The 72,089-nt window shown below is 34.2% G+C and overlaps 1 long non-coding RNA gene across 1 annotated transcript; it reads right to left on the bottom strand.

The window, feature by feature from the left end:
- Positions 1-31,351: 31,351 nt before the first annotated feature.
- On the bottom strand, positions 31,352-35,502 carry LOC107309096. Its single transcript, XR_004306413.1, has 2 exons — positions 34,851-35,502; positions 31,352-34,167 (listed from the first exon to the last, which is right to left on the bottom strand). It is a non-coding gene; the product is annotated as an uncharacterized LOC107309096 (long non-coding RNA).
- Positions 35,503-72,089: the final 36,587 nt, after the last annotated feature.

Genomic DNA, 72,089 nt, shown 5'->3' with positions numbered 1-72,089 from the left:
ATGTGCATTTCTAGAATGCAGACGAGAACCACCTGACTATCATTTACAGTCAAAAGAGGCATCACTTGCTCCCAGTTAAGGTGATGGGACAGGTCAGCTGCTCTTGTTTATCATTCAGGACAATGGCATGGCCAATTGGTCTCACACAACCTCAGCTGCCATTTGCTCAGTAATTCACACCCTTGTACCAGCCCTGTAGTGATTTCCTGACCATAACAGTCACCCCCATACCTTAACTCAGAAGCACGTCAAACCTTGAAGGCCCTTCCCTACAGAGTGGATCTCTGTTTTAGGACAAGTATCAGCTATTTTATTAAAAGTCATATTCTTGTGTGATTGGTGGATGGCTGCCATACCCATATCTTCTCAGACAGGCCTTTTAATGGGTACCACTTGCTTTGACCCAGGAAGTACACGTGTATGAATATATAAAGATATACAATACATACAATGTATACATATAAAGAACTATGAGGGTACAAATAGGTATACATATATTCTTATCTATTTATACATAAATACAGCAAAATATATGAAGTGTACACAGAAATAAAAAAACTATAGGAATTTTATGTTGCCATAAAACATAAAAGCAAAACAGAAAAACATTCATTTAGTAAAGAGGTAATGGAATGAATAATTATATTTAAAATGTAAATATAAATTAATAACAAGTAAAAAGCCAGCTTGGAGCCCTCCACTTGTCAAGACTGGTGTCATTGTTTTATGATCTTTGATTATCAATACTCTACATCATAAAATCATGTAGTGCACTGGGAGTTAAAGAGTTAATGTTCCAGTTCCAAGTACCTGTCCCAGAAGAGAAGAACTACATACCTCAGAGGGCTTAGCATTCAGAGATGAGACAAAATCCCTGGCAAAGTCATAGGACCAGGCTCTCTTCTCACTTCTGCTCGTCCTGAGCAGGTGAGATACACTGAGGTGCATCTCACCTCACTACTAGAGTAAGATGTTCAGCTTTTGGGCACTCTTTCACTCATTAGATTTGATGTATTAGCTCCAATTTTAATTATATTGCATTATAGTGTGTTATCTTGCATTCTGATATCTTATTTAGCAAATCACTTTGTTTCTAATGAACTAATGAACTTTGCTCTCTTCTGATGATTGTTTTTACATTTTCTTCAAGTTTAAAAATGTCATGTATACATATTGGATGGGACACTGAAGAGATTGATCATGAAGCAGCTTTCTAGTGCAATAGTGATAAATTAATTCTATATTCTGTGTTCACAATTCATTGCATAATTTTTTCTTTCTGAAAAATTTAGTTATGCAAATAAAAATATGCATACAGGGTCAATATGCACATAGTTGGCATTTGGATCAAAACTATGAACTTATCTCCCTTTTCATAATGGAAATTAAGTTACAAGCTGTTGAAGGCTTTTAAGGCTGGTAAGTCAAGAAACTGAGAATCTGTGTGCCATGATGTCTGAGTACTCACATGAATGCAATACCAGTAAATTGTTTCATGTCGCAATTTAACATCCTCAGACTCTTGGGATCTTTCTTCATTAGATTTATACTACCCAGAATTGAGTACACGAGTAAAGATTCTTCCTTTTCATGATTGGAGAAGTTTGTCATAAAACGAGACTCCTACTTATGAATATTAACATGCTTTGCAATAGAGAGCATCTGGCTTATATTTGAAATAATAATTATCTTCTTCTGACACATTTATGAGTTTTCCCTTCATTAATTTTTATCTAGGAAATATTCACTGCTATGGTAGGGTAGTTTTAGAACAAACACCTGGTTTTTACAACTCTTATCAGAAATTTGCAAGGTTTCAGGCAGGGAACAGCTTAAACTTAATTAAGTGAAAAGCTTAACCCTTTGGGTCTTCTTTTGAAGTGTCTCACTGATACCCTTTCTAGTAGCTTTGAAGGGTAATTTTTCCTTCAATCCATAGATGTTTTTTACTCATATCTCATAATGTAATACAACATTCGGCAAACCAGGAGTAGAAGAAAGTGACATAGAATGGAAGTCATTGAAAGACTTGAAAGATCTGAAACCTTTGCCAAGATTCAAAATTTATTTCTGTTTCATTGTCTTTCCAAGTGCAAACACAGAGTGAATTTACTGCCTTTGCATTCCTCTGTGGCCAAACCTCTATAAATTTCTCCGTATCTCTGTTAATAATCTCTTTCAAAGAAACCTTGGAATGAGCTGGTATTTATTTCATTTTAGAAGACTCACAACAGCTGACAGTAGCCACTCAAAGAATCTAAGTTACGCACCTTAGTCCAGTAAAAAGTACTATGTGAAAAATGAAAAACAATAGTCATATGAGCAAAACAAAATTTGACAAAATTTTTAGCAGCTAATGTAATATATAAAGAAACAGACATTTCTTTTGTATATGTAGAAAGAATGATTAAAATCTGGTGATAAAGTACATTTGTATTTCATCCACCTTGTGAAATATATTGAGTGCAGCCTCTCTCACAGTAAGTCCTTGACCAACAAAACCACAGAACATATTAAAGTGATATAACACCTAGCGCATACGGTGTTATAACACAGCCAAATCATTATATTATTTATTATATGCCCCACTTCCCTTATTTGCTATACATGTAAATATTTACTTTTTTATGAAAAATAAAAAATCTACAGAAAAAAAGACAGTTTTCAAATTCAACATCAGAATTAAAGACTAGAAAATAAAATAAAATAAAATAAAATAAAATAAAATAAAATAAAATAAAATAAAATAAAATAAAATAAAATAATTGAACTATCTGAGTGAGAAAATGTAGGCTTTCATCATCTCTCCATGTCATGATGTAGTGATCCCTTCAAGAAGTGGGTGATTTTTAGTGTACTTGGTTTTCATTAGCACAGTCTATTTTTCACTTGTTTGGTTAATATTTTTAATACACGTAGCTAAAATTTTGTTTACATTTCCAGATTACAAATTTCAATTCTAATTTTAAAGAAGTGTTTTATAAAGTTTAACTAGAATAGTCTCATGAAGAAATACTGGCTATCTTTGTATGTTAATACAAATAATGGCTATTGTGTGTTAATATATTTGTGCAGCTAATGAATTAAGCAGTCGCACTGAAGCTCCATTATTTGCTAATTTTCTTTACTTAATTTTGATATTAACTGAACATTTACCGTTAATTTTTATATCCCTATTTTCTATGCTTCTTATAGTCAAAAGGAATGATAAGAAGAAAAGAACAACCTAAATCTTTTAACATATTTCATACACTATAATCAGGATTAAATAATAATAATAATAATAATAATAATAATAATAATAATAATAATAATAATAATAATAATAATAATAATAATAAATCCTCTCTTCAGAAAAGATTCTATCACTACATGAGAGTGAAATTTTACCCAAGACTCCACACATTACCTGAAATACCTAAATTACCTGAAAAATATCTTAGCTTCCATTAAAAGCAATATTAAAATCTAAAAGATCTGACATTTCCTTCTTTGGCTGATTTGAAGTTGTTTGCAAGAAAAAAAATCACCTCATACATGAAATGCACATTGCAAGCAAACAACTTTTAGAAATTTAAAAGGGAAATATTTAAATGCTTTATTAGTTTCTCAATTTAATACACAAACCATATAAAATAACTCATCTTTGGAACCATACTATAATGACAATAAAGACTAGAAGAGCTTAATTTCATGAATGTAAGTTTCTGGCTTTAACTACAAAGAGAAAAAATTCCTCCTAAAAGGTCCGATCTTTACAAACAAAACAGCAGAGCTGAAAACCTAAAAAACCCCCTTTGTTTTTTGTCTCAAATGCTGTCTGTGGATTTGTCATTAATTATCATCTTGCTTCAACTAAATAATAAACTGAGACATAAAATCCCACACAAAGTAACATCAGTTACTATTTATTTCTCAAGAAAAGAAGGGCTTGTTTTATTTATCCCTAGCTAGTAATTTTCAAAGAAACTATTTCAATGAACTTGGTGGTTATCTAGACTAGTTGGGGTATCATGTTGGACTTTACAGTAAATTAGTAAATTGACTGAGCTCTTTTATTTTATTTCTATATATTTTAGTAACCATTTGTCTACTTTGAATTAAAATACATGTTAATGATTTCATGCTACATTTCCATCTATTTCTTTTTTAATATGAGGATCTTACCTAAATTCTTTTTTAAAAGAAAAGATCCCTAAAAAGATCCCTATATTTGGAACCTTTGTTAATGGTTGTAGTCTATTTGTCCTCCACTTAAATTACTGTAAAATGATTTTAAAAGCATTTCTATATGTAGGCATCATAGTTTCATTGTTATATATGATTTTTTTTTTCTAAGATGCTCATTGATAATTAAGAGAATGATCCTAATAAAATTTATTCTAAAATTCAGTATTTACTGTTGTCATATTCATATTTCAAAGACAAAGATATATTTGTGACGATTAAAAATCTAAACATCACAAAATGGCACTCTTTGCAGCTAGATTAACTGAATGAGTTGTTTCAGAATCATTGCTCTTCATAACTCTTTGTTTACATAAAACAATGAACTTCTGAATTCAAGAAGATTGTCAAGCTTCATAAATATTTTTAATAAAAGTCAAACTAAACGTTTGGTTACTTCCTTTGCTTTCTTTTTTTCTTTTCTGTCTCATGATTATAGGTTGGAGACAGTTACGCGTATGTCTTCTCTGCTACATCAGCTCAAAAAATTGGAGAGGGTAATTCAATTATCAATTGACTATGGTCTGTAACTCTGTTATAGATGTTCAGATACTACAGTCAGTATTCAAATTCTACAAAAGTAGTACTGACAGTAATAAATCAACAGGGTTATACTGAGACAGGCTTCAACAAGAAAACCTCTTCCTGGACTCCAGATCAAGACTTGTTTAACAGATTTGCTTACCAAAGCTCATCTTCCTCAGGCTATCAATAACTGAGCTAATTAGTTTAAATATAGCTCAGCTAAGTTTATGAACTCTTCCATGTTGCTGGCTGCAGTGTTATACAGGAAGATTCAAACTGCTCTTAGTAGAGCTATTTTGGCAGATGCATTTCTTACAAATGGATGTGTGCAATATGTCACAACCAAACTCACCAACAGTAGAATTCTATATGATGCTTTCCTTATGGAGGCGAGAGAGGAGGATGCAGAGTAAACATGTTGATGTGACCACTGTTTAGAATCTCACAGAGTGCCTTGAATTGGAAGGGACCTCAAAGACCATCTAGTTACAGTCCCCTGCTGCAGTAACCAGTAAATCAGGTACTAGATCACATTACCCAAGGCCTGAACTCCTCTAAAGAGTTTCCACAACTTCTCTGGGCAGCCTGTTCCAACACCTTACCACCTTCTGAGTAAAGCATTTCCCTGTAAAATCTAACCTAAATCTCCCCTCTTTTAGTTTAAAATTGTTCCTCCTTGTTCTTACACTATCAGACTGTGTCAAAAATTGCCTTTCCTCCTGTTTATAATCTCCCTGTAAATTTTGAAAGTCTGCTGCCAGGTCTCCCGTGAGCCTCCTCCAGGCTGAGCAAACCCAGCATTTCATCACACAAGAGGTACTCCAGCCCTCTGATAATCTTTCTGGCCCTCCTCTGGACCTGTTCCAAAATCTTTTTGACGCCTCTTATCTATGACTGTACCAAATCTAGATGACAGTTCTTTGTGGTCTGTAGCCTTAGAAATTACTGAGACTCATGATGAACTGAAGAAGGAATAAGCAAGAAAACTGATGTATTTTCTACCAGTGAAGCACAAGTAATATAATATATATATTGTGCTTTCAAAATAAGTATATCTTCTTAGATCACTCAAATGCTTTTTCTATATCCATTGAAAGAGTTATATGAATTTCAGTAGAATGTGTCAAACTTTACTAGTACTTAGTGCTTTTATGGTCATCCTAAAGAGCGACCACAGTACTTACACAAGTTCAATTAAATATTAGTTAAGTAGTATGGGAAAATACCTTTTCTGGGATAATGATCAATTTATTTCTATATTTAGTAGGAGGGATGAAGAAACTCCATAGCTGGGACTACTGTAGGAAGGTAGGTATATTGGTATTGGTATTCTTGTAGGCATGTTGTGATATCCAGCTAAGGTAACAGAGCTAAATGAATAAGTCAAAAGAAAAATCATTTGAAGGGTTCGTGGTTTATAATGCACTGCTGAATCATAGAATCATAGAATAACCAAGCTTGGTAAAGACCTTCAAGATCATGCAATCCAACCTTTCACCCACCACCCATATTTCCCCACTAAAACAAGTCCCATAGTACATTGTATCAAAATGCATTCAGATTAGCCACTTTGCCAGATTTTTATTTTTTTCATTTAATCAACTACTTCTAATACTATGTTCCTATTTAAAGAGATAAATTGTTCTGTGGATAATTTAGATAATTTGATTTTTTGATTTTTTTTTTTATTTTTTTTACATTTTCTAGGGTGGACTATTATTAAGATGCTGGGAGCAATGTATTCAGTTACAATAGAAACAAAGATTTAGTTAATATTCTCATTACTCAATACCATAGTAAACTCACAGCTACCAACACCTGTTTCACAATAAAAATTTGTGGTGTATATGCTTTCAAATGATTTACTTTAATTACAGTTAATTAATTTTCAATTTTAGATCTGTTTTTAATTTGCTTTTCAAGTTTCTTCTTTATATTTGTGAATCATTTACAGAGGAACTTCAGCTGAAGAAAGAAACTGTTTTCCCAATTGTACTTTCAGCAAGTTACTTTGCTCCTTAGTCTATTTCAGTGCTTTTTGGATAAGTAAAGAAAGCGCTGCAGTATAATAGCACACCACACCCTTTTTCAAAAGAATCATACCCATTTTCTCCAGCTTTGAATACAAAATATTTTGATTATTAAAATGCAGTGATAATTCTCTATGGTATAACAAAGAATGCTTGCCTACAACTTTGTTAATCATCCCTTTGAACTTTTTACATCGATAACATTATTACATAGCTTAATATGACATGGAAGTCTTATTCATAATTAGAAAATTTTAAGTTGACTATTTACTTTTTCCTGTATTAATTAATTCATATTTTATTAAAGTAAATTGCATATGGCTCTGAGCTCCAGTGCATTTTACTCTTATTCATTTATTTTCTACTTTTCTTACTTACTATCAAGGAAATATTTTAACATCTAGTCATTCCAGATCAGATCATCAACCATAATTTAACAAAACTATTTGTTTCTATTTTTTAGATTTTTCCATTGTTTTTATAGTTTCAATCCAAACTTTTTTTGTTTTGTTTTGTTTTCTATTTTAAAGCTTACTTTGGAAAGGTTTGTACTCTTCTTCAAAGAAGCAAAAAACAATTTTAGGCCACAATAAGGAAGAACTATGCCCTGCTAGGCAGGGGGGTTGGAACTACATGATCCAAAACCCATTTGTTGTGTGCTTAAAGTTGGATGTATGCTCAAATACTAATTCAGCATTAAGAATGTGAGATAAAAGACTCTGTGTTTATTAACTTTGTAAATATGTTAAATACTTGTTTGAGAGGAGCAGAAACAGTTTTCATCTGCAGTTAACTCTCTTGGAAAAAAAATTATACTACAGAATACTCGAGTACAGTACAAAATTATATCAGACAAGTTCACCTCCATAACCTGTATTCATCTATCCTGAAGAGTACAACTGAAGTACACTTGGGAGATTTGAAATTTTTGTGACTTCAGAATTGTCATTAAATAAAATCTTATTTTGATTGCCACAAACTTTGGTGAAGTCTCCATGCAGATGAATTTTTACATATAACACATATAGTCTGACTCTCTTGAAACTGTGCTTGAACAGTGCTGCTCTTGATGATTCTCTACCACAATAAATGATAGCATCTTCACTCCAAGTACTTTCTGCAGTGATTATGTTTATTTTACAAAAGGACTCATGCATGCTGTGTTATGACAGGCATGTGGTGAAATAAGGAAAGCCCGTAAGGCAGAAGGTCTCCGGAATATCTGAGGAATGATCTCCTGTTGCTTTATTTGGCTCTTGCTGGTACCCATTTCACTGCTGACTGGACAAAAGCCATTCAACAACTGAATATCCTTGCCTGGAGGATTTGACACAGATGGGTCTGGTCAGAATGGTATTTTAGAGTCAAGCCTATGACCTTTTTACTGATAACAGTATTGCATGTTATGCTTTTCACAGAGCAGCTGATCAGTGTTTGATTTTACATTGTATTTATATTTAATTTTTGGCTTTGTTCTTGTTTTTAACCTGAGACTCCATATCATTATATATAAATAGAAAATGACCTGTCATTGTACACAGTACGTTGTTCATCTGTGTAAAGTTATGAAAATAAAATATTTATTTCTCAATTTTTAAGGACAAATAGTAATTTTTAGGAAGAGTTGATGATCATATCTGTTACTCAGTTCTTTGTTTATTGCATATGAAATACTTTTCCTATGAGACTGTAGCAAAATTTTCTAGTTACAGTTACTGCATTTCACTGCAATGAGATGGGAGAAAAATAAGTAAAATAAAATAAAATAAAATAATAATACATTTAGTTGATTTTCCTTCTACAATAGTATAAACCATGACATACTACACTGAAGTCAGTAATTTGATAAAAATGAAAGAAGATTAAAACCACAGTTATGCTGCCATAGAACTTATCAATTTTTTGAAATTACAGAATGGCAGTAATGTGGCAAATGACTAAACCCAGGCACACCTTTCTCAGAAAGTAGATATTGATCATATTTACCATCTCATTTTTCATGTAATTCATCTTCCTCTTCTTTTTATTTTTTTTATCTTTTTTTAACTTTGTCTCGTCTTTCAAAAACAATTTTTAATCATAAAATGTAAGTAAATAGAAGTAATTTCCTTTCTATGGGATCTAAAGTTTTGCGATTTTATCAAGCGAGACAAATGTGACTACATAATATCTCTTTCAAAATGAAAGTAGCTCTTAAAGACCATATATTATAACTTAACATATAAAATATATAAATGCTATCATTGACTGCCATAACTCTTTACATCTCTCTTTTTAGTAAACAGAAATGGTTGAAATGAACTTAGATTCAAAATTTTCCTGAAAGTGTTAGAACAACCAAGCTGTGATTGCTAGAGTGTAAAAATCTCCACCACATCCCATTTCAGTGAGCAGAAGGCAGTGAGCCAGTAGCAGTAATCAGGCAAAATACTGCAGAGAAATTCAGAGAATTCTGAAGATTTGAAGCTAAATACTCACTATTCAGAGTACAAAACAAAAGTTTTGATACAGCTATGTGGATGTCAAGTAAGATAAAATTAAATGTCTTTATATGAGAATCTAGTTCAAGGTATATGAATGTGCAAGTGTTGGTTCACTTAAAAGACAAAATTCTTCAAATGACTTGCTCATTATGAAATTGTTATCCAGCCCTGATGATCAGTCACTGATTGGCAGAATTTAATCTCCAGGAATACTGTGTGTTTGTAAAGAAGCAATAAAAATAATAACTGGTATGGAAGTTGCCTCAGTTTAATGCCTGTACATTTTCAGGTATAAATTGTTAGTAGGAAGTTGTTTTGAATTAAATCTTGGAAGTTTAAATTGAAAACTGTTTTGTATATTTTAATCAGTTTTTTAAAAATGTAATTGTAGCAGAAGTTTCCATTTAAATATATATATTTTTTTCCTATGGTGTAATTACCAGTGAAGAAGATTACAGCAGCTAACTACAAGGAGATTGAATTTCCAGATTCTAATATTATTCTAGGCCTGTTTTACTTTAGAATACACTGTCAGTTGAAAGGAAAAGGTGTGTTCTTCAAAGGTTGTGGGCTTTAAGTTTCCAGCTAATAGAAGATTGCTTCCTACATAACCACACATTTTGAAGAGCTCAGAAACTTGACTTTAAAATAGAAATAAAAAACTATGAGAGAAGGAACAAGTACAGGATATGAAAAATAATAATAATAATAATGATGATAAAAATAGCATTAGAACTAGAAATGAGTCAACATCTACTCAAATAAAAGTGTTCCTAATATTTCTTCCTCCCTACTATTTCCATGACAAAGCTATGTCAGTATTCCAGTTCTTGTGAATTGTAATAAAATTCCAACTTATTAAAGCTCCAAAACTTAATGAGCATACTTCTACTAATGGATGAGAGCAAGGAGGAGAGAACTGGAAATGCATACAGAAGATACGATGTATACAGATGTCTATGTATCTTTGATTATATCTGTATCCTCGACTCACCTTATTCATTAAAAACTGCATTTATTATGACACAGCAGACTTTGTATTCCTTTGTTTAAGCTCACATTTTCTAGAGTGATTTATAAGATGATAATGGGAATACTGGCTGCATTATTTTATGCAGTTGTCTATTCTACTGTCATGATCAGAGTAGCTTTAATGAATTACCAAGCAAACAGACATCCTCAAATATATAGATATATTTCCTTGTAAAGGAACACGCATACCTTTCTTAAAAAATAAAATAAATTTTTAAAAAATTTAAAAAAAAAAAAGTGAGAAAAGAAGGAAAGAAAGAAAAAATGTTTCCATATTTCCATACCATAAGCTTAATAGAGAGTGGCTGTCAGATAAAAGTACTGCAGCTGGTTTTATATATTACAGCATTTTAAGATTGAGTGTGTATTATGAGTAAATGATTTAACCACATTCAGCTGCCCTGTAAGTTGTTAGCAATTACAGATTTTGCTTTTCAGATGAACATAATAAAGTTTTCTGTGTAGCTCTTTTAATTGCAACAGCAATGCTGAGTCTTCTCTACTTGATAGTTCAATCACACAGTATATCTCCATATGCAAGTGAAACAAAAACTAAAAAGCAGCAGTACAAGGTAATGCCTGATATTACTAGTGACTCAAATTCATTTGCTTTGCAGTGATAGTCCCACTCTTAAAAATAAAAAATAAAAAAAAATCATTTTTCTGGCAGTAGTCATAGCTTCAGTATTTTAGTAAATCCATAAAGTGTTTCAAACTTTGATGCATCTTCCAACAGCTTAAAAAACATGCTCTTAATGCTTATAAGCTATATCAAAATAAGTTGTTCTGAACAAGTAAGTAGCTCACAATGCATAAAACAAAATAAATTTTAAACATCTCGATACATATTTAGCTTTTCAGCAATCAGTCTCTCTACCACAAATTAACAGAGTGATATTCAATCACCTAGCTTTGTCCAGTGAATCAGTGCATATTTTGCCCCATTTAAATAAGTAAAATTCTTGCTATACTCTAGAGTCAAAACACAGGCATTCATGCTCTATCTATGTCCAGCTTTTGATATCACAGTGAAATATAACAATCTGTGGAATCCTTAATCCTGATTAGTAATAAGCACTTCATTTCCTTAGAAATGTAAGGAGACAATCTAAACACAAAAAGTGGGATTTTGCCAATGGACTCGTAGTATAACACATATATTTTCCCAAGGGGTGTAATGAAGTACTGAAACATTTCATAGACCAAAAAGTAGGAACTAGTGTTGAACTGAGACCTACAAAAAATTGCAGCACTTCAGCTTAAGGTAAAAAAAAAAATATCAGGAATTCATTCTGAGCAGTACGTATAGCTTTGCACAAATATTTAACTTAGTCTTTTGGGGAATTTTCTGCAAGATGATTTGACTTTCAAAATACTTGTTTCCACTTCTTTTCACAAACATGTGGATCTTCTGATGGAACAGCTTTGTTGCTATCTCTTTCTCATTCCCCTTTCCCCTCCAGCTGTTCTATTTATCAGTTGTCAGTAGAAATGTTCATCTTTTATTGACTGAGAAGCAAAAGCATTCATACTGTTTGCAATAAAAATAACTGCTCAATATTCGAATTATTAGAATTTGACTTAAATCTTCTTAGGATTTGGGCAGCAAATGAAACCACTTTTCTGTCTGCATTAACTTGATGCCAGAATGCACTTCATTACTAAGTATTTTTAGTGTTGACAGGAGGGCTTAGATACACAGCAAATGTCTTTTGTTTACCTACAGACCATGCAGCATTAAATGAGTTTGAGTAGTTAATGTGATGAGGATAGGAACTGAAATGGAAAATGAAGCTAATAAAGTCTTCTAAAACTACTTTGTTTTCACAGACTTTTCAACTTCTTTGCAAATACAAAGTAGTAATTATGAAGAGAGTTTTCTGTGTAGAAGGCAAAGCTTTGGCTTCCTTAAGCAAGACATTCTGTTAAAGTTTTGTGTTCAGGCTTTAGCACAGTATATCCTCTTTTGAAAAGTAAACTGACAATTCTCTACATTGTATGAAGATCCTGAAACTCCACTGTAGTGAAGTATGAACAGATGAAGATAGGAATATTTGAACAGGTATCTCCACATCAGTGGTCTGTATGATTTAATCTATACGTAAGTATATTTTAGAGAGATAAAACACAGTGCCAAGCTAGTGCATGGGTCAATAAATTGAACTGCAGTCTTTCAATACTTTAGCTTGCAAGAGAGTACTCTTGAGAGAGTATTGATGCTGGTTTTCTGATTCAAATTTAGTGTAATATCGGGCAAGCAGTGAGGGAGTTTCCTTTCCATCTTAATCTTCTCTGATCAGAGTTACTGCCTGAAAACAAATTTCTTGTTAGTTCAGATCACTCTAAAGTTTTTGACCACTTCTGATCAAGGACTGGTTTATATACTATAGAATAACAAATGTATTGGGCTAAAAAGAGACCATGCATTTTTAATAGGCAAATGATGGCCTATCAAAAGCTATTTTTCAACAGTAAATTAGAATTCACATAAATCAAGCTGCTTTTGGTACCTGGCAGTGAAACAAGCCATCTAAAATAATTATTAATACTAACCACAGTGATGCTTTCCTTCAGCTTAGTATTGACAGAACTTCACCCAGTATTGACGGAACTTCATCCATAATCAGTGAATCGGTATAATCACAACATAGAAAATAGAACTGCTTCAGTCTACCTAATTACTAATCTAAGATGTAGTCTTAGATAACACATATAAAGATGATCTGTCCCAATAGTCACTGCTCTGCTTTCTCATGGAAAGTTTCCAGGTCCACACAATGACATTAAGAGGTTGTCAACCTCACATGCAATACCAAATTTTATTTCAAATCATTCAACCTTTTAAAAATCATTTTTATTTATGGATGAAAGTATCAACATTCACTACAAAATGAAATAATGAATTGGTCACATTTTCCAGAACGGTTTTAAAATCAACACAAAATATGCTGACATTTCTACATACTGGGTTATACTGATAAAAAAGTTATTAATGAAATTGAAACTTAAAAATAATTTCTCTGTGATTGTATTTATTATTTGCTAGACAGAAAACTTCATTCCAGCCCATAGCTATCAGCACATCCAGAAAATTTACTATTGATCTGGTATATACTTATAATTTTATTTAAGTACTAATCTGTGGTAAACTTCACCAAGGTAATTCCACTGAGCTTAACCTTAGTCAAATTACCTAAAATGTGATGAGCCTGGATCTGCTAGTGATTAACACAGCTTAGTACTGTATCTTGGTAGGGAGTATTTACATGTTACTATAACTGAGTTCTCAGGTTAGATATTTCTGTGACTTGAAATGTTAACATTTTTAGAAGAGCATTTTGCCGTCTTTTCCTTTTCAGTTTTATTTAGATGACAGAAGGAAATTCTCAAAATGAAGGCTAATGTACAAGAATAATTTCTCAAAAAGCAAGGAACAGCAGCTATTTAAAACAAATGAACATGTAACAAGCTTACATCACTATAACAGCAGGATACAGAAGAAAAATGTAAAAATAGCCACTTCAAAAAAACTGTTTATTAAAGCCCTCATCTCCACAGCAGGAAACAAAAAGAAAAATACTGAAACAGCAACCTTAAAAATGATTTATTAAAAAAATGCATCACCAGAGATGTACAGAAATAAAACAGTTTTCCAACCATCTTAAAATATTTTCATCCAACTATGCCCCAGCAGGAAATGCTATAAAAATAAAATTTCCACTGTGCAAAAATAAATAAATAAAATTCTTTCAAAACAAGGTAAAATAAGCCCTTTTAAGAAGATTTTACAAAGCTTACATTGCGTAGTGAAGACAAAGGCTTCATAATGCATAATTTTTGTACTGTCCCATTCAACAACCATGTTTGGCCTGCATTTTAGCAAAAAAAATGTGAGAGACCCCTGCTACACCAAATTTAAACTTCAGTGATCTCACCATCTTTCATAAGTGATTCCACAATATGGTATCTTAAGTTATCTTATAATATTTCTTGCAAGCATGTTTTCAAGAATGATGGAACTTTTCTGAAAGTTTCTTTTCCAACTCAGTCATGATTTCTACTGGGAATACAGTGTATTCAGTTGCCCTTGAATATGAATGTGGCATTCAATACTGAATGTAAGCACATTTCTTTTAAAGAAGCCAGTGACTGTCTAATTATCAGATAGGAGTATCCCAGGACCTAGACTGTACTATTACAGTATTGTGTTATATCACTGACTTCACTGAGGCTGATACTAACATACAGCAGTAAATGTGACTGCAGAATCAACCTTTTCCTTACATACTTAGCATTGTCATTGACTTCAAGCTTGGATATAAATGTTACTCTAATACCTCATGCTTTACTGATTTTTACAATTAAGAAACAGCAAACTACTATTTCACCACATGAAAATTAAGCACTTAGGATCTCTATTAGAGGCCACAGCTTCCTGCCCACAGATAGTGAGCCTCATCGTTATGAATACTCCAGCTCTAAGTTTTTCACCAAGATTTTCATCCCGCCAGTGCAAAATAGGTTTTTCAGCCCAGATGATTCCTGCATTACCTAGACTGCCTGAAGTCTCCTCTGCATTAAGAAATGAAGCAGCAAGAGATGCAGTGTTTCTGATGTTTTCCAGAAGACATAAATCAGTTCCTGGTGCTGTAAAAATCAGAAAAGCTAGACTTCACGACATCTTCCAGTAGTATTCACTTCTACTCCAATATCTGGCAACCCTTATGTGATAGCCTGGACATCTTCGTCTTACATTAATTCTAGGTTTCCCTGCCTTTCCTCATATGGACCATGAAAAGTCAAGCCCTGGCCTCTCATTCTTAATGTGGCCCTGACAACTTTGACCACAATGATAAAGAGCTCTGGTCTGTTTTTCTGCTGGAGAAGTGACCATAAATTAATTTATGATCTTATCACTAATTATAAGCTGAACCTGCTAAGTGGTATTATTGTAATAATAGGTAAGAAAATGTCCCATTATACAATTAAACACCTCCACAAATATAAATGTATGTGTGTATACATAGATACAAAGAAACTAAAAGAAGAATAGATCTCATGTTGTAGTTTTTGTAACATATATGTCCATCAAATTAAAATATTTGACTACTTTAGAGAAAGCTGAAATAAATACAGTGAACCTCTTAGGGTCTGCCTGCACACAAAATTCAAGTTTATCTCTGATTTGCATGAAAAAGACCTCAGCATCAATGGTGGCCCCACCAACATTCCATTACATGTTGTTGCCATGTGACAGATGACTGCAGAGGGATTGTCTGACAAAATGGGATTTGATGTAGAATTGTGTTTGGAGCAAAGATGTGTAACTGAATTCCAACACACAGAAAAAAATGATTAACCGTGTAAGCAATGTTTTCCTAGCAATTACACCATCATAGCATCTGTGAAACAGTGGGTTACCCCTGCTGGTTCAGATTTTTGCAAGTGCTGCTCTTGTTCATTACCAGTGAGAATGCATAGCTAGTGGTGGTGACCGTGTTGAAAAACAGTGTTTTGTAGTTAAGAATGTGCTTTAGAATCACAGAATTGATCTGTGATTCTGTGATTTAGCAAGCAGCACAAGGGTTTTGTATCCACTGTGTTTTAATGGAAAAGGAGGCATTACTTTCAGAGTAACCCACACTCGCTAATCCAAAAGAAATTCACAAATACATTCAAAGCCCATACCTTGCCTGAAGCTTGTGAATGCCTCCAAGAGTTTGTCAGGTAACAGATGTTGCAACAGTCTTTTCTTTGTAGATCATGTTGGAGCAAAAGTGATCTTCTCGATGAAGTGAAATGACGATCCACACGAGTTGTATTTGTATGATCACGATTCAAAAAATTCAGCACAAACAAAGCCTTACATAATCTTTCTTGTGGTGTGTCTCCCATATTCCCCCTTTTTTGTTTAATAAGAATGGATTTCAATGTTTGATGAGTGTGCTCAATGATAGCTTGTCCAGTGGGAGAATGAGGGATGCCTAGCTGGAAGTTATTCATTCTAATTCTGGGAAACAGAGACTTAGCATCAGTTATGGGGTGGTTACTTTAACAACAATTTCATGAGGAATTTTTTCTTGAAAATTAGTCACTTAGCGATATTGTAGAAAATAGCAGCAGAGTTGATAACATCTCCTTAGAAATACTATTTTACATGGGACCAGAAGAAAGCTAGGACCTTCAGGCCATCTGATGATTTGGATTATGATAGCATCACATGAAGAGAGAAACAATTTTTGAGATGGTGTAAATTCCTTCTTCTTTTTTTTATTTTTTTTTATTTTTTTATTATTTTTTATTTTTTTCCCAGATAGCCTGCTGTATACACAGGCTTCAATAAATAGCAATTCCAACTGATTTCTGAAAACTATTTCTTATCACTCACATATTCTGTTTTCAAAGATTTTGAGTTAATGTGAAAATGTCTGTAGTGACACTGAACCCTATGACTTACAATATTAGCTATGGATCTTTTCTCCGAGTAGATTTATATCAGTACTAGGATTTAGCACTGTAACTTTTACTAAGGATACTAAGGGTGGTTACACATAGCATTAGGTGGATTCAGTTAAAAAAAGACCTCCTCATTGCTCCAGTAATTTCCTATTCATAAATCAAGTATATATCTGCCTATCATACTACTGCAAGAAACGGATAGGTGATTACTAAAGTAATATTTAAATGGATATAATCTACATAAAATACTAAGATCTGAGCCATTAAGAGAAGAAAAAAGTCATACAGTTTCAGGTATTTCAAACTTCATTTCATATCTCACTGAAAATAGTGGACATACCCTTTTGTTGTATATCTCCCCTGCTTTGTGCAGTACTGAATACTCTTTACCACAGTGATTATGGAAACAGAAAATGTAGTAGTTCATAGTTTCTTATTACTGTTGAATTTTTTAATAACAGCATTCAGGAGATATTATTGTTCTCCTTTTAAAGGAAAATTCTTTCTCAGACATATTAAGAATCATTTATTTGAGAAGTTTAATAAGATTCCTATATAAAGAAGTTCTTATATTAATGTGTGTATTTTATGCCACTTCAGCTTAGTTCTATCTTTAATTTCATATAAGCTATTTGGAGTTGATTAACTAGCATATAATCTCTGTCAGCCAAATACATGAAAAGTTGGTGGTGTATTTTTAATCATCTATATTCAGAGCTAGAAATTAATTTTACTTTGATTTTTTTTAAAACATCTCCTGATTAAAACTTAAGCAGTCAAACATTTCAGGCATTTAACTTCAATGTTGTGTCCTCCTCTATCAGAACAAAATTGAGCATTTTCCTATACACAATAGAGGAAAAAAAGCAATTACTATCAATCAGTGACTAAGCAACAGATTGGAGTATTTAGAAAGACTCATTCATACACAGATTTGCAGTAGTGTTCAGCTCTTCTGATTAGATTCCATAGATTTTAAATTGTAGCTAATTAGGCTGTCATAGGTTCATTAATGGCTCTACTGATTCAGCACTCCCTCACCTGCATGCATATTAAAGCTCATTAGCTCCCTTGTCTGAAATACCACCTGCATTAATTGCTGCTGATGCACTAGGACTCTTCAGAAGGCTCTTCTGACAACTAGTCTACCTGCTTGTAATACCCATTGCCCCCAGAGCTCTTCGGGAGAGTTAGCACATAAAGTTCACAGTGTTTTACACATTGTAATGCTGCAGCTGTTGTGAGGGCAGTCAAGCCTGTTTTCTACTTAACAGCAGGAAATAAATAATTAGCAATGTCTATACTGTAATGCTAACCACAGGAGCAGTTTATTTTCTCTGGAGTCTCACTACTGTAAGCTACCTAACAATTTCATGTACTAACAAAGTGCTAGGGGAGATCCAAAGACATAAATAACCTATTATGACCAGGAGGAATAGATGACCTGAAGTTGAATGACTCATGTTCTCTAATCTCTTTAGGTTAAATGGTTGATTAGTTACTTAACGCAAGGGCAGCGGACCAGGCCTGTGACATGGGTAGTTCTCACTAAACTAGCAGTCCTTTGTTTTATGTAGATGTTCTTACAGAGATCCAGGTGCTAGATTCACAGTTGAGTGACGGAGCAAAGCTGGAAGAAGCTGGAAGCTACTGAGGAAACCAGCTCTAAGAAACAATTCTTCTTGGCTGGTTTCCATGTGGAAACAGCCCTGTTAGTTAATGTGTGATGTAAATTCAAAGTGTTACTGACAGCAACTTGCCTTGCTGTAGCAGCGTTAAATTGTATAAATTGCCTTGTCTTCTTATAGAGAGTTTTGGGGTACTAACAGCAACTTTTCAAAGTGTCCCCAAGTAAAATTTTGTCTTCAATTTAATTGTGCTCAGAAATTTTTATTCTTTTCTCTTTGCATTTAAATATTTCTCATTGTAAAGTTATATTTAATATCTATATTTTCATATATACTTGTGCCATCAGTCCACCAAGATTCTTATTTTCTCCTTTCTTATAACTAGATTAATAGTAATACTTAGAAATGAAATAATTTTTAAAATATAAAAACAACAATAATTACATTTTTACATTTTCTTTCTTAGTAATTTTATACATACACTTATGCATCCATACTCAAGCATCTATATCCTCCTGGACTTATGTGCATATTACGAAGAACAAAGAATTCACAAAGTATTGCTTGACTTTCTGAATAATTTAGGTTCACCCTATGGGTATTCGGGTATTCTGTTTTTGAGATTGAACCATTATTGCATCTTTTTTTTTTTTTTTTTTTTTTTTTTTTTTACCTGAAGCTACTCAGAATCTTTCCTGAAATTTGAAATAGTTTAGAAAATTTTGAATAATATACTTGAAGAAAGAATAGTGCAAGTTTAGAAAACTCTCTGTTCTATACTCATAATCATATATTTACTATTCAAACTAACATTCCAGACTTACTTCTTCAACATGGAAAATAGTTGATGAAATGGAGAATCTGAGTGCAGTGAGAGTCCTTTTTCCATAGCAATTAATTTCAAGACATTGACCTAAATGATTGCCCCAAATAAAAAGAATACAGAAGGGGTTACAACTTTACAATAACTTTTTGAAGGTCTTCCTCCAACACTGAGCTCTTAACTATCCTTTTAAAAATAAATTATTGGGTAAAAAATAATAATAATAAAGTTAATTTGTGTCTTTTTCATCATTCTTTCTTCATTTCCTTTAAACAAGTTCTAGCACTGAGTAAGTTCTCAATTTACTCAAAAACAGGTGTTGCAATAGTAGAGACAGAACAGTTACAGCTTTCCCAGGTCTATTCCTCTTTTCACTGGAAGCAATCATTTAATGATGCACTCCTTTAAGTTCTGTTATAAAAGCATCAACATCCTGAATTTTTATTGTTGTTGTTTGTTTTGTACAAGCAGAAAAGAATGAACAAAATGTTACTTAGTTCAAGCTTTCTTAGTCTGCATTGGTCTGAGTCTTGACTGAGAGTGGGTTCAGAGACAACATTCATATTTATAAAAGTACTGTCACTATGATTAAAAATAAATGCTTCAGAAAATGTTCCAACCCATCAAATGTTCCTGTTAGTATAGCAGGAATCTAGATAAGCAAGTTGAGGTGTAGAGATAATAGTAAACTTTCCACTGAATTCTGATCAATACTTTGGTCTTGTGAGTCTGAACACAAGCCAGCCAAGAAAGAAACCACTGTATCAACAGCAGGTGGCTTAAAAATATCTTGTGTGTGAACTGAGGCACAGACAGATGGAATCAGCAGAGCAAACCCACTGATGATGTTTAGAGCCATTTTGGCAAGGTCCAAGATATGTCCCCTTCTTCCCACCTGTGTAGCTGCTGTCAGATGTCAGATCTGGAACAAGAAAATGAGAGTTCAGCTCCTTGCTTTATTGATCCCCTTTGGTTCTATAGAGCTCTAAGATGTGAAAGAAGTGGCTCAGACTACAGAACAGCACACAGAGCAGACTTTTATTCTTGTCAAGACAGTGGAGAGTGAGAAAATGACTCCTTATACTGTATTTGCATGTGCGCTTTTCTCATTCCTTCCGCTCTTCTGTCAATTAAATGCACTTGTGTACAGAAAACAATTTTTTCACTTTTCATCTTTAAACTTTTCTTTAATGCCTAGTGATATTCCAAAGGTAAAGCATGTTCACTAATTTCTCCAGGTGACATTTTTCATTTCAGTCTGTCATGGATAGACCTGTATTCAATTCTGTTGCATTACAGCAGGCTTCCCATAGGGGAAACATACAGATGCCTCCAACGCTACACAGGGAAAAACAAAATATATATTTTCTAAGCATATACAGGATTACATTATCACTCAGTACTGTACCAGGAAGGTGGATTTTTGGTAATATATTCCTTAGCCCATTAACAGATTACTACAAGCTATCTGATGTAAATTCTTTTCTGGACAAGCCACGTAAGTATTTATTCATGCTGAGTAGGATTATTTTCCTCCTCTCACATGCACACACACACAGACATCCTTGTGTTTTGCACAGGGATGGAAGAACAGCTGTAAGGATCAAAGCATTCATTTCTTCCCCAAACAGCTTTCTCTGAGCTCTCCAAAATAATGTTGAGTGAAAGAGAAAAATCAGAGTTGTACCTGACAGGGAAGATGCAGGTTTTCCTGACACTTTTTCCCCCCAAAAAATGCACACTAAAATCTCCCTCTAAGCACGATATCAGTTCTTGCTGTCTACTCACAGAGTCACAGAATGGAGTCACTGGCTACCAGCCAGCAAGGAAGGTGGTTTCCTGCCAGCTGCCTGCCCTGCCAATGCCAGAGCTTCTCTGCAGAGACAGTGAGGATGTGCATGATCTGCACCAATGATTTTGACATGTCCCTGTTTATGCAACTTACTGTGGGCCACAAGTTGCATCTCATCTGCACCAGGTAGTTCCGTCCAAAGTATCAACATCAAGAAATATTGTCAATGTTCATTACTGTCAATGGAAACTGCTTTTGGATTAGAACTCCAAACTGTGCACTCTATTGGAGGTGTATGTTTTTCTCCTTCATTATTCTTGGTATAGAAAAAGACTACAAAGATCCCTCATTTTAGTCTCTTTGTTCAGATAGCATATCTAAAACAAAGCATAGTTTATACAGTTAGGTATGAAATACAAACTAGCTTTGATGAGCATAACACTTCTCTGCTTACATTAAGTAGCCAAAAAATGCCCACGCTTTTCATTTCTTAAGATGTTTTGTCCATTTATCTTTGAAACTGCAATGTTAGCAGAAAAAGATCCTCTCAAGTTGTTGCTGCAAAGTCTTTTATTAGTCATACAAAAAGGAGTGCACTGTGCCTTTGAGACCTTAAAGAAACCCAACAGAAAGGACAGGCCTTTGAAGTCTAAAAAACATGTATAATCTACTTTCACTTAGTCTAACAGAAGAACCACATTTACCATGCTCATGTCATTATGGATTTTAGTTTTTTGTTCTGAGTACAAGGTGTATGATAGTCTGGAGATTATCAATTTGGGATACATTTGAAAGTTGACTTTGATCTCCTTAAAGCTATCAATCTCAGCTTTGGAAGGAACAAAGAGATAAGAGAAACTAGAAACTTAATTTGCATCCGATACCTCTGGAAAAAAGCAGTGAAAGCAGAGAACTAAATAACCAGAAAGCCAAAAGTCTTGCACTATTCACCGCAGGGTCTTTGTAAAATTGCTTGTTTTATAGCTAGAGCGACATTCAACAGACTGTAGTGAGATAAAACACAGTAACTCAATTATAGCCATGGGCAGCTGTATTCTTTATAAGGCTCGTAAAACAAGGATTTGTTTTTAATGATGAACTAGAACCTGTGTCTTCTGTAAGATATAAGCCAGAAGCCACACAACAGGGGCATTTATTTAGACTTCAGAAAGAACTCAGATAAAAACTAGATGTTAATTATAAAAGAGAATACAGGAATAACACTGTTAAGAGCCCTGTTTGAAAGTCTGTTTTGATTATTTTTCCTTTGAATCAATTTCATCCACTCTCTTATCACATCACACCACATCTTCACCAATGATTCAAGTCTCGCCACCTCACAAATACTGCATAGCTTTCTTCCCATTATCAATATGAATGAAGTGCCCTACCAGGATAGGTTAGAAAAGCCATTGACCTTTCCTCGTGTAATTGTTTCCTGAAAAAATACTTCTCTTGTGTTGTCTGCAAGGAAATGACCAGGTCAACATACACTTCTTCAACCTTGCCAACTCTAACATAAAAAAATAACAGTGTGTGCATCGGAAAACAATGCCAAATACCTAGCACGGCTGAATGCTTTACTGCACACAATTCTCCCCTGAAGAATAAATAAAAGACATTTGAAGGAGATGCCAGAAGTGTCATTTAATACAAGGGGGTGGGCAACTTTTCCTGTAAGGCACTCATCAAAGACTTTAAATGATCGACTGCCTACAAAACATACTCCACATAACTGAGAGAATAGAGAGAGCTCTTGGGATAGTTTGTAGGTGGATATACATCACCAGCAAACTTACAGTCCCTCACTGGGAGAGGATTAGAGCAGTTCTTGGGTGATCTGGCATAGCCAGCCTACTATACCACCTTTGCTCCAGTCACTTCCTAATGCATTTAGAAACTCAAACTGCCTTGTCATCCACAGCTCAAAAAGACAATCAGTACGAGTCTTTATTCCACTGTGTATGAAAATACCTGAGGTCAGAGCTATAGATGGCTGTGCCTGTATTTCTGCCAGGTGTTCTTATACTCTGATGATTTCAGTCTGAGAAACAGTGAATAGAAGTGAATAAACTCTCATCAGCTTAATTTAATTATCTTCTAAGATAATTGCTTACATGGATCAGAGGTCATGGACTGATGGTATAAAAGGACATAAAACACCAACTACAATCTCAATTATTCATTTTCTCATTGCAAAATTCTCATGGATAACCAATGGGGGCAAAATTTTATCCATTAAACTGAAAGTGTAAATCACAGTAGAAAAAATAGAAAAGGTCACATAAGGTTGTATGAGGTGTATTTTATAGTTAAGCTAAATAAAACAATTTGTCATGTATAACATGATCCATTCACTTAGCTGAGGCAATATATCTCACTTCATTCCTAGGCAACTGTTGGGATGAGAGATTGTTTATTTTACTTTTTCTTTTCCTTGTCTGTGTTGTTTTTATTTATTTATTTATTTATTTATTTATTTATTTTTACTTTATAATTTTAGACTGTTATTTAACTCAGATAATTCACATATTTTATGTAGCATTTACACAGTGAAATTTTTGTTTGAACCTAGTGACTTATTTGAAAGCAATGTAAGCTGTTGTGTGAAACAGAGATAGTTGAAGTGTACTGTTTTGAAGGGCAAAATCACATGACGAATGTGGAATTCTGTTAACTTTCTATATAAATGTTTTCTAAATTTATAAACAGCTCAACCTGACAGTCTTTTATTAATCTTTTGCATATTGACTGAACATCACAGTTTACAGAAATAAACACTGAGGCTATTTTTCTTCTTTTGTAATAATATAAATCAAAAGCAATTATGAAAAAGCTTACAATAGGTTTGCACCTCTAGAACTCAGCTGCTCTGTGGCTCATGTTGTCACTTTGTAGTATTCAAATCTGGATGGAAAATAGCACTGTGTTGTTAAAATATTATTATAGCAGTATGAACAAAATCAAGATTAACTGCAGAAAATTTAAGACCATTGTGGTTTCAGCAACATAGGGGATCTGAGAAGAGAAATTACAGCCAGATTCTTTGGGTAACTTTATAACAACTGAGAACCGTGTTGTCAGCCTTCTGAATTATGCTAAGGGTCTTTTCAGCAGTATATTTCACTTTTGACATAAATTATAATGTTTCATTCTCTTCTATTGTCCTTATTTTTGGTTTTAATAACATCAAGAGATACATGCTCTAGTTTCAACTCAGTTAAATTTTCTTGCTGAATTGTTTCTGATGAAATGTACAGAACCAGTTCGATAACACTACTGAAAGTAAGAGAACAAATACATGCATCAGTTATACTTCAATCAATGAAACATTTCTGTCAACTCTGTATTCTAATACCAGTTTTGGATTGCAGTGGAACAGTAAGAACACAGATGAAAAATAGCAAGATAATATTTTTTTAAAGAAAATAGAGACAGAATGGGGAACAAAATAGGAAAAAGACTGAGAAAATTCCTCCTTAAGAAAGAAGTCACTTTTCAGAGTCCTGATTCAAACCCAATGGAAGACAATGGAAAGCCTTGTAAGAGCATACAGATTGGCTTCAAATTAATGCTAGGTTTTGTCTTGAAAATGTAAGAGTTTCAGTCCATTGAATGTCCTTGTATTTCTGTTCTGTGGACATGTGCTTTATTTCTTTACTTGATACTGAAGACTTATCTGATATGCACAGTATTCGTGGTTATAAGAAGAAAAGAAAAAAACTTGGAATTGCTGACAGACAAAAACAGTGAGTTACAGGCTTCCTTTCTGACTGGAATAAATATGGGATAAATGTGGGGTTACTTCCATTGGTGACTAAAGTACTTGATTCTGATTAGTTTATTCATCTTTCCTGACCTTTTTTTTTCCCTTTTTTTTTTTCTTCTTTTTTTAATTATTTTTACGTCTTGTTTTTCAATATGCTTCTCTCCTTAAGCTTCAGTACACCAGAGCTGAACTAGCTCAGCAGGCAGCCTTTTAGTCTGGACAATCATAGAAACAGGAAGGATGCACTGCACCAGAAAATTAGGTGAGCTTTATTCATACCCCCTGTAATAAAATAGATTACTCTCCACAGGGACTAAAATGTGTGGACCAGACCTCCCAGAATAAAAGCACATGCATCTCCAATAGGAATTAAATATTCTCCTTCAGGGAAACTCCCACTTTCCCAATTCTTTTGTCAAGGATGAAAAAATATATCACACAGATTTATTGAAACTAACTCTACGCTTGTACATAAGGAAAAGGAAAGGACAAAAAAGGTCATGCCTCTGCACTTGCCTTGCAGCAGCATTACCATACTTAGAGTTGTTAAGATTGCAAAGACTTCTGGGAGGTAATGCTGACATTAATTATCCTCATCAGACTGGGTCAGAAAAAGAAAATGGTTATGACCACTTAACCTGACATCTTCTAAGAAGACATTTAGGGCCAAATAAATCCCTTTTATTATCTTCACTGTTGCCTGGGAGCCAGGGAAAATATTGTTTAGTTATTACTAGAGATTTAACATAAGCTTTACATGGGATGCTATTATTGGACTACTTGTACAGAAATAATATACAGATTCAATAAGAGGCAGCCCTTGAAACTTAAGTTCCATAAAACTTCTGAAATAGTGTCAGTGATTTGGTTTGGTTCCCTTTTCTGTTTTATCAAAGCAGGCATTTCAAGAAATTAGGCATGTATAGGGAACTATTTTAGAAGCCTGAAATAGTATGTCAGATAACACACACTGAAAATGGAAACCAAAAAGCAAGAATTTACATTGTACCATGATATCCTACAGAACTAATTCTCAGCATTTCCCCATTGTTAATTGAGCTTAAAAGTTTGAAACTACATTTAATGAAAACATATTTTTGTTCTTAGCAATTTTTAAAATGCTGGTAAACAACGTGTCTCCAAAATACAGACTGGAGATTATTAATCATAAGAATCGCTGTTATTATAACATTAAAAATTATTTTTCTCATGGAACCATAGGCTCAAAAATCATCTCTAATTCCAGAAGGTAAACATGATATAAAAGAAATACTAATAGATGATGAAGAAGATAAAGATCAAAAGTTAAGGTACATTCCCAAAAGCCTGACAGATTGCACTGGAAGTTTAGCAATGCCACTTGAAATCATTTTTCCTTCTTTGAAGTCAGCACTTGTGAGACGTCATCATCTGCTGATTGTGACATCTCATGTGATCATACTCTGATTACTTCTTCCCTCCCCCATGTATCAATTCTCCCACCAAAATAAAATAAAATAAAATAATAATAATAATAATAATAATAATAATAATAATAATAATAATAATAATAATAAAAGCACTTATTGCTACTTTTTAGGGTTCGGTGATTTAGCAAACTATCTGTAGAATTATATGTTAGTGAAGAATGATTGATGCTCTCTATCTTTTGTGCTAATCCTCCATGGGACTGATGAAGTTGCTTTTTTCTTGGATGAAGTGGTTTTGTAGTCACATAGGTGAACTCAATGCTTAGATTTTCTACATAGCTGCTTTTATCAGCACAGTATCATTATTTCTTGGAAAAGTGGGATAATGTCATATTTTATTATTTCATCTGTATACAGCCTTCCTTCTGTCCCAAAATGTCATATCCTTCCCTAGCACCTGTAGTCTGAGCACTGTAACTGTTATTAAAAATAATAATAATAATAATAAACCTATATATCATATTAGTAGAAGCATTCATTTTAATGATCATAACAATTTACTATTATATTTATTATTATTTATTATGTTGTAAAAGCATAGGAAGACCACAGTGATGATGGGTCCTTTTTGCTGAATAATTAATAAACATCTAAAAGTTCATACAATTGTCACCATCCTCCTCATTTCTGTAGAATTATAAAACCTCTGTCACTAGACATGTCAGACAACTTCTAAGAAGCAATTTGCATGAGTGAGTTTGGGCTCTGTGAGACAGAGGAGCATGCAAAGTGGCAACTGTTTCTTCTTAGATTTTCAGCATATTTTCAGAAGAAGACAATAAGAATATATTACTGATAAAGATGCAACATTTCAGTGAGAATATGAGCTGAACCATTACATCTTTGTGGTTCATCCATCACTACGTGACACCTGACACCTTCATAAATCATCACTTATTTTTCTTACTTAATTTATGCATGTTTCTTTTTTCAGAGTAGCTGTTTATATTTTATTAGGGATGCTAATTTTCAAGAGTTTGCAAAAAGTGTCTTGCAGAAACAGAGTCAGACAAGATATCAGTAATGTGACATTCATAGCCTTTTATATAAAAGCTACTGAACGAGTAGCTTAGGTTCAAATAAGAGGAAATTAAAGTTGTGGCTAACTAGGCTTTTTGATTGTCTACGCAGAGTGTATTTATTGTCTCCATTCATTTCCCTGAGGGCAGCTTTCTTACAGTAGAGAAACCTATGCACACTTCTCATCCTGTTGCTAGCAGAAACTTAAGGGAAATTATATGCCTTGCACAGGCATAAAGGTTTCTGCAAGTCAGAATATATGTAATAGAGAAAACCTGAAGATATTTCTCAGAAGGCATACTCCATACATTTAGTGTATACTGCAGTAGACAATTAGGATATCTGTAGAGTCATAAAAATGACTATAACTAAAATCATTTGCGTTTATGATTTCCGATCTTAATATAAGTTTTACATCAGAGAATCATAGAATCACAGAATCGCAGAATGGCTTGGGTTAGAAGAGATCACAAGGATCATCAAGTTCCAAACCCCATGCTGCAGGCAGGGCCCCCAATCTTCATATCTAATACTAGACCAGGGCCCCATCCAACCTAGCTATGAACACCTCCAGGGACAGGGCGTCCACTTCCTCTTTGGTTAGCCTCATTGGCTCAAGTAATTAAAATTATGATGTCAATGATGTCTACAAGAAAAACCTGTTATTCTCATATAGAATCCACATGTGAATGGGTTGAAAACATTGGTATACTGCACAGGGATAAGGTATAATGATTTATAAAACTGTAGATACCATTTGATTCAACCAATGCTATTTTGCCAGCCATTTGGTGGAAATCAGAAGAGAAATAAAACCTGAAGACATCAAACTAGGAATTAACTTTTAGTCAGGAAAGGCACGCTGTGATTACCTGAGCAAAGTAAAATCCATCAGCATAAAACTATGCAGAAAAAAGTAAAATATGTTTCAAGGAGTATGGAGAAGAAGACACAATAACAAAAGCAGGAAAGAATTAGGAAGTCAGAGTATTGGCGATCTGGACTCCTTACAAGAAAATGTAATATAAAAGTAGAAAAAGTAAAGTTTTTAAATAAAAAAAGCAGAGGACCTGTCATTTTTCTCTCTTAAATTATTTACACATTTTAAAATAAGTTCAATCTAAGGTATCTTTTGCTAGGATTTCCAGCTATGGGCTACACAATCTTTTTGTAAGACAGTTCTGATTTAACAGCATGAAGAGGCTAACAAAAAGACATTTTGCCATGTTCACAGAAAGTTTATGTAATAATGGACAGTATTTCAAAAAAACTATAACAATGTATTAAGTCATTCACATGTTCTTGTGATAAAGGGAAAATACCCAATTTGATGCAACAGATTTTGTCACGTTCAAGTGGGCTCATATACTTAAAGAGTTTTACTGTAACCAATGAGAACTGTCAAGGCTAACTTCATAAATATTTTCATCAAAGAAACAGATTACGGTTTCCTCTGAATTGCAAGTGATAAATACATCATCTGTACAGCATCAGTGAATACCAAGGATATGAATAATTCAGTTGACCACAAACATGTTAAATTATAGAATAAATATACAGATTTCAAATTTTTGCAAGGAATCACTCATTATAACTGACTGTGTGAGTCTTTAATAGATGTCACTAAGAGGGAGAAAGGCTCAGCCTATTGACTGATCCCAGAAGGCAGTGACGTTCTCTTGACTTGTCTGCAGTGGTGTCTTCCTTCAAATTCCTTCTCTTTAAAGCCATTTTTGCAATATTTTCTTAATTTCAGGTGGACCTTGAGTGACTCTAGTCAAACATATCTTTTTTTTTTTTTTTTAACTGGTGTGACAGAAAAATGAAAAGTTGCTGACTCTCAGTTACAACTACTCAGTTTTTCAGTTCCCATCCTTCCAGTACTATCACAGAGCCTGGCCATGGTGTTTACATTCTGCTCCACTCTCTGTGCTGGATATCTTAGAGTCAGTACACAGAGTTCCTCTGGTGTTACTGAGAATGCAAGGTTTGAAAGCCTTACATTTCCTAGGGTACTGTCAGAGAACAAATTACATACATATTCACCACATTACAACCTGGTGATTTCCTCAATGCTATACTTTCTCTTAAGATGGGTTCATTGCACTAAGTCATCTCCACTAATTATTCTACATTATCCACTCCAAAACAACAATCACTCAAGATTCACAACATTTAGAAGGAACTGAGGAGATCACATGCATCCTCTTTTTATGAGGATTAGAGTTGTTGGCTCTTGGGCTGCTCACTATTTATGGGGTAAGATGACTGATACAAGGTCATAGTATTTAGCAAGACAGTGTTATCAGTCCTGTGTCAAGCCTCGGGCATAATGTCCAGGCTGAAAGAAGAAGTTGGTAGCAGCAGGGAGCACAATCTCACAGTACTTTAATGTACACTAAAGAACTTCCATGAATGCTGTGGCTTAGTTTTGAGCCTCACTTTAAAAAAAAATCAATATTTTTAAAGAGGTTCACACCACCATGCATTTTCATTACACCAGACTGATAAAATCACTACTATAATTTCCAAAATAATTATTTTTCCCCACCTCTCCTTTCTCCTACAGTTTAAAGGTAGTAGTAAACCTCAGTCTTCACATCCACAGAAGGAAGAGTTTAAAATGATAATAGTTGTCTCTTGCAGCTTAACCCACCAGGCAACTAAGAACCACACAGCCCTTTCCCAGTGGAAAGAATCCTTGAAAAAAAAAAAAAAAAGAAAAATAAAAAAAGAAAAAAAGGAAAAGAGAAAGAAAGAAAGAAAGAAAGAAAGAAAGAAAGAAAGAAAGAAAGAAAGAAAGAAAGAAAGAAAGAAAGAAAGAAAGAAAGAAAGAAAGGACAATTTACTAAGACAGAAATGGAAAAAAATATCAGTAATGATCATAAGATATACATTTTATATATGCCTTCATGTATCACTTTTTTTACAAAATAAGTGATGCACACAATTTTATAGTTTTTTCACAAGATGTCATATGTTATGGGATATCCCTTCGGTCAATTAGATCAGCTTTTCCCTCCCAGCTCCTTGCGTCCTCCTAACCCAACCGGTAGAACAGTACAAGAAGATGAAGAACTGAAACATCCTTGGCTTATACAGCACTTCAGAGCAACAACTAGAATACTGGTGCATTATCAACACTGCTTTTCTCCTAAAGACAAAACATAGCATCATACCAGACAGTATGAAGAAAATAAACTGTCTTAGGCAAGGCAAAAAGAATAAGGAGGAAAATGCAAATGAGCTGGCAGGAAAGTACATGATACTTGATCAATGCTTGCCATTTTCAGAGATGTTCTTTAGGGAAATTTTCCATTGCAGTGTCATATACCAAATGAAGTGAAACAAAATTAATACAAGATGTGCGCAACTAACAATGAGGTTTTAAGTGCTTCGTTGCTCTTCCCTGTCTACAACTACTCTTTAAACTGACTACATTTAGGGATGAATTGACATGCACTAGCTTCAAGCCTTTGGTATTTAAACTGCTTGTAATCTCAGGTGCACACATCACAACACTGATTTATTTCTAATCATTGTACATGTTGCAGTGCATTCATTGAACATAGAACATTGATATAAGTGTACAACGAAGAGCATTGTAATACTTTTACCACAAACTGTTATGTTAACATGACAGACTCTTTTGTTTTAAATCTTCTTTGTGATCTTTTTCCTCCTAACATGAGGAAGTAGTGAAGAAAGAGTAGGGGAAAATAATGTATTTGAGTGTAAAACCAGAGCTGCACATTCTTCATGCTCTGCTTTGCATAACTGACCAATCACCAGGTCAGGGCCAGCAACTGCATACAGACACCAATTTCATGAGCAGTAGAAATTATAAAATTTATTACCTCGTGGTGTTTGTTTATATATAGGCTCCGCTTTGTCTACACCTCCTTAAGCTATGCATAATATCATCCAATCACAGAGCAGGGGAGGTCCTGTCACATCACAGGAGTGTTCAGGATACACCTACTACAACATTTGAGAATTATATAGAATCACTACAAAGTATGTGAGAAGGAAAAGGAATAACATGCATTTAATCTGCAACTATCTACCTGACCAGATACAGAGAAAAAAAATAATTCAGATAAATGCCACAGAAGTTTATTATCTCAATGAAATTCAGCAGAGGATTCATAAAAAGAAAGAATAATTCCATCAAGAATTCATATAACTAATAAAAGTGATTATTTTTAAAATTAGAATATTGTGTCAAATGTAACATCTTAGTCACGATCCCTTACCCTTGTGGTTATTGCCTCCCTTGTTATACATGATGACAAGAGATTATGATAAAATATTGGGTAACAATGGAGTATTCTTCATACATTCCATCATACAAGGAGGTAGGCATTGTCTTTTGTGCGTGATATTAAAATACTTGACAGTCATTTTCTAGACTCTTAAGCACTAAGCACTAAGCCCTTTTTTTTTACTTTGTTGTTGTTGTTGTTGTTGTTGTTCCTTCTCTATATAATATTTTACTCATTTCCAGTTCCGCTTAGGAGCTACGTTAGTAATACTTTCTGCCTTAGATTAATTACCCTGATCTAATTCATTTAGTGCAGGACAGCTGTGGTACGTGGGTTGCCCACTGATGTATTGTGTTAAATGATGCCCATCTGTCATTGCAGCATATCAACATGGATTCAGTGTCATCCACTTCATTGGCTCTGCTGAGATGTAAAGTACGGCTACAATGTTTACCACTGTTGTTAATTTAATATCTACACCTTTAATAACCTGACTGCTGTCATTCGCCAAACAATGATGCATGATGGCCAATAAACAGCCAGATAGAAGGCATTAACTTGACAGAATAGCAGACCATTTGGTATAGTTAATTAGAGCACTTCTGGGCAAACTTGCTGTTGTAGAGTATTCTCATGTAAAGATGCTTTACTGAAAAGATCTCTTTTAACTGTGACTCTGACAAGTATGATTGCTACCTCATTCTCTTGACTCAGAAGTGGAGATTTCTGTAATAGCTATTTTATTTTATTTACCACTGATCAATCTTCTGCTTTTTCCTCTGTTTCCTGTCTCCTCGCCCTTCTTTTCCTCTTCCCACTAGTGAAAAACAAAGAAAAACAACAACAACAAAACAAACAAACAAAAAATTGAATAGACCACACTCAGCTGTACAATCTTACACCAGTCCAATGTTTGATAGGCATTTGGGTTTATCAGTAAAATACAAATATTGCACCCTTTAATAAACATAAAATAATAACTTATTCAAAGCATTCTATCTGTTGTGTTCTTTCTTTCTGAACAGAAAATGTAATTTCATGAAAAACTTAATTGACCAACAACACAAAAAATTCATATGGAAAAAAACCATTTTCTTAAACTATTTTCGTATATCTCTACAAACAGAAAACAGACACACATTCACCACACTGTAGTTAACATTTTCAGAGAGATGTGGAAACCTGCACAATTGCCTGCAGCTGGTAGTGTGTGATTAGTGTTTTAAAACTCTTGGCTGTATGCCTCAAGTAGATATTCAGTTTTGGAACTTGATTACCACAGATATATTGACTAACATATTTCAAGACTCCCGAAAAGCAATTTGGAATATTACTCTGAGAAGGACATTGTTGAGTCCTTCACAATATTTTTTTTTTTTTTTTTTTTTTCTTTTAGGAGGTCCTAAGCATGAAGAGGGCTTCAGTGGTCTCAGGACAAAATAAACAGTTATTTCCTGGATTTTTCAGTCAATTTGAAATCTCAAAACTCACCAGCAGACATCTCATCTTTCTACGTGTAAAACAGAGAATCTCCTACCTCAACTATTAAGACAGAAAATGGCTTAGAGGCCACAGCACATTCTGGTATCACTGATGGATTACATATGGGTTTAATCCTGAAAGCTGGTTGCTGAAGGTCTGTGTTAGGTGAGATGATACTCCTATTCCCAGACTTGGTTAAGAGCCTGGAGGTTTCTGTAGACAAATGTTAAGAGTCATGCACTGTAGTCAGCACTGCAGAAGAAGCAATATAGGTACAGTAAAATTGAGCTAATTTGACTACTTCCGCTGGATGGCTCATTTAGGATCATTTAGTTGGTTTAAGGTGCTTTTAAGAATGAATCAGAAACAAACATTGAAATTGTACCTGCAACATAAAGACCTGCATCAGGAAGGTTGTAAGGCAAAGGAGGCTTAGAAAGCACATAAAAAGTAGGAATCATGCCACTGTCAGAAGGAGCAGTGACATATTCCAAAAAGTATGTAACCGACCATACTCTTTAAAGGGTGCTCTGCAACACAGTTCAAAATTCAGAACAAATCTTAATTAAAATCAAAACTCTCATTTTGATTCCCCAAAATACTATCCAAGTTTATTTTTTAGGAAAATTCTTTAAGATATCAACATGAATTTTTAATATGTAGATTTTGAAAAGAGTCCTTCAAGATTTTTGATTAAAACTCTCAATTCAACAAAAACATTTTGTTGCAAATGATAATAAACAGCTATTATTTTAAAACATTCTACCTTTTCCTACCATACAAAGAAATCTTAGAAGCCATCAAACTCTGAATAATGGGGCTGCAAGGAACCTAATTCTGAACTGATGTAGATACTCCACACATAAAAACCTTTGCTGACTGCTATGAAATGCAGTCAGTTCTGAACACAGATAAACAGCTCCTCAGATACGGTACATTTAGAACAAAGCTGCTGAATCTCATTCTTCTCCCAGTCCATTTACATGTTGACAGTGACAAATTTGAATGGTTTTGAGAAGAAATATTGTCCCAAGTATTTCAGTTGTTAAATCCTTATGAAATGGCTCCCATCCTTTTTCAGCAAGCAGGAAACCACAGAAAAACTCCTCTGTTTGTGTGTGTGTACATCCATGTGCCTGCTTTTTCTACTTTTTCCTGGGACACTAAAATGAGGCAAAGAACAGATCATTTAAAAATAAAATTAAGTTCAGCGTAAAACAGGTTTATTTTTTCAAATATTATTCCTGAGATCTCACACAAAAAGATAACAAAATAAACAAAACCAAACCCAAAATGACAACAACAAAAACTACATATGTATTGACAGACAAATAAGACCTGGAAATAGACAATTATATTTTCCTAGACTCAATTTTTATCTTTTTCCTTTCCTTTTAGAGTAAGACCATACCTTGCTTAAGAAAAAAAAAACAAAGCTAAATGAGTCAATAGTAAATTTTACACACATTGTGAATTAAAACAAAGCTCATTGAGGCTATATCTCAGACAGAGTCCTTCCCCTCCTTCCTCCCATCCTCCCAGTTTTATGGTAGCATATAGGTCTTTCAGAATCAGGCAAAGAAAGCATGATTTACTTGACTAAGTCCAAATGTCCTTCAAAGATCGTAGATTTAGCCAAGATAGTTAAAGGCATCTTGGGTAGGATACATCTCATTTTAGAAAATATACCTAAAACAAGCCATTTGCTAGACAATATGAAGAAAACAGCAAACAGAAATTCTACCCCAGATTTCCTAAAATAATAATAATAAAAAGCACAAAGTGCTTGGATGCTGAGTTCTCAAAATAGCATACAGAATATTTATACAGTTTAAAGACAAATTACCTCTTTGGGACATTTTGGAAGTTGTCTCACTTTCATTTCTGTTTTGCCTAGAAAATCAATATTCATTCACCTTCTCATCTAGGTTGAGCTTGTGGAAGATTTTCATGTGAATATTTGCTTCTTTGTTTTGTTTACCTGATGGAATTAGAAACTGACAGGAACAGCATTGTCTGGCATATTCAAACTAGAACTGTTTAGGGATAGGGCTCAACATTCAGAACACAGTAACACAGGGAGAGAGATTATAACATCTAGAATAAGAGCTCCAGGTAGAAGCAGAGCAGGAAATAGTATTATGTAAAAAGTGGTCTTTTTTGTAACTAGTCAGAAGAATGAAGCAAAACCATGTAGAAATGATACATACACGTATGCCTGGGATGCATTCAAGATGTAAGCCAGCAAGTAAGCCATTTCCCAAAGGGACGATGACATGTTAAGATAACAATAAAAGACAATCATGGCAAAAACAGATCAGCAGTCTTCAAAAAACACTTAATTCAAACTGCAACCAGCATAGAAATGATTTAACAAAGTAATCAGTGCACAAAGCAACCATGTTTCAAACTGAGGCAAAAAGAATCTGGGATAGAGAAGATTAAAATAAGGAAGAAAAATAAATAAATACATAAATAAATAGATAGATAAATAAAGTGAAAAGAACACACCATGGCTACATTGAAAAGGGAAGCATCATTTTCATGTATGAATATTATGTTTTAATCAAAAACTAATATTTGTGAAACAGCAAAAGTGCATAAACCAGTACAAATAAACAAAGGCTGGAAATAATAAAATTGGTCCCAGCCATTAAGGGCTTTACCACTACATTCCAGTACTGGTAGCCAGAGTTAATGACCTGAATGATTTTAGCATGGATTTCATTAAATTTATTAACAGGGTTGCCAGACAAGAAATCTACCTAGGTTGTGTAATGGACTAAGAAAACTTTAACAAATTTAGAAATAAAGTTGTACATTACCATGGCATAGAAGTCCTAGGTGATGTTTCTTAAAACACAGACATAACACCATAATCCTTGTCTTTAGATCAGGTTTCCTCCTATCATTTGTCTGGGTTCAATGAATATGCAACATGACAAAGATTGTAATCCAAGAGCCCAGTTTGGGCTGATTACCAGTGAAACTCAGGATTGTTTTTAGATTCTCCTTATTGATTAGATTCTAAACATTAAAATATTTTCTACAAAACAATATGTCTTCTTCAGAGAGACATAAGGCCTCTCATGTCCACAGTGCAGAACATTTGCTCAAACCTCTACCAAGAACTGAGAGCTCTTTGTTCGGGACATTGAATCAAACAGAATAGTGTCACTGCAGTGAACAAGGATGTCTGTTGTTTTTTTTTCCTGTTTGCTTACAATATGCTGTTATGTTCATTTGAAATACAGTGTTTAAAGTGGGCAGTAGCAATGAAGTGGTTAAATGCAATTATGCAAACAGACTCAAGAAAATAGATGTAGATCCTGTTTTACCAAGCAAGATAATTGCTTGCTTCTTGTGTGTAATTTGAATGATATTTCTTCATGTCAATGAACTGCAAAACTTTGGAATTAGAGTAATATTGGTATTCTTTTCAGTTCAAAGATAAAATGTGTAAGGAAAGAACTACATGGAAAGGACTTTTTGTGACTTCAGTGAATTCTGGCTTTTAGTAGTTTCTGAAAAATGCTTCCTCTCAAAAAAAAAAAAAAGTCACCCTTGCTCATACATCTTATCTACTTTCAATTTAACACTGTACATCATAAAAGCAAGGACAATCTAAGGTTAAGAAAAGAAAGTTCTTTGCTTTCAGAAAGAGATCTGTGAACAGAGCAATATATCTTGAAAAGGCCAACTCCCTAATCAGAAGCAGCTGCAACAGAGCCATTGAGAGAAGGGAGAAACAATTTGAGAAACCAATGACACTTTTTAAAAATTATATACAGAGAAAAGTTCATTCCAGATTCTGTTGATCCATTAAAGTTTAAGATCAAATTTGCAGAGAGTCTGCTGGCTATGAGAATCTAATATATTCGAAATATTTTTCAGCTATTCACTCAGTAATAGTAATTCTTACTATGTTTCCTACAGAAACAATCACAAAAATAAATATATATATTTCAGCAACAAAACTTCTGATGTAACTATACAAGGGCATCTAGTCAGGCTTGCTGGAGGCTGGGGGCCTGAACAGCGTGCAGCTAGTTCCCTGATCACTATTCCCACAGTATAAATGTATATCTTGAACTTTACAGGTGCACAGTGGTAGCTCATTTGTTTCTTAGAGCAATAAAAACTGAATTTGTAGCAGAACAGTATCGGGTAGAATGAAAGTACAGCAAACCATAGTCTTGAACCTTTCAGCAGACAAAAGATTGGAACAAGATCCTTGGCTGCCCCTGTAGATGGATCTGTGCTGGAGTACTTACTAATCCGTCATTTCCAAATTTGCATTCACTCTTCTTCCTTCCAAACTTCACTAAGGCATTCTGAGTCTGCTGCTGGCCTGAGTTAACGAAGCAGTGGAAAGTATTTGTGGTATCAATCTGAGCGCTGTAATAGACCTAGCTATCAGCCCATGCAAAGAAGCTGATTGGCTGATTGTTGCAGAGGAAGCCAAATACATTGAGTTCACATTTTTTTTCACAGTGTTCTCACAATCAGACTCTTTGCATTCTTTTTCAGGAACAGAGTAGGAACAGCCTTTTAAAAAAAAAAACAAAAAAACCCAACAAAAGACAATATAGTAAATATTATGGATGGTGTGATAATTTTGGTGGATTTTACATAAAAGATTTTATTGTGCTATCTATAATTGTAACCACAGTCAATCTAATTCTGTGCAATCATAAAAATAAAAATATTTTATATAATATCCTTTGAATCAATTAATCTTTAGCGTAGAAATCCGATGACTTTTATGACAGTAAAGCTCCTACTGGCTTTCATGGGGCTAGAAGCCATGAATCAAGTCAAGAAACAACTAAAGACTGTTTATCTTTAGGTGGAGGCAAGTTATAACTGGTTTTCTGCTGGAGTCTGTCTTGGGACTGGTGTTCTTCACTATCTTCAAAAATGACTTGAACAGCTGGATTGAGTGCACTCTCAGCAAGTTTGCAGATGACACTAAGCTGAGAGGTGTAGTTAATACAACAGCAAGAAGGGAAGGCATCCTAAGGGACCCAGAAAAACTTGAGAAGTGGGCCCACATGAACTGAATTTGGTTCAACAAGGCCAAGTGCAAGGTGATGGATGTACTTGGGTAGAGTAGTTCCCAATATGGAATTTATACAGAATGGGAGAACTCATTGAGAGCAGCCTTACAGAAAACATATTGGGGGTTCTGGTGGATGAAAAGCATGGCACAAGCCAGCAGTTTGGACTTGCAGCCAAGAAGACTAACTGCATCCTGGGCTGCATTAAATTGGGGTTAACCAGCAGGGTGCAAGACTGTTTTTCTACTCTGCCCTTGTGAGGCCCTACCTGGAGTACTGTGTCCAGGTCTGGGGCTCCATGCAGCATCTGAAGGACCAAACTCAGATAGGTGAACGATCCAAATCCTTTATTGCATGTTCTAACATCCCTTAACATACACTTCCAAGTCCCCTCTTACAACTTTCAGGCCCCACTCTCCCCCCAGCATGTCAGCAGAGCACTTAGCAAGTCTCCTTCACGTCTAGACACCAACTGCCCATACAAGTGCTCATCCAATTAGAGCCACACCTTGCTTCCATTAACCCTCTTCTCCATTCAGGGTCATCATCAGGCTTAATCAGGAGATTATGCTCCCTACTTGATTTTTGCTCTTGTCTCCTGGAGACAGACATTGTTTTCAGTGTCCTTTTCCACACCCAGTCAAACTAGTTTTTCAGCCTCTATTATGACTGTTGTCTTGAACCCTCACAGCACCCAGAAATGAAATGAAACTATTGGAGCAGGTCCAGAAGAGGTCCACAAACATGTTCAGGGGGCTAGGGCAGCTCTCATACAAACACAGGCCAAGGGAGCTGGGGTTGTCCAGGCAGCCTGATAGACGGCATGGTTACACTGTCCTCTACAGGGGTGTTGGAATGTGATGATCTTTAAGGTCCCTTCCAACCCAAGACACTTCATGACTGCATGGCAAAAATTCCCTTCACCCTTGCACTTCTATGTGTGATAGGTAAAGTATTTGACTGATTCAGCTGGATAGAATTCAGTTTTTACCAATGCAACTATGCAGATCAAGTTTTAAATAATAATAATTAGATATGAGATGGTTTTTTTCTTTTCTTTGTGATATGGGACGAATAGAAGAGTTGTCTGCCAAATAAATATTTTTGACCCAGTGTCATGCTGTATACTTAGATTTCTTTTTTACAAAACCAGTGAGTTTGTGTTCTATTAAGCAAATACATTTGTAAGGGTGCTTTTAAAAGTTTGATAGACTTAAATATATGTAATGTGATGTAAACTGTGCCTTTTCCACAGAATATTCCTGAGTTGCATAGAGCCTTTTGGCTCTTTGGCATTTGCTATATTAAAAACAGGAAAATTATTGAAGTTAAGTACTGTAGATTTCATTTTAAATTTTCACTGCAGAGTAATGAAAACTGAATAAGCAGATTAAAAACTGACTTAAAAATTAATCCTCAAATCTCTTCTTCAAGAGATTTTGGTCTTCAATTAGTAAGTCAAGATTTAAAAATTCACATTTTGTAGACCAATGTTTATGCTGTTGTCATTCCTGTTGTTGCAGATAACCTGGATATAGCTAACATGACATGAAAATGTCCTGTTTTAGTATCAGACTTTATGCATGAAAGAAAAATAAATTGCATATTAATTTCTTATACTAACATTTTTTGGGAAGAAAGTGTGGTCACTGTGGCTTATTTCAAAAATGGTGTAAAAAAGCTATTTCCAGAAAATAAAAGTTCTAATAGATTTTAGTTGACACAAAATTTGTAAGTACATATTTGTTGACTGAATTTGGAATACCGAGTAAAATTCTTACTCTACGGAAGGCAACATCTAAGCGCTCATTGGCTGCTGTAATATCATTTCGTCTGTTTTAAATAAAATATAGTCATGATTGCTGCTGTTAAATACCTCAGTTATTCTTCATCTTTGGTGTGAGATATCCTTGTCCTACCACCCTATTTATTTTTATATTTATCTAGTGAATTTGCTTCCACTGTAAAATAATTCTAGACTTTTTACTACTTCCTACTAAATTTAGGAAATCTGGAGCAAACTTTTCCCTGGACTACCTGTGACTATTTTGCTGAATGAAATACACTGAAACTAATTATAATCTTGTAATCACAAGGGATTAAGAATCAAAGCTTTTTATCAGATTTTTAACATCTCTGAAATATCACTGATTGTTATGTAGGGTATTTTATTTCATAGTTTTAGATCCTTTAGAAAGTTTTTAGCTTTTGTTGATTTTACTTTATATATTTGCATTTAGGTCTAATCTCAGGGGAAAACAAAAATATCAACAAAAACAAACAAAAAATGTAACTAAATAAAACAAAACAGATATGTAGAGATTAATTTCTTCAGAGTTGTTATCAAATCAGTAGATAAAAATACAGTGTTTTTCTATAGGCTAGAATTCTGATTCTTCAATAGTTATGTAAATTTATTACAAGCATGTTAAATCACAGTCATCTTGAACTACATCAGATTTCCTTCCATTTTTCTAACTGCCTCTGGCAATATTTTACAATATACAGGACATACTTGTTCATATTATTTACTTTAAGATAAAGAAAATAATTTTAATTACATGAATACATTATTACTACGTAAGTAGTCTCATGACTCATCAGAAAGTCATTTAATTTTCACACTGAAAAAAACAATGAAATGTAAAAAATATAATGTTTTTTTTTCCTTCTGTCCCCTTTGCTCATCCAGTTGCAAACTTAGTAAACACAGAAATTGGAGCAAAGCACTGGGGGACCCAAATCTATTCTGCAGGTTATAACTATGTTTCATTAACAAGATTTATACCCTGCTGAGGAGAATGAGTTCTAGGCTCATCATTTCCAATCTTTTTATCAAGAATACGTCACGCATTTCCTCTGAAATAATTAATCTCCAAGGGAAAACACATGGACTAACTTGGCCTCATGGACTACCTCTAAAGCTCTGCAAACTACAGCCGTGGCACTAGTGATAGCAGAAGTAGTTTAACAATTTTGATTTATTTCAATCATGAAGTAAATAAACAACCAAACTGACCAACCGACCAAAGAAATAAGAACAAATAAAAAAAAAACAAAACAGTCACATCCATGTAAAAACCTTGCTGCTTTTTTTCGTACTCCAGTAGCTAAGAGGCAAACATGTCCAGAAGGCAAACTGCCTTGTTAGTATGCAGTAATGTGCTTAAACGAACATACTGGCTCAGAAACAACCAGATTAAGTAATTTAATGCTGAGAGATGGAGCATAACACCTTGGACAAAGTAGCATGGCCATATGCCTTGCAAATAGGCAACCTGGTTTATGTTTATTCTCACTAATGCTGGACAGAGAATGTGGATTATTTCTAGATAATGTCAAAACTCCATATTCACCAGGAAGTGAGGTGTTTCTTGTGTTTGTTTTTTTTTTCCTTCCCAGAGTTTCCTTCCCAACAAATCATTTAATTTCAGTCATGTTGAGTCCTTTAATAAGTCTTTGATAGAAGTAAAAAAAAAAAAAAAAAAAAAAAAAAGTAAGGATCCATAATTTTATTTGATACTTTTCCCCAACAAGTAAACATCATTCTTGTTAAAAACATACCTTAATCTGGAAAACAATAATAATTAAAAAAAACAACTGTTTTGACTTTTTTTAAAACATCAGTATTTATTTCATAAGTTTACTTCAAAGACATTATTAACAGGTTAGTTTAAGTGTGAACAAAGATATAGATTGCAGGAGCAAGTGAAGAAAAGTGTTCTTTCAAGGGAATTTTAGGTTGTACATTGGGAGGAAATCCTTTACTCAGAGGGTAGTGAGATGCTGGCACAGGCTGCCCAGAGAAGTTGTGCATGTCCCATTTCTGGAGGTATTCAAGGCCAGGTTTGATGCAGGCCTGTGCAGACTGGTCTGGCGGGTGTCCGCCCTGCCCACAACAGAGGAATGGAGCTCTCTGATAGTTAAGGTTGCTTTCAGCCTGAGCTGTTCTATGATTTTAACTCTTTGTAAAGAAGAAAAATATATATTACTTTGAATATATACATTTCTTAGCACAAGTTTTCTTTCATTGTCCCCCATTGCTATTGGAACAGAGCTGTGAAAGTTGTTTCTGAGCAACAAAGAATATTGTCTTCTCTAGTTTGTACTGGAATGTCTGAAGCTCAGTTATATTTTAGCAGATGGAACAGGAGAAAAGTCTTTCTTAAGCTGTTTCTTTTTCTTTAAATCATGTTTCCTGAACACCCTGGTAATGTCCAACAGTAAGAAGGGTATTAAGTCCAGTGGGCCTTTCAGCTTTGACTTGTCAGGTGCTATTTTTTTTTTCAAAATAATTGAAAAATGCAGTTATACTTGACATATATAGTGAATGATTAAAAGGATTCTGTAGCAACATTTTGTCTCTATCACAAAGATGCATCTGTTAGTTGTATATTTAAGTCCAGTGTTAGCAATAGAAAAATAGAATGTAGAAAAGAGAGCATTGCCTCATTTGCCAAGGAAGTACAAAGCACATAATTTACTTAAAGGTATTGATTATTTTAGGGCTTTTTGAAGCTCTTTCTACATGTTGTCAGGAAAACATCTAGCCTGGATCTATAACCTTGACATTGTGAAATCATAGCAAACAGATTTTTGTTATGATATCATGGAAGGATGTGAGTTAGTTCTTGGAAACTATTTTGGCTGGTTTTATAACATTAGTCTAATAGTAGTGCCCCGTCTTTTCACACATTAACTGTATTTCAGATTTTTGAGGAGAGAAAGCAAATGACAAAGAGTAAAGTATATTTTTGATTTTGCTGGTAGTGTGCATAATAGTGGAATTTTTGTTACAGAATCACAGAAGTGCAGGTATTGGAAGGAACCTTATGAGATCGTGAAGTCCAATTCCATTGCCAAAACAGGTTCCCTACAATAAGGAGCACAGGTAGGCGTCCAAATGATTCTTAAATATCTCCATAAAGGTGAATTCACAACTACTCTGGACAACCTGTTCCAGTACTCTATCACCTATATTCTAAAAAAGTTCTTCTACATGTTAGTACAGAACGTCCTGTGTCCAAGTCTTAGAACATTACTCCTTGTTCAATCGCTGTGAACCACTGAGAAGGGCTTGGCCTCATCCACTTCCCTCCCACCTCCCTTTAGATATTTATATATATCTATCAGATTCCCTCTCTGTCTTCTTTTCCCCAGGCTGAACAGAAACAGGTTACTCAGCCTTTCCTCTTACAGGAGATGCTTCAGGCCCTTTGTGGCCCTCCTCTGGACTTCATACAGGAGATCCCTGTCTTTTTTGAACTGGGTAGCCCAGATGCAACAATTTGCCTATTTCCACAACAAATAACAATTGTAGGAAAGAGATGTCTGGTTTAAATTATGGGTGTAAAACTGGATCTAGAAATAAGTAGCTGAGATATATGGGGATGAATCATTCTCAGGTTGTCTTTGTCCTTAATGCCCTTTCATTATATTTCGTCGTGCATTGTAAATTCTAAACATATAAGACCTTCTGTTCCCTTGACGTGTTGTACTTCAGTAGATCAAGAACACTGACTGAAGTTATGTAACCTGTTGCTAGTTCAATTGCTCTTTTTATACTCTTGATAGAATAAAGTAAAAAGCCAGTCATTTCTATTCCACAGTTACCACGTGCACAAACACTTAAATAAATTAAGATTTGTAAATGTTATTTATTTTATGAACTTGGGTAGATGCAAAAGAAATAAATAAGACACCTCTCAGCAAGATCTGTACTGTGAGTGGAGTAAACACAGGATATCTCATTATCACAGAAATAGTAATATCTGCCTAAGGTGCTAATGGCTCTTCCTAAGCTCTCGTAAAATTCAAACACAAATATCAAACTGCAATGACTTTCAAGAAAGCCGAGTGCTACTTGAAATTTATTCATATAAGTTTTAAGAAATATCCCTCAGGGAAACAGAGAGACAGTTTTTCCTTACTACCAATAAAGCAGAAAACTCTCTGTGGAGCTAAGACATATGACACACATGCACACACAAATAAATTAATAAATAAAAACAAGAAAGAAGGGCCATGAAAATGGAACTGAATGCAGCAGGCAAATTTAAAAGGTGCAATTCACTCTATTCTGACTGCTTTAACCTCCTAATTTTCTCTTATTTCCCAATCTGAAATCCAGCCTCTCTGCTTTTCAGGTCAGGCACTGAAGGTTTTATAGTTTATAGCAAAAATACTCAAAAAGCAATTCAGATATGAGTACTATCCTATGTTTTCTGAATAATTTGTGGCAATCTTTTAAAAGTAGTTCATATAACCTACATATTTATGTGGGTTGCTTACCATCAGAGAAAGTGGTAAAACCCATCAGTGCATAACCCCAAACCAAAACAACAATGAATGTAAGACAGTAATAGCTACTTTAGTCTGGTATCAAATGAGCAGGGACTGTAAGCATACAGAATTATATATGGTGAAAGTTGCTCAATAGTTTTCAAACTAAACTGTGTTTTAAACATGTTCCCTCAACTGCTTATGGGGACCTGCTTTCCAGAAAGAATTACTGAGATGCATTCCTTAGTGGCAGAGCATTTGGATCTTTGTAAGAAGGTTACATTTAACATCACGTTTTTCATTTTAAGGAGGGAAAACTGAAGTCTTCTATGGGGTAAATATTGTAGCATGCCAAGTATTTGTAAACATTGGGTCCAATTGAATCAAGTACAGTTATTTAAATTAAGAGCTTTAATAACATTTTTATCAACCACAAATCCCAAAGTCAAACAAGTTTTAAATTATTTCAGAGGGGTTTTTATCTGTAAAACCTCATAACCTGCTTTTATCTTACTGAGAAGTTATGAAATGAATTATATATATTAAAAATAAAAAGAGAGAGAAAAAAAAACAGCTAATGCTATAAACAAAATGGAAACTGATCAACAATTTGCATGCAATCAAATGTGGAAATGCCACTGTGCTAAGCTTAATAGTTTACTACTCATAATCTTGCAGAATCCTTCAGAATTATAATTCTTTTTTGATCCTCTTACTACCCTACCTTAAAACCAATAATCGTCAATTTCTTTCATAAAATATTTTTTTTGCACAGGCTATTGGTATTCCTAAATAAAGTGATAGTAAAGTATTTTCAGTCTCTGGGAAAAAGCAGTAAAGGAAAAAGTAGAAAATAAATCAGTTTATTCCACTATTCTTATAAGTTACTCCCTTTACTTGGAGAAAATCACTCATCACAAAACTGTAGATATTGGAAGGGACATCTGGACATCATCTAGTTCAACCCCTCTCTAAGAACACCAGCATAGTTTAGTTCTGTGAACAGGGATAAAAAGAAATTAAAAATAAAAATTACAATGACGAGATTTTTCTGGTTGGAGCCTAGAAAATGTTGGCCAGAGCATAGCAGTCGTAAGGTGTGTGGAAAAGGGAACAGTAGCAATCATGAAGTACTCAATCAAGTCTCATATCATGACATTAGCATAAAACTTATTCAATTTTACCTATTTAAAGTTAAGAGCCTATCATTAACTCACCCATTTCAGCCACAGAAAGAGATAAGCATCCCATACGGTTATTCACAATATCTTCATGTAGACGAATAATGTGGTCAAACCTCAATTTTAGACAAAGTAGGAAGAATCCCTAGCCACATTTGTGCAGGATATGTTGATAAATAAATAGTGGTGTACCAGGATAATAAAACCATTCAGAAGAAGCCATTTCAAAATGTAGTTATCTTACAAATTTTTCAGCAAGTAGCATTTACATCTTTGCTGTAATGCAATAACATGTCTGGTGCAATTACTTCCAAGAAGGCATAGAAGGCGTAGATAGAGAGTTGCACTTGCATATGCATTTCCCAGTGACGTTTTTCATAGGTTTCCACCACTGAAAAAAAAAAAGAAAAAAAAAAAATAATAAAAGACAGTGAAAGAATGATACTCACTACTTGTAATTTACCACTAAGATTTAATGCTTAAGTGATGAAGCATTAAAACTTCAGCCTTCAGCTTCTGTTTTGGAACTTCATAACTGATCCTTTGAGAAGGAGCTTAGTGTGGAGTTAAAAATTCTAAAATAATGATGTCTCACTATTTTACTTCTTGGATATTATTGAATCACAAGGATCATAACATTTTAGAGAAGGTTAAGACTCATTATGAAATTACCTTTTATATTGGAATGAAATCACAGAACTTGAAGTCGGTTACTTTTTTCTGAATATATCAGATGGGAATTTTATAGTCTTTAAACAGATGAGTGTCTTTCCATTGGCTTCTGTTGATTAGAGTCAATTCGACGCAGGACCTAACTTACAAAGGGAGTTGTTTATCATATTTTAATTTTATTATCTTGAATACTTTGAAGTATTACAAAGATAAGAATTTTTTTTAGCCTAATGCTCTGAATTATTCCATTTTGTGTATAATTGGAAAGCTATAATTTTTTCTCTTTGCTGAAACTCAAGGTACTGGTAACTAAAAATAAGTCTGTTCAAAAACAGGAAATTTAGTGATGAATCTTGATGAACTGAAGCCCAAAATATATGACAGCTGAATAAAGGATTTATTTATATTACCCTTGCATTGTAGGTATTACATAGATTTCTCAGAAAAGGATGAAACTGTATGGAAGTTGGGTATATTGAAAATATGTTGCTAAAATGAAGGAAAAGATTTTTCAGTGATTTCCTCTGCAGTATGAGACTGTATAAACACATTGCATTAGACTTCATAGGGACAATGAGTCTTAGAGAAAGTACTGCCTTCCAATATCAGTTCCAGGTGACATGACAACACTTTCATGAAGTCCTGCAAGACTTTTTGCTTGAAATTTACTAAGCACAGCACAATGACAGTGACATTTTAGCCTAATTTCTTCTTTTTATATTTTGTCATTAAATTAATTTACTTCCATTTTCAATTACTTTTCCTTTTCTTTTTTATACTTTTCTTCATTTACTACTTGAGAGAGTAACCTACTTCAAGAATTTCAGATTTTGAAGCATATAGTATAAAATGATAAATATCACAAATTTCCCCAGATATTAGAGTAAAAAAAAAAAAAAAATCTAACAATTTTTGGGTGATATTTATTTATATCTCACAATGACAGTGATTCATTATATCCAAGATAATTGTTTCTGTTAATCCATATGTGTATGCCATAGGTTACCCCTGGAAACAGAATCATATATTATTATGAAAATGCAATTTGTAACATATACACTTTTCTTAGAAAAAATCTTTAATAATGATTTGCTGTAGTGAACATGATGAATTCAGGATTCAGAGTAGGAGCTTTTATTTCAATGTCTTGCTACAAAACCAATTAGAACTCACATAATTACAACAAAGAGGTTGCTATATAAAAATGCAATGGGCTGTACATAACCTATCCTGGAGGAAGAAAAAGATTGAAGGTTGATCTGAGGCTAAAATTCTAAGTAGGAACTCAACGAGCTCCAATTATATTCCAGTATTACCGTCCATATTCTTTCTGTCCTTGAAATTATTGTCTTACTTTTCTGTGCATACGTAGTAGGATAAGTAGCTTGTGGAATTTTATTGGATTCAATATTCAATAATTAAGTCACTGTGAATCTAAATCTATTTTTGTCTACAATAATTTGGTGTGTAGGATACTACACTGATCACCTCCACAGAAATGCTGCCTGAACTCTGAAAAAGATGTATCTATGCTTCTAGTCAACAAATGAAAAATTCTTCTTGTCTTTGATGCTAACCCACTGCAGGAGCTACTTAATATTTGGTCGACACACTGCAATTTTCAGAAGTCCTGGCTATAAAGAAAGGAATAGTTAAAATGGATAAAGAACTAAAAAGTCTTGACTTATTCTATCAGTCTAGATTGAACAATGATTTTTCTAAGAAGTCTCAAAAATAGATGAAAAAATGTAACTGACACTTCCACTGTTTTTACAAAATAGAGACCTGTGTTTCAATTAGCAGCCTACTAGCTACAAGGTACAGGATAAAACAAGATGTCAGCAAAAGGGTTTGAGTCATGTTGATCAACCTTAAAAAATTACAGGCTATGATTTCAAATTATGTACAGGAAGACCTTGTAAATAGGTATATAAGTCATGTGTACAAAGCTAATGAGATGGGCTTCATGATTAATTGACATTTATGAACTAGACTCCAATTCCGTAATACATCTAACAGTTTCATAAAACAATTATTTTCCCTGTAAAAGAAAAACCTATTAAAATATTTTAGTTTATATTTTGATTTGTTGATACTAAACAAAAAAATTCCTAGGTTTACAAGCATACAAATAACACGTCCTTTAGAGTAGCATGATCTACCATCACTAGTCATATTACTAACTTCATTTTTCTTCAGTATATCTTCCACAATCAAGTTGTTTTTTTCATTCTTAATAATCTAAACTTTGTTGGCTATATTTGAATTTATTTATGCTTTTCCAGGTTTTGAATGAGTTACTTGAAAACAGTTCATAATTAAAACTTCATAGTTATCTTCCTCAATGGCAAAGGCAATAAACAAGTTGGCCTCACTTTTATTTCCCTAACCTGAGGTGTTCTTAACCTATGGGAATTCACCCACTTATATAGAAGACAGTCCAAAATAAAGTACATATAACCAATTAAAGTGAAAAGAAAGTTAAAATGAGTGTCTGGAATGGAAGAAATCCCCTGGTGAGTGCTGTTATAAAGAAGGAGATATGTGCATCTATATCCTGAGCATCTATAACCTGAGCAAGATGTTTCTCCCTGTAAAATCACATTTGTTCTTTTATGTGCAAGTCAGGCAATCCTCACCAAGTACAAGAGGAAAAGCTTATAACTCAGAGTTTACCAAAATCAAAATTCTATTTATCATGATCAAGAGTTCATCAGTACAAACTTTAATGCATTCCCCATAAAATAGAATTTGGCCTGTGGCTAAGGAACTCTCTACTTTCAGCAGGAATGAGACTCTGAAGCGATGGACTAATTATCTGTGTCGCTGGTGAAAAGTGAAAAGCAGAGTAACAGGGGAAGGATAAGGGACATTTCTGATCTGCCCCCTTGCTCGCCCTTCTTCTTCTTACCCCCTGATGGGCCAGGCCCATCAGGAGTAAAGGAGAAAGTTATGTTTACAGTGGTCTAAGATGAGTCAATTTGTACCTGTATCCCCTTCACTGAATAAACTAAGTAAGTTTATGACATTTTTATGCCTAAATATCTTAATGATTAAAACACTGACATTTTTTCCAACTTTTATTGTAAGTACAATTAAAAAAAAAAAAAAAAAAAAAAAAGCAAATGAAAAAGATTAACTTTTTTATTCCTGAAAGTTACCTTATTGGTATAATATATATACAGCTATATAACTTTTTCTTTTTTTTTTTTTAAACCAGTTATCCTGTGGTTTAACAATGAACTGCCATGGTCCATTCAAACATGCAGCAGGGCTTCACTCCCAAATTCTTCCTAATTTTCTCAGAAGCTGATCAAATGAATCCCCCTTGCTGAACAAATTGAAAATATTATCAGTCATGACTAGAGAAAATTAATTAAGAAGTGAAGAGAATATAGGAAGAAAGATTAAAAATGCATCATCTTTAATTTTGAGTTATTATTTTGCATAATCATCAGTACTCTTGTGATTGAAGGCACTCCTGAAAAACCATGCACACCATTTAAAAAGTAGCCTGACCTAGACATGAAAAATTATGTAAGATTGAAATGGAAGTGCCCCCATCCTTAGAGCATTTGTAAGAGAGATTTGTACCTAGAAATAGTAAGATATTTTGTGCTGAAAAATAGCAGGATATGACTGAGGAAACTTGAAGCTTTCCATCTTTTTTTTTTTTTTAACAAGAGCGATGAGAGTGATAAATACACAGTTAAACAAAGATTTGAGGATTTTCATGCTTCCTCTTCCTTCTTTTTCCATGTTCTTATGCTCTTCCCATCCCATGTTAAGATAATATAAGCTAATAGTAAATGCATGTATGATAACATAAGCTGGAAAAGTGGGTTAAAGATCAGTAGGTGATAACTGCAGACTTATATATATAGCTTTAAGGTCTACTGGGCTGGATGCATGTAGGGAGTAGCATGGCAGTTGTCCACTCCCCACCCCCTGCACTCCACCCCTTCATATCCCCACATCCCCACACACAGTTAAAGATTAATCCCTGAAATCCTCTTAAGATCAGTACAAGATAGACCCAGGAAAATGAACATTCACTATTCTCTCTGACAAGTTGGCCTCAGGTGAGGACAAGTAACAATATTTCTTCATGTTCAGTTTTCCACACAGCATCAGACATTATTCTAATAAAAAAACATTTGAACCAGGAGGTGTGCCCTATTAATAGTCTGAAGTGTACTTTAATTAGGGAAATTTTATACTTCCTGTTATATTGTGTTACTTTGTGGACATACTAAATCATTGTATTTTGAGGCGCAAATGAGTTGATTTATTCTGAGAAAGTTGATTGATACACAGTTTTGACAGTGTAGGTTAAATTCAAACTGCTCACTGCATAGGAGTTTGCATCTCCTTAATATTTCTAAAGCACACCAAGGTTTTCAGGTATAAAGTATGTTAGAATTGTAAGAGTGTTTCTGCTTTGCAGGAATTATCTACCAAAAGAGAAGATTTGAACAGAAATTTTAATGAATTTAAGGGTATTCCACAGCATAGTGTAGAAAGCATAAGACAGATTTCATGAGCAGCAATTAATGGGCTTTTTCATGTGGATAATTTGAAAAAAAGAATAAATAAGGAGAAGAATATCCATCAAAGCTACTAAGCCATTATGGAACACAAGCAGAAGATAAGGAGCACAAGGCATAAATCCAAAGTAACTACTGAAGACAGTCAAGTTACTCCACATTTATATCAGTTTAGCAGAGAAGGAAAAGGTCTATTGAGTATAATTGAAACAAGAGTTTTTCATTAAGTTAAAAGGACTTTTACAACCGGAGGCTCCTGGAAACTCAGAGCACAACAGTTCTTTTTAAACAGTAGCATTTCACTTTTCTTCATCATTTTAATCTCTAGTGTTGGACAGTGCTTTAAAATTCACTCAGGATGTGCTGCATTGTTTACATCAGTTGTACTTAATGGAAAATACATATAAATTTCAGAAGGAAAAAAAAGTGTACTTTCTGTAAATGTTTATGTAGTCTTTTAATTTTTATGTCTTTTTGTTTGTTTGTTTGTTTGTTTGTTTGGTTTGGTTGGTTTTGAGCTCTTATTTTATTGTAAAACTTATATGGATTTAACCATTGTCTGATTTGCACATTTATGGTCATGGGTGAGGGAGTTACCTCAGGAAATGTAGAGATAACAGTATCTTCTCATTGCATCACTCAAAGTTTAGGCATCTAACCAAAAGGCAAAGTTCACATGAAGATAAAATATTATTTCTCAAAATCATAGTTCAGTCAGCATATAAGGATTTTCTATAGTGTAGAGATAAAGCATATTAATGAAATTTGTTCAGGATTGTGTTTGTATTTGCAACCATTCAAAGGGTTTGTTCTGTAAATGTTTTTGTTTAAGTAACAATATATACACACTAGATATATAGATATATAGATTTGTGTATACTAATATCTTCAATAAAATAATGCCTGTACAATGTTGTAAACATACATAAACATACGAAGCCTTTTCTTTTAGCTGGTAGAGATAGTTGATGATGTTATCTTGAGTTAATAGGAATGAAAATTGTACTACAAGAGCCACTGGATTTCCTTGTCTAGGATCAGCACATGTATAGGCACATTTCTTGCTTTCCCAATGAAAGGCTGATTAAAGCAAGCATAAATCATTCATTTCTCTTCCCATCTCCAGCCTTTCAAACTGATTTATATGAATGAAATTATTTGTTGCACTAATTTATAATTAATTATCTAATTCTGTGAAAGGATTGATAAGAGAGAAAAAAAGAAGAAAAAAGAAAAAAAGAGAGCTTTTTTTCACTTTCTGTTATTTGTTAACATTTTCAATAGAGTCTTTCTTTCTTTTTTTTTCCTTGTTACTCCCTTATCCCCCAAAAGAGAGAAGAGATGCATGAAGGTCACTACTGAAGATTCATAAACCATTGTGAATAATGTCAGAACTATAATTTAATTAGTGGCCCATCTGTCACTTTCTGTTTGACGAGCACTAAATGTCCAATTATCATTTAATATCTGCTCTAATCAGTTCTGGCAAATTTTGCAGACACACTGGAGATGACATTAATAGATGGAAGTGAAACTACCTTTGCCACATTATCAGAAAGGGAAAGCTTGTGTGGTTTTTTCTTACAGTGAGGAAGGTATGAATTCATTCCAATTATCAACAAAGACATTTTACGTAGAACGTGTTGCTGTATATTGCAAACTAAATCTTGTGGTTGATTTTCTCTAGAGTTTGAGGAAAAAAAAATCTTTTAATTTTTATGCTGTTTTTGTGGTTGCTTTTTTTTTTTGTCCAAAATGATATTCAATATTGCATCATCAGTGCCTCCATCTTCAATCTCTTTATTATCTTCATTAATTAGTTTGTACCTTCTGTTTCTCCTTTCTGTTTCTTACATTAGACTTTGACAACATAAGACCCACAAAGTTTTTCACAAAGAAGGGGGAAAAAAGGCATGTTGGATAAATGCAAGTAGGTTTTTGAAAGCTGAAATATACAATCTAGGCACACAAAAAGTATTGGGCCTAAGATTTTAGTCTGTTTGTGGGACAGCAACTAATCACCATGTCATGACCTTTTTTTGGACAAAGAAGAGCAGAAGAAAAATGTAATTTTTTAATGGAATTTACAGCACATGTGTCTTGTCAGACAGGACACAGAAAATGACCACATGTTCTGAAGCATAGAACAGCATGCTAGTAAGATTGATGATCTATGAAACATGTATTGACAGCATTATAAAGCGTACTTTTCCACTTGTAATGGAAGATAAAATCCTGGCCTATCCACACTTTGGCTCAAGGTCAGGCAGCCCGTACCTTCTTAGACTGAAGATCAGTAACAGCTTCTGAAACAGACATTTTGCTTGACAAGAAATTTCCTCTAAGAAACAAGAGCTGTTCACCTGACACTTTAGATTTTTGTCTGAACTCTGATTATAAGTACAATTCTTCAGAACTAAGGAAAATATGGAACTATATATATATATAATTATTATATGACTGCATAGATTTGCCACTTAACAGACAGTAAGATTGGGATTGCTGTCTGCAGTGATAAGAAAGCTAACTATTTAAGTTGATACAAAATAAAGCCCTTTTTACCTTCTGCTGTGTGTCTTGGCAGTGACTCAGAAGTAAAAATGTCATTTTTGATACTCCCGTATTTGCACCAATTCAACTGAGATTCTACTGAAACCAAATTGTCACACTTTTATTCTACACAGCTAAATATATATTATAGCATGGAGTATTGAAAATGGAGGATATGAAGTTTCAAGTAATGTATGTGATCAGGAATTCTCATTATATGCATCACTACACTTATCCTAAGGCATATAACTCTCTAAGCTTGATGTGCATATGTGACATTGATTTAACAACCAATTTTTAAAAATGTTTACAGGAAAGTTTCAAATCAAAGGAAAACAAATGGATTCCTATGTAAGAAAAGACCAGCAAGAACATGCATGCACACACAAATGAAAAAAAAAAAAAAAATAATAAAAGGAATAACGACAATACAGGAACATAGCATACAGTGTCCATGCCCAGGACATGGACTTCTTCTCCTGCTTTGGCTCAGAAACGTGGCTTCAGACACTGAAATGTAGGGCTTTGCTTGGAGATGAAGTAGTCATAGCAAAAAGCAAAGCCATGAAAGCAAAAATGTCTATCAACAGTCTTCTTCAAGAGAACAGAGTTGATTCTGAGAGTTTTAAATACCCATGGGAATTGAAAGAAAAACATTCACTGAAAGAGGGTATATCATAATTACATTTTGGTTTATATAACTACACACTAACTTTACAGTTTTCATCAGATCTTTTCTTTAGATGAAGATAACAGCAGTTTACAAATACCTCTGGAAGACAGAAATACTGCAATATGAAGTGAATCCTGAGGACAGTGACTAACAGCCTGATAAACTCAAAGTATGAGGAAGTACCAAATATATATAATGAGTCTGAAAATCATTTTACATGCCATTGCCTAATGTATCAGTGCAGATTAGGGGATGACCTGCTGAAAAGGAGTTCTGCAGAAGACTTGGGTGTCCTGGTGAACAACAGCTTGGCCACAAGCCAACAGTGTTACCCCATGGCCAAGAAGAATTCATTTAAGAAAATCTTTTCCTTTAGAAAATCTTTGGAAAATGGTTTCTGTATAACTCTTTCACTGTCAGCAAGTCATGTGAATATCAGTCAGGAGCTACAAATTGGACTTGAATGATGCTTTATCAGTAGAATACTAGGAGGTGAATATACCCAGTATATGCTACAGCAAAAATTGAACATGATTCAGGATAAAAAGGGACTAAATTGATGATTCTTAGTCAAGCAATAGCAGGCAATAGATAGTGAGCTGGAAAACGTATACCAGTAAATCACTGGACTGGTCTGTTCTCCCTGATCCTGTAGAGACACCTTTGCTTCTACATCCTCCTGTTCATCTGCTGCTAATTTAGGAGATGTTGTGCTTCTGTTTATGAAGGGCATGGTCTTGTTACCTTTGAAGTCAACGGTCAAACTGGTGTTACTTTCTTGGAAGCAGATGGGGCCATATGGCTTGCTTGCTAGATCATTGCTCATGTACAACACCCACAGAGATAACAGGTTTCTAACCAGGATGAATTGCAAAGTGAACAACAGCAAAATGAATGAAATAACTAAAACAACACAGGAGCTTTGTGGGAAGCACTGAGTTTTGTAATCCTCTTCTGGGTACATTTTGGCACCTCATTTACACCTTCCCAAAGACTCACTGCAGGGATGGGTTGTGAAGGACTATAATGGGGCAGTGAATAATAGCAAGCTGATGTGAAGAAGGCCTGTTATCTCTGGAAAGGGAAGCATTAAGACTTAATTAGAAAGCTATTAGTTTCTTAGGCTGTTAATGTATGACTCTGTTGATGCCATTTTCAGTTTAAGAGGTTCCTACTTCCACTGGATTATGAAGTGCACTAGATGTGTAGTGCAGTGTTCACTGTAACTGAACCTGAGTGTTGCTGTTACTAAGAACAGGCATGAATAGTAGATGCTGTCAAAAAGCATGAAACTGAAATCTAATTTCTCTTCAGATATGACATCGAATACATCAATTTTAAATGCTGAGAGGAGTGCCCAGTGAAGCAACTAGAAGAAGCAAATGGGTATATTTCAGATTGGGATGTGAACTGCCATCTGTAAACTTTAGTAACATTCTCACCTTAAGGATACAACAGAAAGTTATGAAGACACAGATATTCTCAAGTCATCATGAACCAGACAGTCTAAGAAGGGCTATCCCTGAACCATTACAGCGTAACAACAAAGCTCTGATGAAAGGAGGTGTAAATTAGCTGAGGAGGAACAGCAGAGATGCACTGTGTCAACTAGTTTGATCATCAATAGCTTGAAAAACCTCGGAATGAACTTCAGGTAGTGAAATACAGGTGTGCTGTGCAGGTATGCTTTTGTTTCACTAACAGCATGTCAACAGTTAATCAAGGCAACTGATTCATGCTCCTAACTGGAAGCAAGACTCAAATGCACATCCAGCTGTCTAAAGTTAAAGAGGTGGGGCAAGAAAGTGAGACAAAAAGTACTAACACAAAAATGCTCAAGTCATGGCTTTAGTAACATACGGTATCCAGCTCTATGGAGTTTTACCCTTTCTTGTTATGCTGTGTGTGGAAGGGGGAGAAGGGGAAGGGGGAAGACAGGGGAGGGAGAGGAAAAAAGAAAAAAAAAAAAGATGAAAAAAATGTCGTAGTTATAAAACGAATGTTTATCATGCATAGTGCATAGTGGTGCAGCTGAGGCATGAAAGCTCTCTGATGTGGATGAAGAGCTAGTCTCATTACCTGAGACCTGGCACCAACAGTAGGACTTCAGTCTTAACAAGTAATATCAAGTTCTTTATGGTGAGCCCCAACCATCAGATTTGCAGAGATATTTCTGTGCTAGGCATTAATATTTTAGTTTAGGGAGTCAGGTTTTTTATTCATGAAAATAAGTAGCATCTTTAAACAATGCGATGCAATGCAATGCTCACCTATAATCAGTACAACCATTACCATCAGCTGTCCATCACAAATACTGCTAGGAGAAAAGAGGTCAAAATAAAATAGAAATTACAATTACAGTACCTACGTTTTCAAAAGAGAACTGTTTCTATTTTACCAACCTATAATTTGCTAGAAATGTTGCAGTGTGTACTTGATATCATCTATTTACTTATTTGCATAATCGTGGTTCTGCTTAAGATGAAATTAAATATGTATAGTTTATAGAGAGAGTATGGAAAAACTGATAAAAAGGATAAAAATAAAGACATAGAAATTAAAAAACATCTTAATTAACTCTGCAAATTTTTCTTATCTATGTACTTATCATGCTTTGGAGACCAGCTAGGAGTTTTTCCCTTTAAAAAGTAAATGTTTTGCTATTCTCATTTAATAAGAACCCTGACAGTGAAGATGATAATGATATAATATTTCAGTAGTTCCTGCAAAATCTCCATAAAGCGTAGGACCCTAAAGTGACTGCTGTACAAGGAAGTCAAACTACAGTACAAACAGGTTCTGTATAAGCTTCTTTTTGTGAAAATCTGTACACAGTGACTCAAAAGCAATGATGTTGCAGTGGTACTGCAGGGAGAAATATATATTTATCAGAGAGAGTTCATATGTGACTTAAAGAAATACACAGCTTATTTGTGTACATATTTTTTGATATAAGTCTTTGGCACTATTTGATGGTAGAAGCTGGCCAGCATAAGAGGCCCGTAAACAGAAATCTTTTACTCTCTTGAAAAGCCAAGGGCAGGACATCTGTCACAGAGCTCACCTGCTCATGCTCAGCAACTCTGTCACAGCTCATGAAGCTTCCTAAAGAAGTATCAGATATGACTGACACTATCTGAATACAGAAATTGTCTGGAAATGGACAAGCAGAGACTTTTTAACCAGCCATCAAATCACTGTCATTGTAGTGGCATGGGTGCTTAACTTCTAAAGGGAAACCCAAACAGTCCTTCATTTTTCTAATCGACTGAGAAGTGTTATACACAAACAAAAAAGTTTTGCTTTCCATGCTAATCCTATTTTTTATGTAACTGATGGTTTAAGGGAATTTCCCTGTTTCTGGTGACATACTTCAAGATTTCACTCTGCCTTAAGAACTGCTTCAATCTGAATCTATTCCCTTACCATTTTGAAGGGTTCAAAGCCAACGCACCTCATTCTTATTCTTACTAAATTTTGTTTACATTGTTCTTCTGTTCATGTTTTTTTCTTTTTTTCTTTTTCCTAGACTATAGGTCTGCTACTACACGATTCTTCATTGTATGCGTGAAACTGATGGTAAAACATGTGAGTTGTCAGGCTGGGCTGCTTTTTGTTGTTGGAGTTGTGTGTATTTGTAGTTGTTTATATGTTGTTTGTTTGTGTTCTTTTTGACATGTGTTTAAACATTGCCCTGTATATGAGCTAGGAAATATATGGCATTGAGATTATTCAATAAGAAAACTCATTTCCTGGGGGTAAAGGTATGATTTGAATTCTAAAAATTCTAAAAATTGCTAAAATATTGAATCTGTAGTGATTTATGTGCTCTTTTGTGCAAAGAAGGGTAAGGGAAAACCCTAGGAGCTATTAACCTGTCAGCTTCACCTCTGTGCCAGGGAAGAGCACATGACTTATGGAATCTGTACTAAGGCACATGGAAGAGAAAGAGGTGAAATGGAACAATCAACATGGCTTCACCAGTGGGAATTCCTGCCTGATTATCTCCATGGTCTTTTATTATGGTGTAACAGCAACAGTAGTCAAGGGAAGAGCCACTGATGTCATCTATTTGGGCTTCAGGATGGACTTTGACAAGGCTCCCCATAGCATCCTTTTCTCTAAATTAGAGAGTTGAATTCAGTATGTGGACTGTTCAGTGTATGAGAAACTGGTTGAGAGATTGCACCTACAGTGGTGGTCAATGTCTCTGTGTCTAGGAGGAGATAAGTCACAAGTGGTGTCTCTGAGGGGACAATACTGGGATCACTGTTCTTTAATACCTTTATCAATGATATCTGCAATGGGATTGAGTGCAACCTCAGCAAGTTTGCAGATGACATTAAGCCACATGATGCAGACCATACACCAGAGGGGTGGAATGCTATCAAGAGAAACCTGGACATGCTTGAGAAATGGGCCCAGGAGAACCTCGTGAGTTTCAACAAATCCAAGTGCAAGGCCTTCCACCTGGGTCATGGCAGTCCCTGCTATCAGTATATTCTGGGAATGTAATAATAGAGCACAGCTCTGCTTTCAAACTAAAATGTCAGATTTAGATTGCATATAAAGAAAAAGTCTTTTACAGTAAGAATGAGGCTCTGGAACAGTTTGTCCAGAGAGGTTATGGATGCCTCATCCCTGGTTGAGGGGATTCAAGGTCAGGCTGGAGAGGGCTTTGGACAACCTGATCTAGCTGTAGGTATCCCTGCCCATTTCAGGGGAGTTATTATTGTATGATTCTGTGAAACTTAATTTTCAGAGGTAGAAAGTAAACAGTTTTTTTTCTAGTTCTCTGAAGTCCTCTGTTTTATTTCACTCTTCCCCCTACTATGCTAGAAGTAGGCTTGTATCCTTACAATTATTTTTTCTTTATTTGTGGGGGAGGTAGAGAGGAGGGTGAAAAGTGGGGGAAGATTTCCAGTGTTTTTGTTTTTTTTTAAATGGGAGAAATACTCTACCTCCTTTAGAAAGCTCTTTATTTGTAATAACATCAGTCAAGATTTTTTTACCATTCACTGAAGATTAAGTTCTCTGTTATTCTCCTCCCTGCTGAAAAAAAAAAAAAAAAAAAAAATATTGAATTTATCTGAAAAGATACCTGTGGTGGACAGTTACAAATTCCAACCCTTGCTTGTTTTAAAGTTAAGGTCAGAATGAAAGAGGGAGTTTAAGATGCTAAGTACTTACGGCAAGACCTTGAATGCACATCTTGAATAATAGGCAGACAGTTGAGTTTGCATGAGTCCTGTAGCAAATAGGTCCTTGAACAGTCATGCTGCTGCATTCAACATTAGTTGCAATCCGTAAGTGGTTTTCAAGGGTAACTCCAAAGAAAGCACATTAAGATAATACAGCCTGGAGGTAAGATCACAACTGAGAGATGGGAATATATAAATACTCTTCCTTTAAAAATGAGCAGATAGTTCTTGAATTGTCTACTTAAATCCTTCTCATAATGAAGTAACAGATATCAGTGCAGGAGCAACAATAATAGGTGCTTTCAGTTAATTTATAACATTTCTCAGTGTCTCCAGATTCTGGTGTTGAACTTCCATATTTCTTTCTCAGGAATCCTTAATTTAGGAAACTTAGGCAAAACTGACCTTCAACATATAGCCCTTGAACCAATCCACCCCATAAGGGAAAAGAAATTAAAGTAAGTGGTATATTTAACTATAAAGTACTCTTTCCTTTTATAAATCTATTTAAAAGCCTCCATGTAGAAATATCACAAACTTGTTTCTGAAGTGTCTCTTGAGAACAAATGCTTTTCTCATCCATTCTCACTTTCTTTTGTCTTTCAGAAGTTAGTAATTTAATTACTTTTGTCTTTATATGATTAAGTCTCTTTCAGAGTTTGTCATCTTTATATTAACTGTCTGTTGGAATAAAAGATGCACTGAAATAAAAATCAAATTTTTTATACTGTTTATACGTAATCACAAGAAAAAATAAAATAGTTTATTAGGTGTTAAGAATTAACACTGTGCTTAAAACAAGCACAGAACATACATCAGCTACAGTCCATCACTTACACATGTTTGGAAAGCTAAGTCCAGGCTTCCAGGTGAGCTTGGTTTTACAGAAGTGCACCAATACTTTTAAGAAGGCAAGCCTCAAAAATTTCTCTGCCTTGAAGAGAACTTGAAAGGCAAAATCTGGGTTGCTGAGATCTTTGAAGTATATTCAGTGTCATTCTTAAAGGTATTTCAGGGTTTTCTTTTGTTACATTGTGGAATTTAGCTCATTTTCAAATGTAAGATATATTTTTGAAATCTTATCACCACTGTCATTTTGAGAAGATATACTACTAACTCAGAAAAAACTGAAGTTTCAACAGGCACTATTATTTTTACATTTTACAAGTAATGTAGTACATGTACTAGCAAATTTATAGTAGTCTCAGTTGTAACTGTTATTAAAAATATGTGGGAGGAAAATGTTGGAGAACAGAACAAAATGGGAAGTATGTTAGCTACCTGTCTCTCTATGTTACAAGTCAGATGAACATGCAGAATACATATGAAATAAATGTTATTCATATATTTCGCTTCTGTCCCTAACTTTATTTATCAACAACTGTATTTTATGCTGCCTTAGTTGCTTACTGAACTAGAACAACTTTCCAGAATAAAAAATCCTCTCCTACAGACATAATTTGAAATGGAATTCTCTTTCAAATATCAGTTGTTTTTCTCTAATGTTAATATACCTGTTTTCTTCAACTTCTCTTACTCTTTTTTTTTATATGATGCGCTTATTTACTCTTTTCACTGGTTCACTTTCTTCTTTAACTTTATAAATCCTGACTGAATATATTGCTATCATTTATTTCTTCACATTTCAAGAACCATTTTCATAACTTCTGATTTCACAGCAGTTTCTCTTTAAACAATATTATCCTCATTTTCTTAGACAAGAAGAAATGAAGAACATATTATTCTTATAGGCAACTACTATGTCAATGTAATTAATCCCTTCCTCATTCATTTTCATTATTTCAGAGCTTGAGTATCAAAATGTTTCTGTGTTTTTCCATTTATTTCTTATTTTGCAGCTGTATATGAATACCTCCCTTACAAGAACAGACTGAGAGAGATGGGGCTTGTTCATCCTGGAGAAGGCTCTGGGAAGATATGAGAGTGGCCTTTCAATATCTAAAGGAGGAATATAAAAAAGAGGACAAACTCTTTAGCAGTGCCTGTGGTGATAAGACAAGAGGAAATGATTTCCAGATTTCCAGAAGATAGATTCAGGTTGGATATAAAGAGAAGTCTTTGACTGTGAGGTTGGTGAGGCACTGAGACAGGTTGCCCAGAGAGGTGATGGATAATCCAACTCTGGAGACATTCAAGGTCAGACTGGATGGGGTTCTGAACAACCCGATCTAGATGTCCCTGTTCACTGCAGGGTAGTTGGACTAGATGACATTTAATGGTCCCTTCCAACTCAAAAGATTCTATGATTCTATGATTCATTTACTTATTTAGGAGATAGAAAAAACTTTATTATTTTCCATATGGAATTTTGACCTTTAAGAGTGGACTTTTTATCAGCGTGAGTAGTTCACATAATACCTGTAGCTGATCAAATCAAAGATCTTTCTGACACATACTGTTGTGTCTAGCATTGGCCAAAGGAAGATACTGTGAATAGTTAGAAGGATGACAATATTTGTGTCTCTGTCAATATTCTCAACCCTTTTCAGCTCATAGACTTTCTGATCTAGGTGGGCTTTCTTAGTAATCACTAAATTCCATGTACTTCTGTTTCCTCAATTTCACCCATTTCTTCTGGAACCTATGTATGCCAAATTTCTGCCATACAGGTGTCTAGAAAGGCAGGTTAGTTATCTCTACTATTTTTATTTTAGAGTTAATACTTCTAAGAGGTATAAGATATATGTAAAAAAAAAAAAAATGACCTTTTGCTTGCTATGGGAAGATATTCTGTACATTTTTCTGTAAAACAGACAGATTCTTGGTGCACAGATCTCTACAAGGGTGAAGGGAAAAAGAGAATTCCTAGTTGCAATCAGTTTCACTTAATAGATACATAATACATGCACAGAGGCATGGAACAACCTTGCTTGTTCCCAGAACATTCTATTTACTATACCAGGTCCTATAAATTGCAATGCAGGGACTAACAATTTTTGTGGCAGATCAACTGCTTAGTCAGTGCTTATTTTGAATGATGATTGTGTATGTGCAGGGGAGCAGATGTGTCCTTTCTAAGTGTTAAAAGGGAATTGCCATTGTTGGTAATTCATGGTTGGTTTCCATACAGGAAGTCTTAGTCCCTTTAAAAAAAAAAAAAAAAAAAAGTTATTTTTTTTCAGTAGTTGGTGAGAAAACTACACACAAGGCATTTATTTTCTTCCCAGTGTTGTAAGTTAATGGTAAAGGTTTAGATTTCACTTTCCAGTATCTTTGTTAGCTTAACACAGTACAATTTAGAGTGTAAAGGGGGAGAAATGTTCATTTTTGTCACTGGCAATTGTATCAGTGACGGTCAAAGAGTGATAGAGGCCAGAATACTTGATAATTTGCCTGCAGTGATGCTTGTACTCCTTGGGAGTTGTTTGAATTAAACACTGCCAACCAGGGGAAAATCAATAAAGTTGTTTAAATGGTTTCAGAGGGGCCTTTGTGATGATTGAATATTACTCTTCTTACAAGACCAAGAGCAGCTTTTTTTTTTTTTTTTTTTTTTTTTTCCAGCGCATGACCAGTAACTAAAATTATTCAGACCGAGAGTTCAAATGAAGGCTGAAGGTCTTCTTTTCTTATTGTCTTTTTCTACTGACAGATAGTTTTCATTTTCTTTTTCTTTCTTTTAGCTAAAGTAGAACAAATCAATAAACCTCCCAGAAACAGCAGCATTAACATTTCAAATCGTCCTTATTTCCAGCTAAATCTGCAGAAAAGAAAGGCGAGCAGCAACACTGATTTATGCCAGTTGAGGATATACTCTAACAATTCTCTGGGTCAGATTACTTTCTCTCAGTTTGTCTGTGAAATGATGTACTCAAAAAACAAAACAAAAAAAAAAAAACAAAAAAAAAACCTGATATAGATTTTCATAGTATGCAGTAGCATAAAATTTTAGTTTTATAATATAGTTTGAACACTTTTTAATGATATATAACAGCCTGAAGAAATTAACTGAAAAGAATTCAGCATCCAAAGCTGTGTTTTATAAAGGATGTGGAAAAATATATATGTTAGCTGCTTGTTCAGAGAAGGTAATAAATCTGAGAAAATCTGCAGCATGTCCATATGTAGAATTTCTTCACTCAGATGAAGACATAGGCTATGGTAGGTAGGAATTTTTTTAAAACCTTGTTTACAATGCAAGCAGAATCTTGACCTTATAATAAGTCAGCTAAACAAGTAGCAGTTTATAATATTCCTTATTAATCAGGCTTTGCTGATGTCAATCTAGTGGCAGCTGAGCGCACTTTTTGTCTACATCATTGTTATTATATAGATACATATTTTTATATTTAATAATATATAATAATATATCACTATGATATATGTAATATATGCGCAAATAGTGGTTATATGTATATGTAAGAGATCTGAAAGCACATGAATTTTAAATTTTCACTGCAAATCAGACATAGTGTGGGAAAAGAACAGATAGAACCTAATCAAGGGAAGTATGACTTTTGGCTCCTCTATCTTTGTTTTCCTACTATTCAGCATTTAACATATGTCTTGATTACCTTGTTAAAATAACAAAAGTACCAACTCTAGCTATGGAAATGTTTTGAGACCTCATTAAAAGTTGTGACATTTTTAAAGCTTCGTTGGAAATTATCCACTGTGAATGAATGGTACATTTTAGAATAATAATGAAAGGAAGTATGCCAACACAGGAAATAAATAAAAATAAATAAAAATAAAAAATAAAAACCACAAAACAAATAAAAACATACAAACAACAAACAAACAAATGCCTCAACCATAATTCCAAGTCTTTACAGTGTTCTTTTTCACAGTTCTAGGAGATGGTATGAAACAATTAATTTTGTCCCAGCTATTCCTGTCATGTACAAATGATAGTGAACTTTTAGAGAAGTGATATGCGTTTCTTTTGGAGCACATAACCTGGTACAGCAATATAAAGTATACATATTTATACATCCTCTCTCTCTTTCTCTCTCTGTTATCTAAACATGGAAATTAGGACATGTATTTTATGGTCAGTATCTGTGTCAGATTATACTCCTCATCCCAACTTTTGGTTTAGAAAAATTCATTCAGCAGTAGAAATCATCTTGATTGCAAAAAAGTATCCTCTATGTCTGGCATATGCCTCTAAATTTTGCCTGCTCCTCTATGCAAAGACTGAAGTGTTTGTTTGTTTTTTTAATTAAAATTTATTTATTTGTTTGTTTGTTTGTTTGTTTATTGGTTTAAATTCTATTTAAAACCATCTATTCTTGTCTTGATCAGGGTCTAAATAAATAAATAAATAAATAAATAAATAGAGAGAACAGACATAATAATACTGACACACATTAAAATATGCCAGTATGTGTTGAATTTGCATTAAAAAGTTTCTTACAATTTTCAGTTAAGAGGTGGAGGAGTACATGTTCTCTCTTAGAGTTCTCAATTTTAATACATCTTGTGTGATTACATCCTCAAATCTTAATTTCTTAGTATAGTGTGAGGAAGTCAGAAATAAATAAAAAAATAAAATGTTGAGGGGAAAAATTCCAATCTGTCATTTAAATATCAGTATGATTGTAGCAATAGGGAACTGTTCTTAATTGTCAAATCATAAATAGCTCATCTATCTTAACTGGTAAATTATTTTGTCTATGTGTGCTATTGACCCTCTACTGGAAAAGTAATAGTCCAGTCTTGTCTAGTGCACCCCACAGTCCTCCAGCCAGACTATAGTGTTGAAGTTTTTAGTTCAGTTTTGTGTCTATCTGCTTGGAGTCAATCAAACACATTAGTAATTGTGGCCATGGACATTTTCATCCATTAAACAAACAAACAAACAACCCCACCTTTATCATCTAGAAATGATTATCTTTTGAAGTATTTAGTATTCCACCTGATGAAAAGCCTAATTAAAAATACTTGCATTAGTTGATTTTTTAAATTCCAGTGTTGATAATAAATTTTAATATCTGGATTGTCTCATACGTGACATTTGCTTTCATAAGCTATGCAGTTATCATAAGTTAATCCTGTACAGAAACTAATCAAAGAAGGTGTTACACAATTGTAAAACATATGATTAAAGTGAGGGAAGGCAAAGCTCATGTAAAGAACTGAATATTATAATCAAATTGCCACTGAATGGAGATGTGAGGACCTCAAGCTCAGTTTAATTAGGCCACTGAGTGGAATCCCCTAAGACTGACAAGAATTGAGCAGCTAATAATCAGTTTGTTCTTTACTGATTACCAGCTAATCATGTCCCAAACACAGCCCCTTCCCCCTTTCTCATAATGAATATATTTGCAAGCCTTTTTTCTAAACTCTGCACCTTTATGGGTGCACAAGCCCTAATCAGCTAACTTCAAGAGCTTTAATAACTAGTATCTTTAAAGGTCCACCTATTGTTTGTGGAGCAAATATTTGTATCCTTCAGTATGAAGTGATGAGAAAACCAATTATGCAAGAGCAGCAGATTTTGTTACCTCAGTTTCAAAAATTAATTTCCAATTTCCAGCAGCTGAGTGTGTCTCTGCCAAGTGCTATAATTTTGTTTACAAAGTAGAAAAACCATTTGCACTCAAGATTTCTTGCATACCATGGCTGTGACTTCTAAGATATCACTGTAAAGCTTCTTTTCTATAATATAAAACAATAAACTCACTTTTTATGCGTCATATTTCATTAGAATTGTAATCTCAAAGGTTCTTGTCTACACACCCAAGTCATCTGAAAGCTATTGACTTTGTTAGACCTTCTGTCTGGTTTGTCATATTATAGACAACAAAAAATATATGATTAGAGATTCATCTAATGACTCCAAGTGAAGCAAAAAGCCAAGTAAAGCAGTAGAAATGTATCCACCAATTGCAACGGGACAAACATATATCTTGGAGTATTTTTAGATGAAAAGAGATAATGTCCATTGTTTCTTGGAGAGCATTTTGCTAAGAAAGTGCTATTTGAACTCAAAAAGTACAATTTGGGGCAGTAAACAAAGCTTACAAGCACAAATAAACCTTTTTATAGAAATAGCTTCCATAGTGTAAGCCACTTCTGTAACTGGGAGGTGGATGCCAAAATTTTGTGTGTATCTCAGTTTTCATCTGTAATTTCCTAAATGCCAAGCAGTTCTGCCATCTTGACAGACCTAAGAAGTTCAGCAAGTCGTGAATATGTCTCATCAGTATCCTCATATCATGATGAAGACTTCTCCCACACCAGCAGTAAGTCCTACAGAAACCAAAGGAGGCTTTTATTCAAAATCAGTCAAACATTAAGGAGGTGACTGCAAGTTTTTGCCTTTTAGCACAGGGAGGTTAGAAAACCTGCATAAAGGGTTCATAAAATTAATTTCTCTGGCTTGAATCTTTAAATAAATAAACAAAAAGGAAAGAACCAAGGAAGAGTTAAAGTGACTACATTAAGAAATTGATTGATGTGTTGCTCCTGTGCAGTGTTCAGCAAACCTTTCTCTGGAGAGGCTTTATTGGTTTGCTAGTACTAAATTTTCCAAACACATATATATCTTCTGGTGCACAGCAAGTTTGTCACTGTTGAGAAACTACGTCAGCCAAGTTAGAAAAGTTAAGAGCCTGTAAAACCTAAGTCATCCAGAACTGTCACTAATGGAAAAAATAGACAGAGATATTAAAGAATTTCAAAGTTATATGAAGGTTGGGATTTTAGATGAATAAGAGTGAAAGGTAGGAAAAAATGGGTATTGCATTTTAAGATATTTGCAAATAAGCATGGTAACTTAGATAACACAAAAAATAATAATTAAAAAGAACAGTAGTATGTCAGCCTATCTTCTTAGAACTGTAAAACAAAAAAAATGAAGAGGTAAAATACTTTCAGTCCTGTAAAATTAACAGGAACTGAAAACAGCATTAAGTAGCATTAGAATAATAAAAGTAGTTTGTGCTTCCTTTAAAGCCTGAAACATGCATAAGTTCAATGCAATAGCTAAAATCTTCATTTTCTTGCTCAGAGTAGTACAATTATTTCTATCTCCTATAGAATTTTTACTTAGCACTTTCTGTGCTTAAGATTTTCTTAAAGCAATTTTCCTCAGTTATTCAAAAATTGATTGACTTAATTTAAGAAAAGTCCAGTCACTTTGGTTTTTAGTTTGTTTTTTTTGTTTGCTTGTTTTCTGTTTTACACCAATATAAGTGAGTGTAGAAAAAGTCTTTTGCAGTATAGTTCTCAAAATTTGCCAGAAATCACTGAGGTGAGTTTATTTATGTGTATGTAGTTTCTTTATTTCCAGTAAGGAGAAGTGCTGGGAAATATGAGTTTAGTGATTGACCCTCATTTCTAAAGTGAGCTGAGGATAAACTGTTTATTTATATCTATTAATTATATATATTTTTCCTGACCAAGTTCTGTATTGAGCATGACCAGCAGAACTTATTATCTGAATCCAAATACAGTGTTTGTAGCTAGGGCATGCAATTCAATAAGCCACATGCTCTTGGGAGTACAGTCCTCCCTAAACCAGGTGAAACATGGAGGGTGGAAAAAAAAGGCACAGATATGACATGGCATGTTTTCAACAGTAAAGTCTAATATACTTTGAAATAATATGGAGGTGCATGTTCTGCATCTACAGGAATATTTCTCATTTGCCACAAATCAGGCTCCCCCATCCACCAAGAGCAACCTCTGCCAGTGAATTGTTGCACTGTTAAAAAGCTGATATTACTTTCTACTACAGCACGCAGAAATAAGAGATCCTTACAAATGACAAGCCACAGCCATGAAAGCCAATGACACGGGGAGCACTTACAGCCGATAAGAAGCATTTACTCTCTGCCACTTCAAAGGCTTCTCCCTGGGATGCCTTTAATCCTACCATGCACCTTAAACCCAGTGCTCTGCACTGCAGCAAGAGAAGATGAAAGTGAAAGCATGTAGACAATGGTGTGACAAGCAAATTTAACAAGATGGGCCATGTGTATGACTGATCATTTATTGACCCAAGAATTATGAGAGCGAATGTAATAATGAGTATGTAATATTACTAATAATTACATAAATAATAAAGTGTAAACAAATCTGTTTTGAGGACTATTGCTTTAATCAGTCACAGTGTCTGCCTACATAGCTTGGAAAGTTGTCTTCAGTTAGGATGAAAATTGAGTAATTAAAAAATTAAATGCACTGCAGCACTGGAAGAAAAAAAAAAAAAAAAAAAAAAAAAAAAAAAAAAAAAAAAGGGTATGTTTTTATGTTACCAGCAGACTATCAAAGAAAATGAAGGTTTGTATGTCTCAGATAACTGACATGTTTGCTCTGGAAAACAGAACATTTTTTGTTTCCAGACTTCTCCATGCTTACAGCACTACTCAGTTGAGAAACAGTGTGACTCAGACGTAATACAATGACTTCCAGCTTTGGAAGAACAATGAAATGCAAACTCACACCTACTGATAAATGAACTGTTTCATTTTAGTTCTGGGATTTCTTTTAATTTCAAATTTTCAAGATGCACTGTAAATTCCTTATGAGGTCATGTCTTTTTTTTTTCTAATCTGTGTGCACTTAGACTTGTTCAGATGTATCTCCTTTCTAACTCCTTGCAAATGTCATACCTGACAGGGAAAGATGCTTGTGTTTTTTTGATGGTGGCTTTTTTTGTTTCTGTTTTTGTTTGTTTGTTTGTTTTTGCATATATATTTTTGGTCTTTGGAAAAAAAAAAAGAAAAAAAAGGTATATCTTGAGACTTAAGGCTTATTAGCTGGTTAAAGACAATTACAGCTTCTGTGTTTCATTTTCTTCTTATTTATATCAAGAAAATTGAGAAGGAAAATACCTATCTATGTTTTGTTTCTGTTTGTGTTTAGAATATATAAACAAAAATGTCTGGTTTGGCATTTACTAGAAATGGGAAAGAATCTTAGCTGTAATCGATCACATTTACTGTGCTTTAGACCAGGATTTCTTTTTAGTCTCAGTAACTCCTGAGCTGAAGCAAAAAGCAAAGTAACAGTAGAACTAACTACTACCTGGCTAACCATAGAATATAACTACGATAAAAATAATCAAGCCAAAACATATTTGACTTATGGTAGGCTACATGAGAAGTCCTGACATAATATTTAATATAGTCATCATTCCAAAGTGATAGAAGAGAACTCTCGCCTATCCAACTTTATTGGAGGAAAAAAGCTGCAACACAGATGTTCAAGCTGTGCCAGCCTTCTTTTGATCCACCCTTTCCTTAATAAATACCTTTGCAGCAATGTTCTCAATACAGTACTCAATAGCATGAACATGAGATAATCTTGACCAAAGTAAATATATTTCTCATACCTTATACTGATAAAACTTAGAATAAAGATAGAAAGAATGAAACTACTATAAAATAATGCTAGTTAACTAAAAAATTGCTTCCAAGCCTAAATCCTGGCCTCTCACGGGGACGATATTTCTATTAAATTTGTAGTTATAGTTCACACACAGAAAAACATACAGTTCTTGTAATTTTTTCAAGTGTAGACAAAATGTAAAAAATTAGAAATGTTCTACAGCATATCAAATATAATTATATAATTGTATTTATTCAGGGAATATTCTATTTGCATTGTATTTCAATATTCAGTAGCTACTTTAGAATATCTAGTAATTATATTCTGCAGCTAAGACAAAGCTGCTTGTACTTCAAATCTAGTCCTGCTTGATGTATTTCACCTGTTTCTGTAATACTGAAGAACTTATTTAATGTAATTATGCTTCATCACTTTGAAATTTCAGAATGATGACAACATAGTACTATGATTCCCTCTGTTTAAGAATATGGGGACTATTTTCAGTAGTTTCTATTCGCCATCCTCATTATTTTGACAAGTTTTTATACTGTTCATCAAAGAATACATATTAAGTGTACACTTTGTGGCTATCAAGAGAATTTTCAAACTCATAAAATTGTATCATTATTCATTAACTGAAGTGAGTGATTGGTGTCCTATGCCATGAATCTTCATTTTATTATTCTGTATTAGGTATTAAATGAAATTTGAAAACTCTTCACGTTGGCTAAAATGAGGCATTCTTCAAGATCAATCCTTTTATACCTCTCACTGATTCAAGCTGAGTTCCTTACATTATCACACATAGTCTTAGATGGATATGAAACTTCACCTGATGCAGTGATTAATTACAGCTTTATGGATGTAACATCAGTAGAGGAGTTACTGTAATATTGCAGGCAGTGCAGTTCAACACTGAATTTTTTTTGTTTTTATATCATGATGTTTCCATTAAAATATTTTTTTAATTATTAGTAAAATAGTTTTTATCTCTAAGACCTTGTTCAGTTGCAAAAAAAGACACATGCTTTAGGAAAATATATGGAGCAGAATATTGCTGGAGGCTGGAGGGTCAGGATTCTCCTTTCATTAAGCTGAAACAAAATTTATTTCACATTAAACAGAAATGCCTTCTGAAAGACTCAGCTGAGGTGGGCTGTTACTATCAGCTCTATGTCAATGGCACTGGTGAAGGAAATCTTCCACACAGCTATCACCAGTGGATTGAAAGTGATTGGTATTACAACTGTTCAGGCATATTGGATTGTTTGAGCTCTGCCTATATATTCAGCATCTTTCCCTGGCCAGGGAACAACAACAGTGGCACTGGATGATTCTGTTACTTCCAAACCCTCCTGAAAGTGTAGTGACCTGAGTGAGCTATAGCCCCTCACAAAACCTTATAAAGAGAACACACATGCTATCAGCAGTCTAGCGGGTATATCACAGACAGTGTTACAGGTAGGTGCAAGACAGGCAGCTCTGCTAACAGTTTGTCAATATGCATAGTATCATAGGTAGTTTCAGCAAACAATGCAGTTACTCATGATGTCAGGAAACTAGGAGAGACATATAAAAAATAATTTCTTTAACTTCCAAATCATTCTTTTTCAAATATGCCATTTCCTAAAATTTCTGTTTAGAACATAGGCTGACGTATGCACAGGCTGATAAAATAATAGTTCATTTTCATTAGGGAGTAGCTGTTTGTAAGCTAACACTATCTTCACTTAGGAAAGAATAGAGGGTGGCAAGTAGAAGATAAAAGCTACTGACAAAGGAATCTTAGCAAAACTATAGTTTTCCTGACTGTGCAAACCTGTCCTGAACAAACTGCTGCACCATTGTGGTTAGGAAACTGGGGATAAAAGTAGGAATGACGCTAGATAGTGTGATGAACTCTCACAGTCTCTCCTTTGGAGCAACCATTTTATATTTTTTCATTCCTTTTTAATCATTCCAGTCACCTACAGGCAATTCTCTCTACCATTGTATTAGTAAAAAGTGAAGATATTTTTAACTAGTGAATGTTCAATTGACATTTTCAATGCTGTCATTGTATGATTTAGGATAGAAACACTGTTTCGCACTAAATACAAAGATTTCAAGTACAGCAAATTCGACACAAGGTGTCAAAGAGCTTTGATTATGACATTTCAACAGCATGAGAATCCACTGTAAAGGCTTAAATGAAAAATCTGTTTCTCTGTGAGAGGAAAGTCTTCAGAACAAAGGCCTTTTACTACCTATGATTTTGCTAAGTTTTAGATGCTGGTTTCCCTCACTTTTCAGCATTGAAACATCACACAGGGAATTAAAAGATCACTATAACCTGGCAACTGAGGTCTATTATCATGAGCACTTATACTTTATTGTATCTGACTATACTTGAATATAAAGTTGCAATAATGAAAATTCCAGCTACATGATAGAGAATGACAAACTTAAACTAAAATGTTGCCAAAACTTGGTTACATTAACATGCAAATAGTCCCAGATGTTTCAAATACAGAACAGCAAATCTAATTTTAGGAGTCAAACCACACAGGTTACACTTCCTTTAAAAAGTGTGAAATTCAAAATGGCAATAATTCAGCAGCACTCCAGTCAGATG

Source organism: Coturnix japonica, chromosome 2 (assembly GCF_001577835.2).
Source record: "Coturnix japonica isolate 7356 chromosome 2, Coturnix japonica 2.1, whole genome shotgun sequence".
NCBI lineage: Eukaryota > Metazoa > Chordata > Aves > Galliformes > Phasianidae > Coturnix > Coturnix japonica.
This window is presented reverse-complemented; position numbering and strand designations above follow the sequence as displayed.